Source organism: Cibotium barometz, chromosome 37 (genome assembly GCF_041138505.1).
Source record: "Cibotium barometz isolate CiBa-2024 chromosome 37, ASM4113850v1, whole genome shotgun sequence".
Classification (NCBI taxonomy): Eukaryota; Viridiplantae; Streptophyta; class Polypodiopsida; order Cyatheales; family Cibotiaceae; genus Cibotium; species Cibotium barometz.
In genome coordinates, this window is record NC_141082.1 from 12,369,331 (window position 1) to 12,441,419 (window position 72,089).

The 72,089-nt window shown below is 43.2% G+C and overlaps 2 protein-coding genes across 3 annotated transcripts; one reads left to right on the top strand and one right to left on the bottom strand.

Annotated features, from left to right (window-relative positions):
* Positions 1-4,579: 4,579 nt before the first annotated feature.
* Positions 4,580-43,017, bottom strand: LOC147616955 (bet1-like SNARE 1-1). Of its 2 annotated transcripts, XM_086776602.1 has the most exons (6): positions 42,869-43,017; positions 42,134-42,284; positions 41,987-42,043; positions 41,841-41,900; positions 4,880-4,904; positions 4,580-4,748 (listed from the first exon to the last, which is right to left on the bottom strand). In XM_086776602.1, exons 1-6 carry the CDS (start codon positions 42,880-42,882, stop codon positions 4,729-4,731), a joined length of 327 nt encoding a protein of 108 aa, XP_086632728.1. In that variant the 5' UTR covers positions 42,883-43,017; the 3' UTR covers positions 4,580-4,728. The 2 variants fall into 2 exon arrangements, with proteins under 2 accessions (XP_086632728.1, XP_086632727.1); XM_086776601.1 differs by having other exon boundaries at positions 4,580-4,904.
* Positions 20,425-21,654, top strand: LOC147616956 (uncharacterized). The gene is made up of 3 exons (XM_086776600.1): positions 20,425-20,727; positions 20,834-20,995; positions 21,126-21,654. The coding sequence occupies exons 1-3, from the start codon at positions 20,425-20,427 to the stop codon at positions 21,570-21,572; spliced, it is 912 nt and encodes a 303-aa protein (XP_086632726.1). The 3' UTR covers positions 21,573-21,654.
* Positions 43,018-72,089: the final 29,072 nt, after the last annotated feature.

Sequence of the window (72,089 nt, forward strand, 5' to 3'; positions counted from 1 at the left end):
ATGGCTTGGAGATGTGCTAGTTGAGTGTGGCTATAGCCTCTTGAAACGCTATGCAATGTAAAGGGCAAGTCTCAAGGACCTTGTTCAAGAGAGCTTACCTTAGTCTTATCGAAGTATGCCAAAGCATGTGTTGTTAGGCCTTGCCACTTAACTTCTGCTAGCACAAAAAGAAGAATCGCCCTGAGACGAATTGCCCACCAGAGTCAGATCGTCTAGCCAAGAATCAACTTGGATCACATAGTGATGACACATGCCGAAGCATGTGTCATTAGGCCTTGCCATTTAACTTGTGTTAGCACAAAAAGAAGAATCGCCTTGAGACAAATTGCCCACCAGAGTTAGATCGTCTAGCCAAGAATTGGCTCACATCATATAGTGACAAATTGGATTAGCTGAGAACAATGGCTCGAGAAGAATCATCTAAAGAAGAATAGTAGCAAACAAAAGTCAAAACATCTAGGACAAAGATTCGATCCCGTATAGAAAGATCTGCTACTACAGATGACTTTGGCTTTATGGTGATCTATTGCCCTTGTTGTGGTTGTCCCTACTAAGAGACATATGCCAGGTGTAGGCTTGAGACAACCCTTGATATGGCTTATGGCAACCTATTGCCAAATTTGTGGTATAGCCTAACAGACCTACGTCGGGCCAAATGGGGTGAACGAAGAGCTCTCTTCGCCTAGATGGAGGTAAATTGAGATCCGTCTTTACGATGGTGAAAAGGCGAGGGGAAAAGAAGATGATAATGCAAGAGAGAAACTAGAGCACAAGCAAGCAAGAAGAAGGGAATCTCATAAGTATTCTATTGTAAGGGAGTGATTATGTATTGCTTAGTGTCAAAAATGACTTATATACAAGTGACTAGTTTTCATGGCCAAACTTAAAAGTGGTCCAACCTATATTACTAGTCTTAAGAAAATATGTACACAAAGTCCTTAGACTTTCTCTATTTGACATTAAGCTGAAGGTAAGGCCGCTTTATATGTTCCATCATCGTCTTACAAAAGACAAGTTCTCGTTGTTCAAGTAAGTAAGATGGCAAAGCGCCTTATGGTAGGTCAGGCTGGTGAAACCATGTTAACCTATATAGAGTGGTTAACCTACTGCCCCCCCTTCCTAATGGTGTAACTGCATCTTTGCGTCATCCAAGTTGTGGTGAAGTTGCTGCTAAGGTGGAAAGTTGTGGATGGTCCAGGATACACCATGAAGTTCGTATGCACCAAATTCATGGTGTATCCTGGACCATCCACACCTTTCCACCCCCCAACAACAACTTCACCAAGTTAGTGGTGAAGTTGTTGCTCGGGTGGAAAGGTGTGGATGGTCCAGGATACGCCATGAAGTTAGCATCCAAGGTTAAGTGGTATGGTTCGAGACCATCCTTCACAGTCAGATATGCAGGGCATATTGTTTTGGGTAGCCCTAGGGGTAGGCATCTTGTCGCTTCTTCTCACACACACTTGATAATGGATATATACACTTCCGAAAAAGAAGGTTCCATCACCCAATTTGACTCATAATCCTCTTTTCACACCCAATTATGGAAATAAATGACAGCACCGCCTATGAAGCCCATACTCCCATATTTGACTCGCATAAGACTAATGTAAACATAAAAATGGAAATACTAATGGCCTCTATAATTTAAATAGGATTCTCCCTTGAAAGAGATTAGGACCTAAAATTCTGCTTGTGTGCTTCTGCATGTGAACAGCTTTATGAAAAGACCATTTACACTACCATTTTATAAAAAAGACCTTTGTTAATTATATAAACCTTTGCAAATCGATGGTGGCCGTTAAGAGATCTTCTGCCCGCTGCCCGTTGTTGATGATGACACCATTGGCATCCTTGATTAGATTCTTCTCTACAGCTGGTCTTCTCCACCTCTGTGGCCGCTAATAATCTACACTAGGCGGCCCTTCTTCTCTACAGTCCTCAATAGGCTGCTCTGCTGCCAAATTGTTGCTGCCGATGATGTGTGGCAATGGGTGGTTTACGGATGATTTGCAGGCGGAGAGGCGACGCTTGGACCTGCCATTGACGGGCGCTACATGGGCAGATACTATTCTGTGTGCAGAGGAGAAGTCACTTGAATTACAAAAATGACATGGCTATTGTGAAAAGCTTCTTCTGCCATCTCTTCTCTACAAGCCCTCTTCTGTAGAGAATTGGTTTTATCCTTAGGTTGATACCTTCAATAGCGTTATGTTCTTCTTCCTTGTGTGGTGTATTGTATAGCGAATGCGAACTGCAAGCAAACGCGTTTCTTCTGTTGTTGGCCAAATTTTCCTGTGCATTGGCCACCATTCTTTGATTGTTTTTTCTTCAAGATTGTTATTGCATCTCTTCCTAAATATTTCAGTCTCCCTCCCACCAATTTCCTCTCTCAAAATCAAGCACGAAGACCATTGAAGATTGAAGAGGAAGATGGCTGATCTCAATGGTGTGCAAAGAAGAGGTAAGATGCACTTTTCGTTTTCAGATTTCAAGAAAGCGCACCCAAAAAAAAAAAAAAGAGTTTTGTGACCTGTGCACCAAATGAAAGGGAAGCTTCTTCTCTAAATTCCAAGGCTAATGGCATGCAAAATCTATGCATAAGCTTAATTAGCAAACCCTAATCTCTAGATAAGGAAAAAAAAACCCATCAAACACAAGAGCACTTGCCCTAAATCATCACCATCATCAATCCTCATACTCACTTTCAATCTCCATGTTTGCAAGAAGAGAAAGATTGAAGCTAGCACAAGAGTTTCACACTTAGTCTCGTATGTCTGTCATGTATAGGTTTTACACTCTTGGTCTCAAGTGGGAACATGGTCTGGTGTGGGCATAATCCAAGGGAGAATTTAGCATATGTAGGTCTTAAAAAGGTGTAACCTATGGTTATGAGGTGGCTTTAGGGAACACTCTAGAGGAACCTTAGAAGAAGGTGGTAGATTTATAGGTTATATTAAGGTGTATAAAAAGGGTCAAGGCTCATACACTAGTAGACTCTTTATCATTTCTTGCTTATCATTTCTTGCTTATCATTTCTTGCTAATTACTCCTCCAATGACTTGTCACCTCGAAAACCCTCCCTGGGGCCAATACATGGGCTCACCATCCTCCTCGTTTTATATTGTTGTTTTTGCATGTTTCTCTGTCTTTTCACATGCTCTGCATAGAGTTTATTGCATCCTAAGGTACAATAGGTGGAATCTGCTACGTGAATCAATAGCTCCTTATCCACCTCTATTTTCATCCTTTCTTGCTGATTACTATTTTAGTGACTTGCTAACTTGAAAGCTATCCTCATGGCTTGAGGCTATATGACGAGGGCATTGCTGTGATTGTTGATCTCTCGTTTCTAAGCGTTTCTATGTCCTTTTACATGTTGGATCTCTTCCAAGAGTTTCTAGCATGCATGCTAACACACAATAGGCAAGGTCTACTGTATGACAACTAGGGCCTACCAAGGTTTTGAGTAGCTCTCTACGCACAAGTTGAAGAAGTGATAGGAGAGCGGACATCTTCCCAACTTTATTCAAAAAAATGGTATGAGACAACCTAATATACCAACTACACCCTTCACAAAATCAAACCAAATTTTGTTAAGTACCATAATATGGAAAGGAGCACTTTGGTAAGTTGCTACTTCCAAACTCTACAAGAAGAATGGCTTAAATAAGGAGCAAATTAAAAATCAACGAAAACTTTGACTCTACTTTTCGTGTCCCTGAGTGATCACGGCTCATCATTAGTGTGCAAAATAAGCAAGAGCCACACTAACCTACACAATTGTTTACCATCATGCGTCCCCTAAGCTATATTCTTAATGGTGGCACTCATGCCTTCCGAAGGAGGAGGTATTGGGTTTGAATGTACCTCAACGGCACTTACTTTCAATACCCATTCACATCAGCAAAAACAGTGGCTGCCACCTTGTGCGTATATTGCATGTAGCATGCACCTTCCACAATGCTGCATGGTAGCAATCATGTGCATGAGTACATGATTGCCTGCTTGAAGCATGAGAGCGAGAGAGAGAGAGAGAGAGAGGATTTTTTTTTTGAGAAGAAAACTCTCACAAACAAACGTAAGATGAGCAAGATGCTCCTTCCACTTTATGCATGCAAAGGTCATCAATCGATATCTCTAAGAGCTTCCAAAGAAGATCCCTTGAATGTTGTACACATCGAGTGTATTAACATATTGTGAATCTCTCTCTCTCTCTCTCTCTCTCTCTCTCTCTCACGAACACACACAAAGGCTTACAAAGGAATTCTTCTCTTGTTTCTGCTGAGCAGCTTGTATTACGATATATGATGAAACTATGTATAGCCTATACGAAGCCTTGGAACCCAAATAACACTTGAAACACTTACCAAAATTTTCTTCCAAATGAACCAAATAAGTAGCTTAAATGCCCATGAAGCTATATGATGAAACTATGTATATAGCCTATACGAAGCCTTGGAACCCAAATAACACTTGAAACACTTGCCAAAATTTTCTTCCAAATGAACCAAACAAGTAGCTTAAATGCCCATGAAGCCGTGCAAGAAAAACCTCCAGGAAAATATACATCAAAATCTCCAGCAAAATTTACAAATATTGGCATGTGCAAGAAAGCTTACAAAATAAATATTTTCGTTGGTCCAAATGTCTTGAGGTTATGTCTGATAGAACCAAAACATGCAGAGTGTACAACTATACAAAACACAGTTTTTGATTGGCAAAAAATCAGAAAATCAACCCACCTTCTGCATACAGATTTAAGCCATTAGCTGGTAAGAAAGCAGAGAACACCATGGGTACAATTCAAGTAATTACTTGGTGAGAAAGTAGATAAGAAGAAACAACGCCACAAATGAAGCAACTAAAGTCACTGTACTTCTTCCTGATTTGGACTCGAAAACCTGATGACAGAAATGGTCAACATTAGGCCTCCCTCCCTCCCTCCCTCCCTCTCTCTCTCTCTCTCTCTCTCTCTCTCTCTCTCTCGCACGCACATACGTATGTTCCGCCATGTTTCCTTGTATTGCTTATAACACCCTTTCTTGCAAAGATAGGTGCCTCATTGCATCGATTCGCACTGCTTCACCTTCATAGATTCCGTGGGCTCAGTATATTCACTTCAGCCTTCATCTACAGGGCACGTCAAAGAATCTCTCAGATGTCCCCACAGTAGAAAACTCCTGCTCTAATAAAAGAAATCATTTGTGGACAGGACAGAGGAGGATGCTAAAGCAGCCTTCTCAGCATAAGGAGGTCAAGCAAGTCTGCCTACTATCCCCAATAGTATTTAAAAATACATAGAGATAAATAAGGCATAATTGACCACCACCATCCGGCCACCCAGGGATGAGTGTGGTCCTATACAAAATGTTCTTGCAAATCTCAAGCATTCAAGGGAGGGGCAACCAGGCCAGTGTCAGGGCTGGCCTAAAGTCGCCTCTGCTGGACAGTGCTTATGTGCTCCGTTTTGCTCCACACTGCATTTTTGCTTCTATGCATTTTTAAAATGACAGGCAGACCTGAGCCTAAAACGCAAGCAACAGGAGGTCGATTCCAGTTCCAGCAGAACAAAAACGCATATGGTTGCAAAAGAATATGAGATGATTGCTGTGGGCTGTGATGCATATGTATATATAGTGCCTGGGGGAGCTGCCTGACTGGTGATAGAGCAAGCCAACTTGCATTTTATGCTAGTTGTGGGCTGGAAATTTGGTAAAATCCCCTTCTCTCCTATTCATTGGGTGTGGGAACCCAATGTGTCCATGGCACCGAATTCGGGTGGCCACAGGGCTGCCCTACAAGCTCATACATGAATAATATCCATGTTCCCCAAAAGCCTAAGGTGTTGCTAGTACTTTTATAAAGGTTTGCACGCACCAGGACAACGCATTTGACAATTACTTGACAACGGGCACCCAACCACTGGCCTAATAAGTGCCCGGGACAACACAACATTATTACATCATACACGAGGCTTGCATGGGTGTGCAAGATGGGCACGACACTGACGTGTGCAAGTAGTGCACGACATTGACCCCGACTACTACTTGGCGGTACACTCACAACTCATTCATGGACAAGGGCTCACAAAATGCCTCATGTGTGGCCTTAGGGCCTTGCACTTGTATTGGTGTCGCATATCCACAGCATCCAAGTGCTGACATCCCTCATGTTTAACTTGTTGACAGAAGTCCTATGGAATCAAAATAGTCCGTCAACATTGCCGAGAATACTTGTCAAAGAACTCCTTGTCCAGCACTTCCTTTCAGATTTCTGGAAGAGGCTTTGGGACAGCTTTCGGCCTAGAAAGATTACCCTTCTTTGGTTGATGGCGCACAGGAGTTTGGGGGTTGGTACTTGGCTGGCAGTTGGAGGTCGGCCAGCAGCTTGCCTATGGTGTGGCCACCCTCAGGAGTCTCAAAGACATTGCCTTTTGGATTGCCCTAAGGCTCAACAGATTTGGCAACGGATTCTCCGCATCTTCGCTATGCACAGAGCATCAACCCGGATCATTACTACATGGGGCACTGTTGCTTGGGCCACAAAGGCTAGAGTAGTCAGGGCTTATGAGGAGGATGGGGGAGGGCTAGCCCTTCAGGTCTCTCACCATCGTATTGCAACAATACCAGTCGCAGCCCCACCTATAGGCGAGTAGCGCCAGGCTCATGCCAAAGATTAGAGATTTGCAGCAGCATTGCAACCTAGCGTGCTAGATGCAGTAAGGCCATCGAGGGTACCCACACTCCGCCGGCTGAGACCATCAGGAGCATATGGCTCGATATCGTTCACACCCTTCGCGGTCAGTGGGGGAAGTTACAGGGAGGTTCTGACCGCATGCGGAAGCGGCAGGAAGCTTTCTTGAAGCTTTGGAGGCCTCGCCCTTTCCTCATAGATAGAGTCAGTGACCCCATTTGGCATTACAAACCACCTGTGTGGTGTCCCCCCCCCCCCCCCCCCCCTCCCCCCTCCCCTCGTATGAGATAGCCTTCTCCTCACAGAGTAGCCAGCCAGAGGAGAAGTGTCTCTTCCCCTTTTGATCATTTGCTTTTTTCCCTTAAAAGAGGCGAGTTTGTTTTTAGCCCTTCGTGGTTGTATCTAGCCCTTCGTGGCTGTTTTTTCATTAACTAATAGAAGGATCTGTCAAAATACGCAGCGGAAATGATAACCAAACTTGGGTCCACAAGAGCAAGTAGAGTGCAGAAAATAGAGAGCACAAGAAACACTGAGAGATAGGCGTGTAAACTCTTCTCTATACACAAGATCCCGTACAAAACTAAATGAAAAAATGGTGAGGAACATGGGGCCTATTTATATGCCCCATGGATGTAGTCGGCCAGCGCTTGAGGGCTCTCCACGACTGCATAAAGCAAGTCGGCTAGCAGAAAATATCTCCACGACTATACAAAACAGGTCGGCCAGCATCAAAACCTCCACGACTGCATCATAGGCAGTCGGCCAGCCACCAGGAGCACATGAGGTGCAGTCGGCCAGCACCAAGGGCTCCTGCCAACATGTAGCATCCATCCACACCATGGAAAAATGGGGAAAAAATACGGGGAGTGAGGAAAAATGATAAAACACCTATACAGGGCGAGCACACCCACAACAGAAGCCCTGGTGTCTGATTAAGACAGGAGATGACTTCTAACACCCCCTCTCAGCTCCTGGCTGTGCAATCAACCCAAGGGAGCTGGAGTGCCACCTGAGCGTAGCCTGCGTGAAGAGGTCCACCGCATTGTCCTCCGTCGAACAATAAAGTAGCAAGATGTCACCAGCCAAGATCTTCTCACGTACAAAGTGATACTGTATCTCTATGTGCTTGGTCCGGGCATGGAAGACCGGGTTCCGAGCAATAGCTATACAACTCTGGTTATCGCACTAGATGACTGTGGGCTCCTTCTATGGAAACCCAATCTCGCCTAGCAGCCTCCGCAACCTCGCAAGTGGCACCACAAGCAGCCCGGTACTCTGCCTTTGTCGAAGAGAGGGCAATAGTTGGCTGCCTCTTGCTGCTCCAAGAAACTGCTCTTGAGCCGAGGGTAAAACTGTATCCTGAAGTAGATCTCCTCGTGTCTGGATCTCCTCCCCAATCTGAGTCACTCCAACCTTGGAGTCTGACTCCATCCCCTCCTGTGTAAAAGAGTCCTAGATCCTTCATACTCTGCAAATACCGCAAGATCCGCAATCCTACGTCCCAGTGAGACTTCAATGGCGTCTGCATAAAAGAGCTCAACAGCCCCACGGAGAAGCTCAAGTCCAATCTGGTGTTCAGCAACCAGATCAATGAACCAACCAACTTCTGGTACTGCGAGGCATCAACTGGCTCACAAGGATCAGTAACTTTGTGTTTGGGTCCATCGGCGAAGTAATAGGCTTGCAATTCTCCATCCCAAAGGCCTCAAGCAACTTATGAACATACCGCTGCTGAGAGACAAAAAACCCCCTCTGGGTCTGCCAGATCTCCAATCCCAAAAAGAAGTGGAGTAAGCCTAAGTCGGTCATCTCAAACTCCTTTGACAAGGCAGCCTTCGTCACACCAATGTGCTCCACATGACCGCCAGTGAGAATGAGATCATCCACATAAAGGATGATTATCGTAACCATGCCGCGTTCCCGAAAGAGATACAGGTTAGGATCTGCAACCGATCTCTGAAATCCAATCCAAATAAAGAAGGAATCAATCTTCTTGATGGGAGAAGGAACCTGAATTAGGGTTTAGAGTTCATTCATGGGAGACATACACAGAGAAGCAAGGGAGAGAGAGAGAGAGTTGTGGGGATAAGTCAACTCATCAAAAAAAGCATGAGTGTGTGACTCCCCTATCACACATGTATATTGCACTAGTACACATAGTGCACTTAGTACATTAAAAGTACTAAGTGTACTATGTACTATAACTTATGGGCTTGTACACACTATAAGGGTGGGCATAACGCCTTTACCCCAACAACCTCCCACTTAAAGGCAAAGTGCCCTTAAGTAAAGGAAAAGAAAAAATCAGCATGTACATGATAATATACAAGGCCATATCAAGGCTGAAAATGGCCTCATCCAATGCCCATCAAGTGTCTGCAATGAGCAAACCGCTCCGGAGGCAAACTCTTCGTCAACAGATCAGCCGGGTTGTCATCCGTGTGAATCTTAACAAGCTGAATTTGCTTGTTCTCTATCACCTCTCTGATGAAGTGATACTTCACATCCACATGCTTTGTCTTTGCATGAAAGACAGGGTTCTTTGCCAACTGAATGGCACTCTGACTGTCACAATGCAACAATGGAATATCCCCTGTATAGCCCAAATCAACCACTAACCGAGATAGCCATAATGCCTCCTTGCAAGCCTCTGTGGCTGCAATATACTCGGCCTCTGTAGTAGATAAGGCAGTGCACTTCTGCATCCTGGATATCCATGACACAGCACCTCCTGTGAATGTAAATACATTACCGGTAGTAGACTTCCGGTTATCTGGATGACCGGCATAATCCGAGTCCGTATAACCATGCACTAATGCATCCTGTTTGCCAAAGCAAATGCACAAATCCTGTGTGCCCTTCAGGTATCTCATGACACCTTTCACTGCTTCCCAATGCTTCTTGCCAGGGTTGGCCATGTATCTAGAAACCACTCCCACTGCAAATGCAATGTCCGGCCTAGTAGCAACCATGGCATACATGAGACTGCCACAAGCTGAAGCATACGGAATCTTGGCCATATCAGCCCTGTCTCTATCTGACTGTGGGCTGTCCATAGCACTGAGTTTCACATATGGAGGCAAAGGAGTACTAGTCTTCTTCCCCCCGTCCATATTGAACCTCTGCAAGACTTTGCCAATGTATTCCTTCTGAGACAAATACAACACATGCTGATTTCTGTCCCGAAGTATCCGCATACCCAAGATGTGATTTGCATCACCCAAATCCTTCATATCAAAGGTTTGATGCAGCCTCTGCTTCAAGGCATCTATCTCTTTACGAGATTTCCCGGCAATCAACATATCATCAACATACAAAATGAGAATCAAGAGACTGCCATCCAAAGCTTTCTTGGTGTACAAGCAGTGATCTATGTCACTTCTCCTGAATTTCTGAGTTTTCATGAATGTATCAAATTTATGATACCATTCTCTTGGTGCCTGTTTGAGCCCATAAAGACTCTTTTTCAGCTTGCATACAAGCTTCTCCTTTCCACTCTCTGCATAACCCTCTGGCTGCTGCATATATATCTCCTCATGGAGATCACCGTGAAGAAAAGCAGTCTTCACATCCATCTGAATCAAGTCCAGATCATCATGCGCAACCAAAGCCAACACAGCTCTAAGTGTGGTCATTTTGACCACTGGAGAGAAGATCTCATCAAAGTCCACACCATATTCCTGCTTGAAGCCCTTAGCCACTAACCTGGCTTTGTATCTTGGCTTTGCATCTGATGCAACTTTGAGCCTGTATACCCACTTGCATGGCAAAACCTTCTTGCCTGCAGGCAAAGGCACCAACTTCCATGTTCCATTTTTATGCAGAGAATCCATCTCTGACTTCATGGCACGCTCCCATAGAGCTTTGTCTGCCCTCTGTAAAGCCTCTTTGTAACATGAGGGCTCCCCACAGTCAGTAAGCATCAAATAGTCAACCCCTGGAACAAACCTGTCAGGGGCTCTGGAGGGTCTAGTGGACCTCCGTACCCAATGACCATCATTTGCAGGTTGCTGTCCAGCCTGCATATCACCCATTGGTGGCTCCTGTTCCATGCCATAAGGCTGAAATATCATGCCCGGTATCTCCTCCAACTGTGGTATATCCATAGGGATATCTTCTGCCATCTCTGGCTGTCCATTTGGACCATTTTCAGCACCATTTAAGGGCTGGTTTTCCTGCTGTAATGGCTGATTTACAGCCCTTTGTTGTTGTCCATGATGTCCATCATCATCAAAGATGACTCTGCCAGGCTCCTGTTGCCTTGCAGGCTCCTTATACATGCATGTTTCATCAAAAATGACATCATTGCTGCGTATGATCTTTCTATTTATGGGATCCCAAAGTCTATACCCCATTTCACCTCTGTCACCATATCCTAGGAATATGCATTTGTGAGACTTAGGATCAAGTTTGGTGCGCATTTCCCTGCGTATGTGCACGTACGCAACGCAACCAAACACTCTCAAGTGCTTGTATGACGGAGGCTTCCCTGTCCATACTTCTTCTGGCACTTTCCCACCAAGCCTCGTGTTAGGTGACCTGTTTATAAGGTGAACGGCTGTCATAACAGCTTCAGCCCAAAAACCATGAGGTAATGCAGCATGTGACAACATAGAACGGACCTTCTCCTGTATGGTCCTGTTCATCCTCTCTGCTGTCCCGTTTTGTGGAGGATCATAAGGAGTAGAGAGCTCCCTCTTGATGCCTTTAGCATCACAAAAGTCCTGAAACTGTTTGGACGTATACTCTCCACCATTGTCGGAACGCAAAGCCTTCAGTGTTTTGCCAGTTTGATTCTCAACAAGAGCAACAAACTTCTCAAACACTGAGAATGTATCACTCTTCAAACGAAGAGGATAAACCCACACCTTGCGTGTGGCATCATCAATAAAAGACACAAAATATTTTGCCCCTCCCAAAGAAAGCTGAGGCATCTCACATACATCTGTATGCACAAGCTCTAACTGAGCATCTTTCTGTCCAAGAGCTTTCTTGTGGGGGCACTGTAGTTGCCTACCATATATACAATGCTCACAAAATTGAAAACTTGAAAACTTTAGAGAAGGCAAGTAACCCAAACGAGACAATTGCTCCATTCCTTTGACACTCATGTGTCCCAACCGGCTATGCCACATAGAAATTTCCGGCAGCTCGGTTGCATTTACATTAGCATGGTGACAAACACCTGCATGCATGAAATAAAGAGTGTCCACCTTAGAGCCTCTGGCAACAACCAGTGAGCCCTTACTAATCTTCCACTTTCCACTACCAAATGTGGTAACATAATCAGCATCATCAAGCTGTCCAGTAGAAAGCAGATTCTTCTTGATCTCAGGCACATGCCTGACATCATGGAGCATAAGCTGTGAGCCATCTGAAAATACAAGCCTCACATCACCTCTGCCAAGAATTTTGCATGCATGGTTATCACCCAAATAAACCACTCCTTCATTGCCAGCAGTGTACCTGACAAACAAGTCTCTGCAACCTGTGACATGAAAGGAGGCACCTGAATCAATGATCCATGAGTGCATACCATGACCACCTGTAAGAAGTGAATGGGCATCAAGTGAAGAAGTAAATAGGACCTCATCCTCACTGCCACCTGCATGTGACACATTGATTTCTTCGATCTTGACTCCACTTTTGCCCTTTGGCTTTACATCTTTGGCTTCATCCTTCTCTTTGTCTTTGCCTTTTCCTTTTTCTTTTTGATCATTTTTCCATTTGTAGCATTGTTTTTTGATGTGTCCCTTCTTGCCACAATAATGGCATTCCAAATCCTTTTTCGAGCGAGACTTGCTCCTTCCCCTTTCTTGGCTTTTCCCCCTTTGCTGGGATCTCCCACGTGCATTCATTGCATTGGACTTTCCAACAGAGTTGTTCTTCCTGTTCATCTCTTCTTGAAGAAGAGCACCCTCAACATCTGCATATGACAGCATAGCATGCGAATTGCTAGTGGCTGTCCTGAATGTGTCCCAACTCTCTGGCAAAGTGCATAACAAAAAGGTGGCTTTGAACTCATCGTCCATTGCCAACTTTTGATTGATAACCTGGCTGACAATACCATTAAACTCATTGAGATGGGCTGTCATAGAAGCCCCTTCCTTCATCTGAAGGCCTATGAGTTTCTTCAACCAATACACTTTGCTTGAGGCACTTTGTTGGGCATACAAGTCCTGCAATCTCTGCCACATTCCCCAAGCTGTCTTCTCTTCACGAATGCTGAAAAGTAATGAGTCTGACACAGATAACATGATAGTAGATCTTGCCAGCTCATCCATATCTTCCCACTCTTCAGCCGTAAGAGAAGCGGGCATCACACCCCTTTCTTTGATAGGCTTGTGCTGCTTTTTCTGAAGCAACACATTGTAGCACTGGGTTTGCCAAATATCATAGTTGTGCGAGCCTTCAAGCTTCTTGATGTGAAGCAATGAAGAGCTCTCACCTGTGGTTGCCATAGCAAAATGCAACCTGTAAATGCCTGACTCCCTGCAAATGTGCAAACACTGCACCAAAAGATGTGCAAACACTGCACCCAAAGCACACAAAGTGCTCACAAATGTTCTCCCAAGCTTTATCTCCCACTGCGGAAGCAAGAATGCAACTTTTCTCCCACTTTTTGTGATGAAAACACCAAAATCTGGTTGCTGCAGATTTTGGACAGCACCTTAAATGTGCTCTTTTGCCCTTCCAAAGTACTGTACAGCAATACTAAGCGCTCACCAATGATGTACCAAACCTGTACCGGCAATTTCAGCAGCTGAATGTGAACCTTTTGATCACTCAAAACAATGTACAGCCATGACAAAACATGTACAAATCTGTACCAAATCTGTACCAGCAGGTACAGTAGCAATAAATGCTCTCCTGGCTGTCCAAATGAGTAAAAATCAGACTTTTACAGTCCTGTACACTGCATAAAACAGTCCCGAACAGAAATTGGGCAAAAGCCCCTTGACTGCAAGCTGATTTTTGAGGATTCAAGGCATAAAAGTCTCGCCTGCTGCTTTGCCAAGCTCAACAAGCATACAAACTTGAAAAGCCCCTTGATTTGAGATCAATTTCTAATCATGCATGGTACATTGGCGCACATGAAGGCATCCAGAGTGTTCACGATGCTTCCCCCTGGCCTCATATACATCAAATACATGAAAGCCCCTTGATTTACAGGCACATTGAGTGCTTGTAAGGCATCAGCACATTAACCACAGCATCAAATGCGATTGCCTGCATGCAAATCAACCAAATCGGCACAAAAGCCCCTTGATTTGCACTGCAATTTGCTGCGATTTTGCCCAAATGTGCGATTTTTCACATCATACAGCATGTATGAGTGCTTAATTGCACAATTACATCAAAAGCCCCAAATTTCGACATCCAATTTCCTGCAAATTGATCCTGATTTGACCAATTTCCTGCAAATTGATCCTGATTGTGACCAATGTCACCCAATTTTGCCAATTTTGCTCAAAAATTGAGCAATTGGGCACCTGTACCTGCTCAATTGCTGATTGTACTTGCTCAATTGCTGATTGTACTTGCTCAATTGCAAATCCCAAAAAAAAATTGAGGAAAATACCTTATAATTTTTCTGATTTTAATCCAATTTGCAGGCTGAATTTTTGTTGCAGGAATCTGCTTCGGCTCTGTGCAGGTGAGGGGAGGGGGCACTTCTTGCTGATGTTGATGCTGATGCTCCTGCTGAAAAGGACACGAGGCTGTTGAGACACCTCTTTGCTGGCTATATGCTCTGAGCGTGGCCTTACAGGAGGCGCCTGGCTGCAGCAGCCATTACGATGTTGCTCGAAGGGCCCCGTTGGCGTCTGCTGCTCAGCGCTGAAGGGCCAGCGCTGCCTTCGCTTAGCACCAGCCGACGCCCAGCGCTACGAGTTTAATTTGCTGCGCCAGCTAGGCGACTTGCTGCAAGCGATGACGCGTGGCTATGGTTCTGGTCCTCAGCCACGCTACACGCCTTGTGTCGACGCTTTGTCACTGGATCGCCTCCAAGCTTGACGCCACGCTAGCCTTCGCCAAGCGCTATGGTGAATCGCTACTTCTTCTGGCGCCGTCTGTGGGAACTGACCTGCTGCCTTCGTTCACTCGCTCCACTGCTCACCAGTTCCACGCTATATGCCTGGGTTCCCTGTTTGCTGCGATGACTGGATGGCTACGCCTCTTAACACACAGGCACTATCTGGCCAGCCCCTGCGACCAAGGAATCAAAAGGCCCAAGAGCAGGCGACCAGCAGAGTAGAAGAGGGAGGAGAACCTGGAGAAAAATCTGGAGACCAAAGCTCTGATACCAGTTGATGGGAGAAGGAACCTGAATTAGGGTTTAGAGTTCATTCATGGGAGACATACACAGAGAAGCAAGGGAGAGAGAGAGAGAGTTGTGGGGATAAGTCAACTCATCAAAAAAAGCATGAGTGTGTGACTCCCCTATCACACATGTATATTGCACTAGTACACATAGTGCACTTAGTACATTAAAAGTACTAAGTGTACTATGTACTATAACTTATGGGCTTGTACACACTATAAGGGTGGGCATAACGCCTTTACCCCAACATCTTCTAACTCCAAGCCCTGGGAGCCTGCTTAAGACCATACAAGGCCTTACGTAACCTGTAAACCATCCCTTCTGATCCTGGAACAACAAAGCCTGGAGGCTGCTCAACATACACCTCCTCCTGCAGATCACCATTAAGGAACGCAGATTTTACATCCATTTGATACACGGGCCACCTCTGAGAAGAAGCAAGGGCAAGAACGGTCCGAATCGTGGACATCCGTGCTGTCAGTGCAAAGGTATCCTCGTAGTCGATGCCTGGCCGCTGAGCATAACCTTTAGCCACAAGTCTGGCTTTGTGTTTGTCCACCGACCCATCAGATGCATATTTGGTCTTAAAGACCCATTTGACACCAATGACTGACCGTTTCGACGGCCTCGGTACCAACTCCCATGTGTTGTTCTTCTCGATGGCATCAAGTTCCACCTGCATGGCTTTCCTCCAAGTATCCTGTGAAAGGGCTTCCATGACGGAAGTGGGCTCTTTGTCCCGCATAATACGAGACATCAGAGCATAGTTTACCTGAAGAAGCTCCGCTGTATTGCTTTTATCTCGGACTCTGTGTGATCTTTGAGGGCCGTCCTCTGTGGTCCACTCGGAGGGTAACTCCGTGACACTTGACTCCCGAAGGGTGTCCAACAACCACCTAGGTACTCGAACAGATCATGGAGCCTCTTGTGGTTGCGGGGGCTCTACTCCAGCTGCGGGCTCAACCTCCTGTACTGACTGAGGTTGATCAATTGGAATAATGGTCTGGGAATCATCATCAGACTCCTCTGGATCCCCAAGAAGTGGCGGCTCCTCGACAATGGATACTGGAACATGCTTGTCAAAGACCACATCCCGGCTGACAACAATCTCGTTCCTGTCTGGATCATACAATCTGTATCCCTTGGAAAGAGAATTATACTCCACAAATACAAGCTTGCGGGACTTGGAGTCAAGCTTCCCCCTCTGCTTCTTCGGAATATGTACATACGCATCACTCCCAAAAACATGGAAGTGCGAGACATCAAGTTTCCTACCAAAGTATGCCTCAAATGGAGTCATATGAGGTATTGAAGTCATCGGAGATCAGTTGAGGGTATGGACATCCGTTGCCACAACCTCTCCCCAAAGTGGACGAGGAAGATCACAATGCTCTAGCATGGTCCTCGCCATCTCCACCACAGTCCTGTTCTTGCGTTCTACAACTCCATTCTCCGAAGGCGATCCTGTATTGGCCAGTTCCCTCTTGATGCCATGATCTGCACAAAATCTGAGAAATACAGTCAAGGAGAATTCACCTCCTTTGATAAGAAAGGTATGGATGGTTGATTTTTCTTCTATTTTATTCACTTATCTACAGCCACCATGACTCCGCTACTGTTGCCACCGCCTTCCCTTTGCTTCGCCATCTTCTGTGTTCCTTGTTGCCACCGCCTTCCCTTTGCTTCGCCATCTTCTGTGTTCCTTGTTGCCACCGCCTTCCCTTTGCTTCACCATCTTCTGAGTTCGCCTCCTCTCGCCCCCTTTCCCCACCCACCCTTGCTCTCTCTATCTCTTTCTCTCTCCGCTACTGTTGCCACCGCCTTCCCTTTGCTTCGCCATCTTCTGTGTTCCTTGTAGCCACCGCCTTCCCTTTGCTTCGCCATCTTCTGAGTTCGCCTGCTCTCGCCCCCTTTCCCCACCCACCCTTGCTCTCTCTCTCTCTTTCTCTCTCCGCTACTGTAGCCACCGCCTTCCCTTTGCTTCGCCATCTTCTGTGTTCCTTGTTGCCACCGCCTTCCCTTTCCTTCGCCATCTTCTGAGTTTGCCTGCTCTCGCCCCCTTTCCCCACCACCCTTGTTCTCTCTCTCTCTCTCTTTCTCTCTCCGCTACTATTGCCACCGACTTCCCTTTGCTTCGCCATCTTCTGTGTTCCTTGTTGCCACCGCCTTCCCTTTGCTTCGCCATCTTCTGAGTTCGCCTGCTCTCGCCCCCTTTCCCCACCCACCCTTGCTCTCTCTCTCTCCGCTACTGTTGCCACCGCCTTCCCTTTGCTTCGCCATCTTTTGAGTTCGCCTGCTCTCGCCCCCTTTCCCCACCCACCCTTGCTCTCTCTCTCTCTCTCTTTCTCTCTCCGCTACTATCGCCACCGCCTTCCCTTTGCTTCGCCATCTTTTGTGTTCCTTGTTGCCACCGCCTTCCCTTTGCTTCGCCATCTTCTGAGTTCGCCTGCTCTCGCCCCCTTTCCCCACCCACCCTTGCTCTCTCTCTCTCTTTCTCTCTCCGCTACTGTTGCCACCGCCTTCCCTTTGCTTCGCCATCCTTTGCTTCGCCATCTTCTGAGTTCGCCTGCTCTCGCCCCCTTTCCCCACCCACCCTTGCTCTCTCTCTCTCTTTCTCTCTCCGCTACTGTTGCCACTGCCTTCCCTTTGCTTCGCCATCTTCTGTGTTCCTTGTTGCCACCGCCTTCCCTTTGCTTCGCCATCTTCTGAGTTTGCCTGCTCTCGCCCCCTTTCCCCACCCACCCTTGTTCTCTCTCTCTCTCTCTTTCTCTCTCCGCTACTGTTGCCACCGACTTCCCTTTGCTTCGCCATCTTCTGTGTTCCTTGTTGCCACCGCCTTCCCTTTGCTTCGCCATCTTCTAAGTTCGCCTGCTCTCGCCCCCTTTCCCCACCCACCCTTGCTCTCTCTCTCTCTCTTTCTCTCTCCGCTACTGTTGCCACCGCCTTCCCTTTGCTTCGCCATCTTCTGTGTTCCTTGTTGCCACCGCCTTCCCTTTGCTTCGCCATCTTCTGAGTTCGCCTGCTCTCGCCCCCTTTCCCCACCCACCCTTGCTCTCTCTCTCTCTTTCTCTCTCCGCTGCTGTTGCCACCGACTTCCCTTTGCTTCGCCATCTTCTGTGTTCCTTGTTGCCACCGCCTTCCCTTTGCTTCGCCATCTTCTGAGTTCGCCTGCTCTCGCCCCCTTTCCCCACCCACCCTTGCTCTCTCTCTCTCTCTTTCTCTCTCCGCTACTGTTGCCACCGCCTTCCCTTTGCTTCGCCATCTTCTGTGTTCCTTGTTGCCACCGCCTTCCCTTTGCTTCGCCATCTTCTGAGTTCGCCTGCTCTCGCCCCCTTTCCCCACCCACCCTTGCTCTCTCTCTCTCTCTCTTTCTCTCTCCGCTACTGTTGCCACCCTTTGCTTCGCCATCTTCTGTGTTCCTTGTTGCCACCGCCTTCCCTTTGCTTCACCATCTTCTGAGTTCGCCTGCTCTCGCCCCCTTTCGCCACCCACGCTTGCTCAGGCCCCCAAGGCAGCAACATAACTCTCTCTCTCTCTCTCTCTCTCTCTCTCTCTCTCTCTCTCTCAGAGCCTTAGGCCACCATCTGTGGACCATGCACTGAGCTCTCAGCCTCTCACTCTCACTCTCACTCTCACTCTCACTCTCACTCTCACTCTCACTCTCACTCTCACTCTCACTCTCACTCTCAGCTGAGCTGCCCACTAAATATTATGCATTGCACGATTGCTGAATCCTAATTGAAATTGTATGGCATTGTGCATTGAATTTGTCAGAGCAATCATGCCGAAGCGAGAGAACCCATACTCGAAGGAGCACACAAACGTCATTCGCATTGTGACTACTCCAGGGCAGGCAGGTAGTGGCACTCGACAATGGCAGTGCAGGTACTGCAATTTCACCCTCACGAGTACAATTACTCGTGTCATCAAGCACCTCACAAGCATTGGCACCACCAACAATTGTGCAGGGTGCAAGAGAGTGCCAGAAGCATTGAGAGATCAGTTGATTGCTGAAAATTTCCCTGCAATGGGGGCAGCTGGAAGAGGAAGAGGCACACAAGAGACACAGGATGCGCTTCATGATGCTCTTCTTGGGGACTTGGCCGGTCCATCCACGCAGGTTGATGAAATTTAGCCTGCCTCTTCTGAGCAGGCATCGTCTGCCAAAAAGAGGCCTTCTGTCATGCAAGATGAGAATGAGGGTGATACACATACGGAAAGGCAAACCACCTTGCCTTCTCGTGTGCATGCACAGTCTTGGGTCAAAGAAAGGCAAAAGGTGGCTGAGATGGAGATTGCTCGCACTCTCATAGAGTGCAATATCTCCTTCAATGTTTTGAGGACTAACCAATGGAAGAGGATGGTCAGAGCTATAGCCCAGGTTGGACACACGGAGTCATGGTCAGGGCTTGAGTACAAAAAGATGCGCACCACGATGCTTGATGAGCAAAAGCCCTTGATAGACAAGGCATTGGTGCCAGTGAAAGCAGGTTGGCAACAATTTGGTTGCACTATCATTTCGGATGGCTGGAGTGACACACGGCGACGACACATCATCAATATTCTTGTCTCTTCATGTCTTGGTACGTATTTCTTACGCACTGTGGATGCTGGGAAGGCAGGCGAACGCATCACTGCTGAGAGTATCTACGAGCATATTCGCCAGGCAATTGTTGAGGTTGGTCCAGAGAATGTGGTGCAGGTTGTAACAAACAATGCTGCGAATTGCAAGGCAATGGGAGGCATGGTGGAGGCGGAGTTTCCTCGCATTGTGTGGACTCCATGTGCAGCCCATTGCCTTGATTTGCTTATGGAGGACATAGGCAAGCTGAGTTGGGTGCAACCCACAGTTTCTGATGCCACGAAGATTACTACATTTTTCAGAAAGAAGCAGCAGGCATTGGCTATCTTTAGGAGCCACAGCAACCTAGATATGGTGCGGCCATCCAAGACAAGATTTGCCTATATGTATTTGGTGCTACACAGGCTTTTCAAATTGAGAGATCCACTATTACAGATAGTTGTGGATCCAAAGTGGAGAGATATGTATCATTCACAGACAGAGCCCACCAAATACATACAGAGACGGATACTGGATGAGACCCTCTGGACGGATGTGCAAACTCTCTTAGTGGCTTTGCAGCCAGTATTTGTACTTCTGCGAGTCACAGACATGGAGGGCTCCACTTTGGGCTTAGTGTACCACCTCTTCATGCAGATGAAGAGTCATATTGCAGCCTGTACGTCCCTGACACAGAATTGGTAAGTAAAATCTTGATTCTTGATGGCCGATTACAGAATCTTGATTCTTGAGTCTTGACTTACTAATTGCTCTACTTCTCTGTTTATTTTACTCTTGCAGCCGAGATGATATATTGGCTATTGTGGATTATCGATGGGGGTATATGAGTTGCCCCATTCATGGGATGGCTGCATTCCTCCATCCTTTCTACAAGACGCCACTTCTCTTTCATGATAGGGAGCTGCTCACCTTACGAGATAGGTACATTAATAGTATGTATGATGTGGAGCAGCAATTGGAGATTGATGCGGAGCTCTGCAGCTGGGTCAACAACTTGGGACCCTCATTTGCTAGAGCTGTTGCTCTTAGACCAGAGGCCACCAAGCTTCCTCTTACTTGGTGGCAAAGCTATGGAAGACAGGGTCTTCCACAGCTTACAGATATAGCTCTGCGAGTGCTATCTCAGGTATGTATATCATGTATGTACTATGCCATTTGAACTAGTCTTGTGAAGCTTGTTGGGAATTGCCGAGCTCACATGAATGAAGCACTTTTTTTGAATTGGAGTGCAGGATTGTTCAGCAGGTGCTTGTGAGCGCAACTGGAGCGCTTACTCGCTCATACATACAAAGATACGCAATCGTTTGAGCACCTCTCAACTAGAGAGACTGGTCTATTGTAGGGCCAACATGAAGCTCGTACGAGCTTATCATGCTTTGGGCACCCCAAAACAGGTGAGTTTATCCTATTCATTCTCTTATGGGGATTGGCCTCCCATTTACATAGCTTTTATACTAGTAACTATAGTATACAAAAAGTTGAGTCGTTGACACTCCGCGTTCTCTTTGGTTTTACGTTGAATAGGTGGATCCAACACGTGTCAAGCTGGTCCCAGATCCTACCACCATTGATGAGGCAGAGCAACGGTTGAGAGATGAGCAGGACGAGATTCTTTGCCTCCTGCATAGAGAGCTAGAGAGTGTAGACAGGCGGGTGACGAGATTGAGAGCCCGGGCTTATAAAATTCAGCTACATGAGGGACCTGCAGATGCAGAGAGTTCTGGCCGGAGAGGCGTCCGGAGAGGGAAGCTGCCTATTCAGACTCCTCGAGCACGTGTGAATGAGGCCGTTCGCCTCATTCACACTACCCAGCAGGATGATGCAGAGACAGGGACAGGGACATCTGAGGCAGCCCACCCACCTGTGCCCATGATGACAGGGCCTGAGTATGATGACGAGGACAATGTCATCACGGAGGGTTATATGCTTGATTCTCCAGGGTCATCATCCTCATCGGATGATGAGTTTTGATTTGGATTACCTTAGTTTTGATTTGGTGTTGTATGGACATGGCACATTTTGTCATTATTCATAGACTCATTTTCAAATTTCATCATTTTTTGATGTGAATTGTGAGTTGTCACGACTCACTTGTGACAATGTAACTTGTCTTAAGTAATAAGTATTAAGTATTAAGTACGATTAACTTAAGTATGATTGACGACTTTGTGATTCTAATTTCTCACTTTTGAATTACTAGGTTTTTGACCTTGTTGTGTCTCTATTTCGAAAGTTTTATATGTCAATGTGGATATGGACTGAAATTTTATGTAGGTGGCTGAAATTTCTGAGATTTTATGTATTTTTATGTATTTTTACCAATGGTACGTATTTTTACGTACCTTAAAATTTTTTCCCGTACCAAACAACGTACAATACGTACGGATCCGTACAGTACATAACGTTTGGAACCACCTTGACAGGGAACGTGGGGAGAGTCGGGATCTTCACGTGCTTCTCAGCCATCTCTAACAAATCTGCCATCGCGGGGATTAAACTGAAAAAGGGTGGGTGGGTGGGAAAAAAAACTCTAAACTTGCAAGTGGCTATCCAACACCTTAGCCCGCCTTACTCTTGCAATTTCTCTTCCCGAACAGTCCAAAACAGTCCACCAATCAGCAACTTAACTATCCCCCTCTTGCTCAAAAAACTCCCAAGATCTATCAAGAGCCTAGGGCTCTGATACCATGTCAAAATACGCAGCGGAAATGATAACCAAACTTGGGTCCACAAGAGCAAGTAGAGTGCAGAAAATAGACAGCACAAGAAACACTGAGAGATAGGCGTGTAAACTCTTCTCTATACACAAGATCCCGTACAAAACTGAATGAAAAAATGGTGAGGAACATGGGGCCTATTTATATGCCCCATGGATGCAATCGGCCAGCGCTTGAGGGCTCTCCACGACTGCATAAAGCAAGACGGCTAGCAGAAAATATCTCCACGACTGTACAAAACAGGTCAGCCAGCATCAAAACCTCCACGACTGCATCATAGGCAGTCGGCCAGCCACCAGGAGCACATGAGGTGCAGTCGGCCAGCACCAGGGGCTCCTGCCAACATGTAGCATCCATCCACACCATGGAAAAATGGGGAAAAAATACGGGGAGTGAGGAAAAATGATAAAACACCTATACAGGGTGGGCACACCCACAACAGAAGCCCTCTGATTAAGACAGGAGATGACTTCTAACAGGATCTTCTTCCTGTGAAAAAAAAAAAGGAACTCCTTGTCCAGCCAAACTGCTTCAAGCATCGCTCGATTCTCGAATTTGGAGATACTGTCGTACATGATAGTGAGACCCATGCTAGAAGTGGAGTACAATCTGCTCGGAAGTCATGACTTCCACTTCGTCAATGATATCGAGTTCTAGCTCATTTGGGACCTCCAATGATAGTGGACCTGCATAGGGTTTGAGCTAGCTCACATGAAAAACGTCATGTATAGTCCAACTTGGCGATAGTCGTAACTTCATGGAGACCTCGCTGATTTTCTTGATGATAGAAAAAGGTCTAAAAATCCTAAAAGATGGTTTAGGGCATCACTTGCGCACCTACGTCAGTCCATGGTCACCGTGAAACGCATTTCAAGTAGCCTGAAATGTGAAACCTCTGAAACGCATGAAACGTTTCAACATTTCAATGAAATGCCCACTGAAACCTTCAAAGTGAAACGCCTTAATTTTCAAAACTTTTAGATTTGAAGTTTAAATATTAGTAGTAGAGATGTCTTTTATATTTGTGTTGTCACTCGTGGTAATGTATTATGTGAGTAATTTTGAGATTTTTATACTAACAAATAGTAGACCTTTTTCAGGTTGAAACTCTGCGTTTCGAGATGAAACGTTTCGGACTTAAAATGTTTCGTGGTGACGTTGCTTCAGTCGTTGATTCATGACTCAGAGAGAAACCCGATCGCCCTCGAAAAACTTCACGACTATCCTGCTTTTGTTAGCCTAGCGAGTCTAGGCCTCTTGTGCTAGGTAGCCCAAATGCTACTTCATATGGAATCCTGCCAATGGAAAAAGAAATAGAATTTTCAAAATTTCTTGAACCGAAAGCAAATATAGTCACCATTTGGTCTTGAAACCTTGGTTACTAACCAGTGTCACACAAGTTACAACCATGTAGACAAGTACAAGCTATGAGAAATGGAGATTTCCAATGTACATGCATCTGCATAACTCGTGTTTACATGCATGTCTAGATGATTTGCTAGTTGTATGACATATTTTCGTATGTTGCATGCATTGTCATGGGTCAGTCTAGTAGAGCTTAGTGTAACTTGGTTAAACCAATGCTAATCAATACACTTAAATACACTAAGATTTGATGGACACTTGCTCAAATACAAGAAGTAAATTGTTGAATTGACAAGAGACACACAATGAGTCGGAACGGCCAACCTCTCCCTCAAATAAAGTATATTGATCTTGGGAGAATCAAGTACATAGTGTCATGGGCATTTCTGACCAGATTTCCATACCAATGCATATGAATACAGTATTGCAAACAAGTGGTTGTCGATGTAGACTTGCAATCCACACTACCCTCTCAAGTGCCCATGTTCCCTACCATCTGCTCTCTATTGTTCCACCAACACATGGTGCATCAATCCCCGGCATATACAACTGCCATGGACACCAGTCCAATGTACATACATGATAAGAAAGCACGGGTGGACCAATTGGGTGGCCAAATGGTGACATCCCTCTCGGCTCTAAACAGTTGTCCACAACTGAAAAGAATCCAAATATGTTTGAAGCACATGCGGGCAATCTCTGAAGAACTCTTCATCTACCCATTTAGCATCAATAGGAAGATAGTTCTTAAACTTCACAAGGTAACGCCTGACAACTTTGCCTGCAGCAAGCTTGCGTTCCTTGTGATACACAATCTGCTCTGGCTGCAAGATCTCCTCAAGCTCATCCACTACTAGTGGATCCTCAATGACCATCTCACTCGGCTCCGGCCCTACATACTTACGAAGGAGACTCACATGAAAAGTATTGTGTATGTGCCAATGACTAGGTAATGCCAATCTGAAAGCCACTTCATTGATCTTCTCAATCACTCGAAAAGGCCTATAGTACTTGGTTGCAAGCTTAGGATATGCACCCTCTTTGCCACGCCTCTTTGCAAGTCTTGCTTTCTCAAATTTCAGCAATAAAGTCTCTTACATACTCATCAGCTCCAAATATCTAATCCTTTGTGCGAAGGATGGGTGGCAAAACCACCTTACCATAAACAATCTCAAACGGAGCCTTTCCCGTAGATGCATGCACCGTGTTGTTGTATGCGAATTCCACAAGCGGTAAGTACTTCTCCCAAGAAGACTTCTTATCCGCCACATAACATTCCAAGAGATCCACACGGCTGAATTTGCAGCCTCACTTTGCCCATCCGTTTGAGGGTGATAAGCTGATGAGAAGTCCAATTTGGTGCCCATATTATCAAATAAGGCCCGCCAAAAGAGACTTGTAGTCCTGGGATCTCTATCCCCCCAATGGACTGCGGCATTCCATGATGCTTGAACACTTGTGCAAGACATATTTTAACCATATGCTCAGCTTTGATGGTCTTTTTGACCGGCAAGAAATGAGCTCGCTGCTAAACCTGTCCACAATTGTTCAAATTGCATCATTACCCTGTTGGGTCCGTGGCAAGTCCATAATGAAATCCATTGTAATACTTTCCCATGGCTGTGTGGGAATAGGCAATGGCTGAAGCAAACTTGGTGCCTTTTGCCTATCAAATTTCACCTTTTGACAGGTGATACATGCACGTACATGTGCCTCTATGTCCTTCCGCATACCTGGCCAAAAGAAATACCGCTCAATCATGTGCTTAGTAGGCATATGACCAGCACATGGAGAAGCATAGCACTCATTCAAAACCTTTTGCCTCATGTTAGACACCACACATAGGTAATTATCTTTCATGAGATAACCCTCTTTAATCACATATGAGGCATGTGCACGACCAGCCATCAAATCAGTCCAAATAGTAGCAAAATCAGCATCCGTATGATACAAATCACGCATGGCAGACAAGTCCCCATGAGAGGCAACGGAGATAGCTGCTACATACGGCTTTCGTGACAATGCATCGGCCACTACATTCTTCTTTCCTGGGTGTGCAAGATCTGAAAATGAAACATAGAGAAGAAATTGGCAACCTCATATGCTTCTCTGACAACTTAGTTCGGGTAAGAAAATACCTCAAACTCTGGTGATCTGTCTTCACAGTGAAATCAGTCCCAAGAAGGTAATGTTTCCATATAGTAAGAGCATGAGTTACAGCCAAGAGCTCTTTCTCATAAATGCCGAGAGATAGCTCTGCATCATGCAATCTACGGCTCTCATAAGCCACGGCATGTCCCTCTTGATTAAGGACAGCTCCTATGCAATTTCCAGATGCATCAAATTCCACACTAAAAGGCTTTTGCAAATCCGGAATGATCAACACTCGACCATGAGTAGTTGCATCTTTCAATTTGAGAAATGCATCCCTCTCTACATTAGTCCATTTGAACACGGCCTTCTTCTTCCGAATTGCATCAATTTTTGCAAGATCCATCCGCACTCCATCTTTGGACACAATATGCCCAAGGTAATGTGTCTCTGACAAGAAGAACTCACTCTTCTTTGCATTTATGAAGAGTTTATGCTTACGGAGTTCTTCAAAAACAATGGCCAAATGAGCTCTATGCTTTTCTTCGGTCTTCGAGAAGACTAGGATGTCATCAAAGAAGACACCTGTAAATTTCCTGTACCCACCACGGAATATGTGATCCATCATTCTATTGAATGTAGCCGGGGCATTTGTAAGACCAAAAGGCATAACAAGATACTCATAAAGCCCAAATGCTGTCCTAAAAGCAATTTTGTGTACATCCTCGGGGACTACACGCACTTGATGGTACCCACTCTTGAGATCAATTCGGCTAAAGCATGCCAATCCATCCAACTTATCAAGGATGTCGTCTATGCGTGGAATCGAAAACCGATTCTTGATGGTAAGCTTATTCAAAGCTCTACAATCCATACACATACAAAAGGATCCATCCTTCTTTTGAACCAAGAGGACGGGTGAACAATATGGGAAAGAAATGCTTGGCTGAACCAAACCCTTCTCAAGAAGCTCATTCACCTGCTTCATGATCTCCTCTTTTGCCCCAGCTCTGGGAAGGAGTTCTGAGGCTGTGAAGTCACTGATTGTTCCTCTCCCATAGAATGGAGATTCATCCTCTTAGACATAAGTTCTTGTTCGGGCACATGTGGGGATTCCAAGACATGTGGGATGGTTGCCTTTTCTGCATAGGCATCCTCGGTATGAGCCAAGTATACACGTGTTGCATCCCTCTGTTGCATGTGCAACTCTTGAGCAATCATTGCCATTGCATGATCCATATAAGATTCAGCTTTCTTGGCCTTCAAACAGTCATGTACCAATGAATCCTCGCGGCGGTAGAGATTCAATTCTTCTTGTTGTGCATGGAGAAGAGCCTACATACGAGTAAGTTCAACCCTCAAGACTATGGACTCTTCTTCCTGCATCTTCTCTTTGCCACGGGACGGCTGTCCCACATATTCATGTTCCCTAACATGAGTTTGCTCATCTTGTAAAGCATTGGAAGCATGCATTTCATTGTCCTTGCCTCTTGTATTAGCATCTCCAACATTCATGGTATGGCTGTCCATAATGTTCTAAGTGTAGAGATAGCTAGTGTCCACGGTGATCGTCTCTCACGATAGAAGTGAAAGAGAATCGTATGCTCTGATACCAATGTAACTTGGTTGAACACAATGCTAATCAATACACTTAAATACACTAAGATTTGATAGACACTTACTCAAATACAAGAAGTAAATTGCTGAATTGACAAGAGAGGCACAATGAGCCGGAACGGCCGACCCCTCCCTCAAATAAAGTATATTGATCTTGGGAGAATCAAGTACATAGTGTCATGGGCATTTCTGACTAGATTTCCATACCAATGCATATGAATACAGTATTGTAAACAAGTGAATTTAGCAATCAAGCACCAAGTGTTGGAGCCTTCAGCCAGAGCACTTCAGTCCTCAGCGTTTTGAGCTAGCGTTTCATCCTTCAGCAACTTGCTAATCACTCTCCTACATACCCTCAATGACTGAAATTCAACAAAACAGCTCTCTTTATTGTTGTAATTTTTGGTCTTTTTGCTGAAAACCTTAATTTCAGCCCTCCTTTCTCAAGTTGAACCATAGGGGAAGCTTTCCCAAGGTTCCCTTCACCCTCTTGAAGACTTTTGTCGCGAAGAAATGTGACAAATCGAAGATCTCAACACGCCAAGGACTTCCATCGCGAAGACTTCCACTGTCATCGACTCTACTTGCTATTGCTAAGCTTTTATGCTTAAATATGGGAGCAAGTAGCAGGAGGGAGGAACCGGATTACAAGATCACATACCCTGTGTAGTGTTCTCTTGTCTTATGTGCTCTCTTGCAGATTGTTGCTACCATGTGTTGGTGGAATAATAGAGAGCAGTTGGTAGGGAACATGGGCACTTGAGAGGGTAGCGTGGATTGCAAGTCTACATGGAATGAAGCAAAAGCATGCCTATTTATATGCACAAGTGCTGGTCGGCTGGCATTTAATGCTGGCCGACTGTAGCATAAAATGCTACACGACTTGTTCATGTAAAATAATGATTTTAAATGTTATAAATTATGAAAAAAATGCCAGATAAATGCTAATAAATATTCTAAAAATACTAGATGTTATTTGAAGGCTTTTGCAATGGTCTATATACAATGGATGAATGATATGCAATATGCAAAGTGCTTTCTAATGCAAACCCCAAGGTTTCTACTGACTCTACGTGCATGAATGAATCTCTTCAAGTGGGCTAAGGGACTTGACTAACGGACTGACTCGCTATGGCTGAGGAATGACCTACGTAGCTTGTGCCTAACATATCCTGGACTGAGGATTACAATGGGGTCATGACGTACGACAAATATCATCCTAAAGAGTACTAATACTATACAATGTTGCACTGATGATGATGAGTCATCTTGTCACCATGCACTACACTACAGAGTGCATGTGACACCACTTTATGTGTTATCTTTCTTGCTTGGATCTCTTGTCGACAACCTACCAACTTGTTCTCCAACACCTGGATAATCTCCTCATTCCTGGTCAAGGACAAGGTTTCATCCTTGCGCGATGGAGGGTGGGTGGGTTTAGCCAATTGGCTCCAATAGGGAAGTAACTCACAGGGGAGGGGGTGGGCCCAAGAGTATTTCCACCCCTAGTGTCTTCTCTCTCTACTCTCTCTTTTGTTTATTTTCAGATTTTCTCAAGGTTTTACACGTAAAATTGTTGTTTTCTTGAAGATAAGCTAAGTACCCATGCCACAGCCTTTACGAAGGCATGTTTTAGTGGTATTAGAGCGAAGGTTATATCTCTCTCCTACGAGGGATAATGATCTTTACATGTGGTGCTTTTTGCTTTTTCTTCAAGCAATGGAAAGCACTCACCACCAAGAAGAGGACCAAGCCACCAAAAGTGGAAAGCAAACCCAAGAACCCACATGGTCAAAGAAACTATGACCAATTTGGACACTATTCTCCAAGATCCGGACTTGATGAGAATTTTTGAGCAACTATCTAAGAAGATCGAGCAAATGAAGAAAGGGGGTGGGAAAAGGAGGACGCGGCTAAAAATCAAAAGTCTTCATCAAAGAGATCTCCCTCAAAGAGATCTCCCAGTCCTCCATCTTCACGTGGAAGGAAGAGAAGCCACCGTGGGAAAAGTCGACATGGTCGAAAAAGGTCCAAGAGCCCATCTTCTTCATCAAGTCTTTCATCTTCCTCATCATCATCATCGTCTTCTTCTTCTTCTTCTTCCCCTTCTAGGTCACCCTCACCACAGCATGGAAAGAAATGGAAGAAAGGTAAGTGCAAAGCTAAGGCGTTCAAAGGAAGAAGAACAGTGCGGTTTACACCATGAGGAACATGTGATAAGAGTTGATTCCATGGAATTCACCCCCGAATCGACCTCCTTACCGTGTGAGTGCAGTACAACAAGAAGAGATTATGACACAAGTACAGGACTTGCTATCAAAGAGGTTGATGCAGCCTAGTTCTTCACCCTTTTGTTCTCCAGTGCTTCTAGTGCAAAAGAAGGATAGCTCATTCCGCATATGTGTGGATTAGAGAGCCTTGAACAAGATTACAATCAAGAATCAGTATCCTATACCGAGGGTTGATATAATGGATCGGCTGGAAGGTGCGGCATTCTTTAGTCGGATTGACCTGAAGAGTGGCTATCATCAAATTCAGATCCAGCCACAAGATATTCACAAGATTGCCTTCCGTATCACTTTTAGATTGTATGAGTATTTGGTGATGCCTTTGGACTCACAAATGCTCCGACTACCTTCAACCACATGAATGATGGGATCTTTAGACCACATCGGAAGAATGCAAGCAGTGTCTTTGATGACATCATTGTGTTTTCCAAGACCGAAGAGGAACACAGAAAGCATTCAGCCAAGGCATTTGGGGAGTTGCAACAGCACAAATTGTTCTTCAATGGAAAGAAGAGTGAGTTTTTCTTAGAAGAAATACATTACCTTAGACATTATATGTCTAAGGAAGGAGTGCGGATGGATCCAGCAAAGCTTGAGGCCATCAAGAATTGGCCAAAATTGAAATCCGCACATGAGGTGCGGAGTTTCTTGGGGTTATGCTCCTATTACACGAGGTTCATTAGAAACTTTGCCACCATTGCCGCTCCATTGCATGATCTAACCAAGAAGAAGTGTGTTCAAATAGGGTGAGCGTTAGAGACGCGCCTTCTTGAAGGAGAAGCTTACTACTGGACCGGTATTGGTCATTCCAGACCTAGTGAAATCTTGTGTGGTAGAATGTGATGCAAGTGGAGATTGTATAGGGGAAGTTTTGCAACAAGAAGGCATGTGGTTGCCTTCGAGAGCCGAAGGTTGCAACATGCCGAGAAACGCTTGCAAGTTTATGAGAAAGAACTTCTAGTCGTGATTCATGCTCTTACTTAATGGAAACATTATTTGCTTGAGGCTGATTTCATGATGAAAACGGATCATCAAAGTTTGAGACTAAGCTTTCCGAGAAGCATATGAGGTAGGCAAACTTTATGTCTGTTTCATTTCCAGATTATCCATACACCTCGAAAGAAGAATATGGTTGCATATGCTCTATCTAGGAGACTAGAAGTACATTCAATGACCATTGCCTATCATAGAGAGTTGGATTCCATGAGAGATCACTATGACCATGATGAGGACTTTGGTGGGATTATGCGGAAGCTAGAGGATGGTCAGACACTTAATCACTATTCCTTGAAAGAGGGATATTTGATGATGGATGTCATGTGCATCATAGATGCCATGGACAATCTCAGGGCTAGATCCAGAGGGGGCAAACAGATAAATAGTATGAACCAGATAGAGTCAGAGTGTGGAGCACAAGATACAGAAGTGGCCAGGTTGGACTTGGAGAAGCACCAGGGGGCAGTCGGCTGAGTACAAGAGCTGTCGGCTGTACCAGAAAGCAAGGTGGCTGAAGGCGCATGATGACAAGGCAAGATAACCAAGTCGGCTGAGTTAAAAGTCATTTAATGTATTCAGAACTGGCCGACCAGCAGTCGGCCAGCTCCTACCTTGTCCAAGAATCCTATAAAAGGCACCAAGTGCTCATAGAATTAATCATTCAATCCCACTAGGGGTTTGGATCCTTAGAGGTCCCATAGGGGACAGATTTTAGGGTTAACCACCTTTTCATGAAGGCAGCCAAGGGCTGCAAGATATGTACCCTTTTTGTTCCATAGTTAGTATATACTAAATTTCCAGCACTTCTCACTCTCTCTCTCTACTCTCTCTCTACCTGCGTTTTTGCATCAGATGGTGCGTTTTTGCATCAGAAGGTTTCCAAGAGTGTTTAGGGCTGAAAGAAGACTCCCAAAGCTTCCACATGTTACAATGGATATACGGTTATGCATAACCAAGGATTTGAGGCAAAAAGTGATTGAAGAGTTACATGCACCACCTTATGTAGGGCATAGAGGTGTTTCTGAAAGAATGGGTACTATGCTGAGATACCCACTTAGAAATGTGGCAAGAACTATACAACACTGTATATGGACCAGCAAGCATAAAGGAGAAAAGAAGATCACTGCTGAATATCACCAAAAAAGGTAGTACATCATGTGGAGCAGCATGAGGGAGGTCCGTAGATGCTGCCTATCACTACAGAAGCTGAAAAATGAGATGATCTGAGGAAAAAGGGAGCCAGCCCTTTTTTAGTGCCTCAGTATGCTGCTCGGCCAGCTGTAGCAGGCCGCCAGCATGGCTGTAGCAAAAAAAAATGCCTTAAAATGGTAGAAAAAATGTTGAATAATCTTTGCTAAGATATGCCAATGCAAGGCTTCATATGGAGTCAGATACAAGCATGAATATGGATGAGAAAGTCCATCTGGGGATGAAATAATTTCCTACAGTTTCTTCTACTACTCATGCATTGGAACGGTACTTCTATTACCCAAGATGAGAAAGGATATTGACAAGTATGTATTTGAGTGTTTGACTTGTCCAAGACTACTTATGCCTCTACCCGTGTCCAAGAGGCCATGGAAAACTATAGCGGTGGACTTCATTTTTGTCTTGCCAAAGTCAAAATCTCAAAATGATGGCATTTGGACCATTGTGGATAGGTTCAATAAGCAAGCTCATTTCACTCTAGAAAGGAAGACCATCAAGGCAGACCACATGGCAAGGATTTTTCTGGCACAAGTGTTCAAACATCATGGAATGCCCAAGTCTATCGTTGGTGATCGAGATCCCACGACCACCAGTTTATTTTGGAGAATTTAACCGTTGAGAAGAAAATAAGGATTATCTTATCTTTTTCCAAAGCTTGTTTGCATACAAAGAAGTGAGAGCGAGAGAGGACGTTGGCTCTGATACCAATGTTATGTCGCCATAGTCACCGCCATAGCCAAGGAGGACTCCGAGCTCTAATCACCACCAACCATAGAGGAATGTGGATAAGTGTCCACACTATCGGGCTTATATAGCAGCCTACCTTCCCACACTAGCCCAGCCACCCACAGTCCTCCGACCCGAGCGCCTCACCCCTAAACCTCGGACACACTCGCCACACGCACTTCGGCGTGTGGACTCCGTGTCCAGTCGAGCTCTGTCGCCGCTACGGATGACTCACGCATGCCATTACAAGCTACGTGACAAAGAAGAAAGAGAGATGGAGAGAAAGAAACATAAAAAAAAACAAAAAACCAAAAAGGGGAGAAGAAGATTAAAAGAAGAAAAGAGAGGGATTTGAGGAGAGTGAATAAATAAATAAAAGGGGAGAAGAAGATTAAAAGAAGAAAAGAGGGATTTGAGGAGGAGAGTGAATAAATTTACCATCGATAGTGTGTTTCAACATAAGCTTTTATACATATATACATACATGTATCTATGTATGTGTGTATGTATTGTATATATGTATGTATGTATGTATGTATGTATATTTGCTTAGGCCTCCTTAGGACTGAAAGAAGACACACAAAGTTTTCGTGCATGTGACATATACATATATATATGTATGTGTGTGTGTGTGTGGGGGGGGGAGGAATGTACATATATGAGCATATATATGAATATATATATGAATATATGTATATATGTATATATATGAATATATGTATATATGTATATATATGAATATATATATGTATATATATATATATATATATATATATATATATATATATATATATATGTGTGTATATATGTGTGTGTGTGTGTGTGCGTGTGTGTGTGTGTGTGTGTGTGTGTCATGTTTGGGAACTATGCGTGTATCCATAGGACTGCACAAAATCGTTGGCCTTTGGAATTACAAAAAGATATAATCACTTGTGTGATGTCGGACTGCCCACACTAGCTAACATGCAAGGTGGACGCTTGAAGCAGCAACGCTCTCCAACCCAACTTGTGGAGGTGTGTATTGGCCAACAAAAAAATTGGGGAAGCAGCCACAACAACCAAACATTCGGGGACTGGGTAAGAGAGTGGCACCATCCATAGCAGCACACACAACGCCGAAGACCTGAAAGAAAGGACACCCATGACGACCTAGCTCATCCTCGATCCCACAACGACGTTCTCGGCATCGACATCACATTCGGCTAGTATACTCGCGAGAAATCTAGTAACCCAACACTTGTGTTCATTTTTGCATCATTCTTTTTGCATCGTTTATCATTTGCACTCATGGCATTGAGTGATAGTCCAACCCCGACCTCAGGGGTACCTTAGGAGGCATTTCCAAGGTCTTGTCACCTTTCTCTGGCTTGCCGAGCTTGCTCATATGCAACAAGAAATACATGCACGTCAGACAGAGGCCACTCATCCTCCACTAACAACCCGACTTTACACGCAAGAGACTAGTAGTTCTCATGGTGCGACCCAGACCTTACCATTGGCCTTTGACGACCCCATAGATTAGTCCATGGTGGCTGAAGATGACCCACATTTGAAAGAAAATGACGTAGATCTGAACACTGCCCAAATGAACTTAGACAAAGATGAGGACCTCTTAGACATTAAGGAGGATGATACCATAGATGCGCAACCCAATGAGGTTGCCGCAAAGGAGGTTTCGCATGAAACCCTCTTGGAGTTGTTTAAGAGAATCCAAACTTTAGAGCAAAACCAATGAGATATCTTGAAAGGCCTTTAGGATATACACGGCCCTTTGGGGAACCAGTCAACAGCCGCACCGTTTCCTGTTGAGTTTCGTCAACCGAGCAAAGTGCATTTCAACTCTACTCGACGAGATTCCGTACGATCCACACGAAGGCAATCTGTAGCATCTACCATGCAATCCGGAGCGACCGTGAACATCTTAAAAGATCTCAAAGCGCCAATCTTTGAGGGGAAGGAAAAAGAACGCAACAAGTACGCAATCAATATATTTAATGATCTAACCTATATAAACTTAGGTATACACTTGAGAAATATATAACGGTTCAGACCACTTGACATTGACAGCTAAGGCATACAAATGGTGGATGAGTCTAGCCGATAGTGCTAGACAGCCTCACACTTGGGTCGAGTTTGAGAGCGCACTCCGCAAGAAATTTTTACTTGCTGAATGAGCTTCAGAGATCATGGCGTAAGTGGGATAAATGCTCCATGAGGAGCATAACACTCACAGAGTATATTTCAAACTATCGCGAGATAGTTTTGAAATTGAAGGAAATCGATGCATTCCAAATTTTGTGCGGATTTGTGTGTGGTTTAGAATCCAAGTACAAAAGCTATGTGCAACCCAAAGAACCTAAAGACCTCGACAAAGCGATCAAGTACGCTCAAATATACGGTGATATGTTACGACCCTGTGTTTTTCTCTGGACAGTATGCAGGTGGGCACAGGGACATGGTGGACAATGTGAATGGCAATAGTTTGGAGTTGATAAGGAAACCCATGTGTGGACAACCCCAAGTGTGAAGTGGACAAAGAGAATTGAAGTTAAGGTTTTATAACCTTTGGTACAAAAGGATTTTAATTCATAAGGTTTTATAACCCTTGGTGGTTCAAAATAAATAATATTTTGAAGAAGTGCTTTTTGTTAGAAGTCATCTCCTGTCCAGTTTTATACACCAGGGCCTTTGTTGTGGGTGTGCCCGCCCTTATGAGGTGTTTTATCATTTTTCCTCACTCCCCGCATTTTTCCCCTATTTTTCCCATTTTTTCTGTGGCTTGGGAGGTAGTTCTGAGTTGGCACGAGCACCGAGTGGCTGGCCGACTGACCCATCAGCAGACAGGTGACTGGCCGACTGCCCAACAGCAGTCGCGGACCTCTGTACTGCTAGCCGACTGGATGTATGCAGTCGTGGGCTTCATTTAGTGCTGGCCGACTGATGATGCAGTCATGGAGGCCCTTTTCAGCAGGCCGACTGCTCATATGGGGGCATATAAATAGGCCCCCAGCCTTGTGTATCATACTGGGATCTTCTTGTGTATATCAGTGCAGAGTTACACGCCTATATCTCTCTCTCTCTTGTGCTGTATTTTTCTGCATGCGTTTTTGCTCTTGTGTCTCAGATCTGGTCATCATCTCCGCTACGTATTCTAACATGGTATCAGAGCCCTAGGCTCTAGATAGTTCTTGGGATTTGTGTGAGCAAGAGGGGGACTGTTTTGTGGCTGATTGGTGGACTGTTTTGGACTGTTCGGGAAGAGGAGAAGCAAGAGGACGGTGGGCTGATTTGCTGGACAGCCACTTGCGGGTTTTAGTTCTTCTTTGTTCCCACCCACACACCCTTTTCAGAGTACATCCCCGCAATGGCAGATCTGTTTGAGATGGCCGAGAGACATGTGAAGATCCCGACACCCCCCACGTTCCCGGTGGACCGTCAGTTGGACGGGAGCAACTACGGCATATGGAAGGTTATGATGGAGGCAAAGGGAAGGCTTCGTCGGAGAAGTCTTCTGAGAAGAAGTCCGTTTCTGACCGCGAGAAACTAAAGGCAGAGAGGACCTGTAATGATTGTGGCGAGAAAGGCCACTACTGGAGGTAGTGTCCCAAGCAAAAGACCGAGAAGGGTGAAGATTCCTCCGCAGCAATCATGAAGACTCCGGCTTTTGTGCACCTAGAGGTGGTGGACACCGATGTTTCATTTTCTTCAGGCAGGGAGGAGATTGGAGGACTCTCTGCAACGGATACTCAGGAGTGGATTCTCGATAGTGGTGCTTCCAGGCACATGACTCCTTCCCGTTCCGGTTTACAGGATCTCTACAGGCTCTCTGGTCATATTCTTACTGGGGATACGTCCACTATCCCAGTTCACAGTGAGGGCAGGATGGAGATAGTTCCCGATGGCAGAGGGGGGAAGCATTCCTCCAAGGTGTTGTATGTTCCGGCACTTGGTTTTCATCTGTTGTCAGTGCATCAAGTTTGCAAGACTGGCGTACGGGTGGCGTTTGATGAGCATTTTGTTGCTCTCCGGGACAAAGCAACAGGCCAAGTGGTTTGGGAAGGCGGAGTGCAGAATGGAGTTTACAAGCTTTCAACACTCTCTCCCAGGTCCTCAGGTTTGTGATGAGTGGCAGTCTGGTAATGGCCACTTGTGTGTGGATACACTGCAGGTACAGATAGCTTGCCAGTAGATGGCAGCAGTTGGCAGGAACTCTCCAGTACTGATGTTGGTGGTTCTTGTGTTCGTCAGTCAGAGGAAACTGAACAGGTCACTTATGCTCTGATGTCTCGTAGACTGTAGTATTCGGGACAAAGAACCTCCAGTAGATGAGGATGTTCTTTCCACGGGGACCTTTTGGAAAGCCAGGCAGGTGGCAGGTGATTACTTGCAGAAGAAGGAGGTTTCTCCAGGCTTTGTGGTTCCGGATTCAGAGGGGGTGGTTGACAGGTTTCAGAAGGCCTTGCGTGGTCTTCAGCAGGTTTCCAGGACTTGTTTTTGCACCGTAACAGGTGTTGATCCTTGTGAGCAGTGTGATGCCTTTTTTACTCAGAAGCTGTATGGTTCATTGATCTGGTTGATGGACACTAGATTGGACGGGAGCTTCCTGATGAGGCAGTTGAGCTCATGGTTGTGGATGACTCTTTGGGAGGCACGATTGCGTTTCCTGTGGTTTCTGCGGCATGCGAAGGATCATGGACTCTTGTACACAGGAGGGGGATTGTTGGATGGAGTCCGACTCCACAGTTGGAGTGACTCGGTTTGGGGAGGAGATCCGGACACGAGGAGATCTACTTCAGGCCCAGGAGCAGTTTTACGGAGCAATAAGAAGCAGTCATCTTTTGCCTTGTCGAGCACAAAGGCAAAGTACCGGGCTGCTTGTGATGCTGCTTGTGAGGTGGTGAGGATGCAGAGGTTGCATTGCAGGTTTGGGCTTCCACTGGAGGAACCCATGGTCATCCAGAGGCACTTTGTTCGTGAACAGATCGTTGCTGATGACATCCTGCTAGAGTTCTGTTCGACAGAGAACAGTACGGTGGACCTCTTCACGAAGTCGCTCTCTCAGGATTTGCTCAGGCGGCACCTAGTGGTTGGTTTCACAACCAGGAGCTGAGGGGGTGTTAGAAGTCATCTCCTGTCCAGTTTTATACACCAAGGCCTTTGTTGTGGGTGTGCTCTCCCTTATGAGGTGTTTTATCATTTTTCCTCACTCCCCGCATTTTTCCCCTATTTTTCCCATTTTTTCTGTGGCTTGGGAGGCAGTTCTGAGTTGGCAAGAGCACTGAGTGGCTGGCTGACTGACCCATCAGCAGCAGACAGGTGACTGGCCGACTGCCCAACAGCAGTCGTGGACCTCTGTACTACTGGCCGACTGGATGTATGCAGTCGTGGGCTTCATTTAGTGCTGGCCGACTGATGATGCAGTCGTGGAGGCCCTTTTCAGCAGGCCGACTGCTCATATGGGGGCATATAAATAGGCCCCCAGCCCCCTTGCCACTTGTGTATCATACCGGGATCTTCTTGTGTATATCACAGCAGAGTTACACGCCTATATCTCTCTCTCTCTTGTGCTGTATTTTTCGGCATGCGTTTTTGCTCGTGTCCCAGATCTGGTCATCATCTCCGCTGCGTATTCTGACACTTTTTGCTATTGTTTTTGCTTAAAGTTTTTTTTTCATGAGAAAAAGGGGGGTGGCGGGCTGTTCTTCAGGCGCCTCCTTTTGGTGAAAAAAAGAGCAAGCTTCTTCTTGGATGGCTGGTCGCCAAAGAGCACAGGCGACACCAGAGCTGCAACGCAAGGGCTTATCCCTTCTCTCTTGGTGAAAAGCAAGGCGGGCTGGGCTGCAGGGAGCGTCGAGCTGGACTGCAGGGTGGCGCAAGGCTGCGTAGGAGGCAGATGACTGGAGTGCTTCTCGCTCTCTCCCCGGTTCTCTCTCTCTCTCTCTCTCTCTCTCTCTCTCTTCCGCTTTTGGCAAGAAGCAGGCTGACTGGCTGCTGCATAACAGTGCACAGGCGCCTATTGAATGTCTCTCTCTCTCCCGCTTTTGGCAAGCAGGCTGGCTGGTTGCTGTATGACAGGGACTACTTTTGGGCAGTTTGCTTCAGTCTGCCAGGGCCCATGTATCCATGTTCATGCAAGGTTCAGTTGTGGACATGAGTTGGGGGCATTTGTACAAGTTGGTGGGCTGGTATTTATACCCGATTTGTTAATCGTGGGTGTGAGGAGGACCATACGCTTGATGTTGGGTGCAGGGTGGAGACTTGGAGATGATTATCTCTCTCTCCCTCTCTCTCATCATAAGGGCCTGGCGTGTTTTCTCTTGTGTGCGCCATGGAAGTACGAGAGACTCTGAAACAGGAGAACAAGCTACATACGCATGGGACAATGTTAATGGGAGAGATGGTGTGATTTCTCTTCGTGTTTAACTTATATGTGTTCAGGGATTTGCTTACAGGTTCTCTATTTTTCTCTCGCTTGGTGCTATGGAAAACAACCCTGGTTTTGGCACCATGCTTGGATGGTGTATATGTGGGTTTCTCATGGAAACAGCACATTGGTTTTCGAGAGGAAACGGGACTTTGGTTTCCAGGAAATAGGCCTATGGTTTATGGGTTACAGGTCCTTGGTTTCATGTGGAAAACATGTCTTTGGATTCATGTGAACATGTTGTAGTTTTCTCAAGGTTACATGCAAGCTATGGCTATAGGGAAGGACATGTGGTATGGTACAGCCCTACTGCTGTTTGGGAAAGGGTTTGAGGGATCCATGGTAAATATGGAGAAGACCTTTGGAAGCAGGGAGGTGTTGTACAGGTGTGCCTTCTCTAAGGTATGCAGTGCTGTAATGACGAGAGTTCTCATTTGGAAGTGCTGGGTGAAACTACAAGGGATCTTGTTGATGGAGGATTCTACAAGTTGTACTTTGTACTCAAATTTGATCAAGTAAAGAAATACCGCAAGGGGCGCCACTACGTTTTGGGGCCAATCGGTGTCTGTGTACTGTTTGCAGGAGCACTCTAGCTCCCCTTGTTTGTTTTCCTTTTCAGGTCCTCAAAGGTGTTGAAGTGTTTTGTGTGCGAGTGTTTGTTTCACCACCCGTCAAGTTTCTGAAGGCCGGTTTCAAAGCCTTCTAGGCAAGTGCACACAGTGCAGGTGTTTCCTCTCCAGACCGCAAAGTTTAAAGAGGTGATAGTCTATCACACTGATAGCACCCACGCCTGTAGTGTTACACAGGCAATGTGGCAATCGTCATTTGGACCACATGATTCGATCCGAATGCATGGTTTGATCAATGACTGCAGAGTCATCATAATGATCGACGGCAGTGCCGCACAATTTTCTTCACTATGCGTTGGTTAAGACATTGAAATTACCTGAAACCCGTGGCGATCGTGAGTACATGGTCTCATTGGCAAATGGCTTTGATAAGACCCTTTGAGACACGGTGGTTTTAGGAGTGCATATCTCATTCTAGGGTTGTGAGAACAAACTTGACTTTCAAGTGATGCACTTGACTAGAGTTGATGTGATACTAGGGAGGGGGTGGTTATTCTACTTGGGCCCTGGCTTGCGTCGTAGTTACCAGCACAACAGCTTTGAGTTTATGCATGAGAGTAGAATAATTGCATTGCATCGTGAGCATGATGTGCCAACGTCACCGTTGATTTCTTCCATGGAGTTGTGCTGAAGAGCTCTCGAGTACATCTTGTTTTTCATGTCAGTAGAATACGGAAAACAGTGGATCATCAGGATAACGTTGTTACCCCTGACATCTCAGTCGAACTTATCGAACCACCGTCTCTTCCACGTGAACCCAAGAAGTTTCTTGGATTTAGAGATCGGAATACGAGGCATACTATGTACCGAGAGGCACTTGTCAAGCAGAAAGACGGAGACGAGGAAGCGTCCTCTTGGGAGCGCTTGGATATGCTTACCAAAAACTATCCTCAGTTTGTTTTCACAGACGAAAAATCTCTTCTTAAGGGAGAGGAAATGTCACATAGCTAGTAACAGACTACATAGGACTCGACTAAACATGGAGCCCAATCACCGAAGTGCGATTGGTGATGGTGTTCGGGGTTCACGGGTGAGGCACGCAGGTCGAAGCACCATGGGCAGCCGGGCAAGTGTGGGCAGGCAGGCCACTACATAAGCCCAGTAGTGTGAAGCTTATCCACAATTCCTCTATCGCTGGGTGGTGAACAAGAGCCCTCCTCTCCTCCCTCATCTTAGTGGCTATGGTGTCTTCCTGGCAGGCAATGTAAGAGGCTTTATGCCAACAAAGTTGGACTTCATGGAGCCAAGTTGGACTTTCCGTGACAACCTTGCTAGAGTTTCTATGCCAACCAAGTGGACTTTATTGTTAACCTTTCAAACTGGATACACATCATGTGACCACCTCCGTGCCTATACATAAGCAAACTGGATACACATTTTGTGATCATCTCTGTGCTTAAACATGCATTTAATTATGGATTAGGTGCAAGGTTATGACGTGTGCCGATTTCACCAAGACCTCCATCTAAATATTTGGCTTGAGCTAGACCATAAGTTGTTCCCGTCTAACTCCCATGCTCTCCACCCACTACAAAGTGCCAAATACAAAGCCTATTCCTCGCTTATACACATAATTGAGAGTATCTTGAACTTTACTGTCACTTTTCACTAGCTCATTAATCAATAAGTACTACATTAGCCATAATTAAACTCCTAATTAGTAGAGGTCTAGGCTCATCAATATTGCCAGTCTACTTAAATCTTTTGGGACACAGCATATAGGCCTCTAGGACAAGAGGGATGCAATCAAAGTGTCTTCGCCATGGAATCTCAAGTCAGGCAAGAATTGTGCACAAGAAGCCAAGGTTTGGTAAGGCTAGCTTCATTACGTTGAATAACAAGCTTCAAGTAGTGGATAAACACGATCCTACCAGTCTATGGACTCTAATCTGACAAATAATTAAAAGCTGATGAGTCTTTAGCCAGTTGGAAACTAAGCCTTCATAGGGAAGGGCGACACACTTGGCTACCAATCATGGGTTTATTCCTAGTGGCACCTATGGTACAATATGTGTGTGTGGAGGGTTATGAAGATATGGTCAATAAAAGCTCTTTTAGACCCTTACTAATGTGTTCAACTTCTACATGGTCATAAGTTCCAATTCCACAGTTAGTATCAGAAAAAGCTCAAATTAGATCTATGCCCAATCTAAAAACATCACAAAACATCTTACTCGCTTGAACCTGTCCACAGTCCCTGAAAGCATGCTCCTTGACGAATCCATGTCACTTCCCTGGAAAAGAAAATAGAATTGTGTAAAGACATCACATTTTCTAACATTTTCACAAGACAATGCACCCATGTACGGAGAATCCATACCATACGATCGAGCATTCGATTATGAGACTCAACTTCCTCGTGTATATCAGTAGTAAGCTGAGCAGCGATCCATCACAAAAAATTTAGACTGATCTTTACTGACTAACATGCAGCTTGTAGAATTAACTTGGAAAAGAATAATCCTACCGTCTTCAGAAGGCTAACTCTGTCCTGCAGTCCATCTATTGCATTCTCATTATCTTGTTCAGAGATCTCAAGTGTGCTGTATGATGATGATGCGCGTGCAATACCATCTTCTAACCCATCAAACAGAGAGGCACGATTGCCACGGATATCCCTGCTTACAGAAACAGCACAATCAACACACGCTTCACATCGCCCCAAACGATACAAAATATGAGGGCTTTCAGCCTCTCATTAATCAATGACATAGATCATCAGGTAGGAGGCCTACCTGTACTTAGTGATGATTCCTAAATAAGGCACAAGCGGGGGGAGCATGCATGGCTATGTTTAAGCAAGGCTTAAACTGATTACAAGAATGTAAAATGCAGATAATGATGCTTAGCAAAGTGCTTGATTAGAAAAATAATAGCAGAGATGTCATGGAACCCTTTGAGCATATAATCACTGGAAATCTTACTAGGACAAGTCTTGACCTTCAATAAGTTACAAATACAACACAACATACTTGATTATGGGTGAAGCAGGCGGAGGGTAGAAAGAAAATTAAGCTAGCGTAGGGTTACAGAGGATTAGAGGGCGACGATGCACCATTAGCTAAATACTCGTGGGATTAATGAAGGAATTAACAGATCTATTCGGACAATCATTCACACAGAAGAAAGCCCTAAGTACAAAGATTTTCCAACTGGAGAGAAAGAGATTCATATGGAGCGAAGGATGGACATGGCGACTCACCTTCTCGGATTCATGGCCGACTGTGGTGATGAGAGAGAGAGAGGGAGAGAGAGAGAGGGCGAATTGTTGTATATGCAGTTTGAATGGCCAAGAGCTTCAGATCAGCATTTCTTCGTACACAAATAGAGGTGGTTTAATCTAACCCTCCTTAACCACGCAAGTGCCACTATTGAAAAAGATAACCTAAACTATTTAATTGCTTTTAATATATTTTAACTAAAACAAATTGAATTTTTGTGTGTGTAAAGTTATGGCAAAGTTAGTGGACCATGCCACGTGCACGAAATGGGACTTGAACTCTGGATAAGAGCCCGAAGTGTAAACCACTATGCTATCACTCCACACACACATACACACCATGGCTCGATACACACTCTGTCAAGGCGCCCAAATTGAGTGCCCAAGTCGTAGGCCAACACTTGGGCAGGCGGATGGGTAGGCTTGTTACACACACATAATTTTTGAAATATTAAAAACTGTTGCTTATATGATTTTTGAAATTTTAAAAATGCTGACAGTTTTAAAAAGCTGACAGTTAGAAAGACTTGCAATCCTATTGGCCCAAATGCAAAGCGCCCATTCTTGGGTAGCCCATGTTGGTTGCCCATCAAAACTGATTTTTAGGGCATGAGTTGGCATCCAATTGAGCAATGCATTATTTGGAGACCAACTTTGTGTGTAAAGGGGGTGTGCCTGCCATCACAAATATTGCATTTTCATTAGTTTGCACAAAGAGAACTCGGTGGGCAGCGTTCTGTGTGTATCTAGCCTATGCTAACTAAAACAAAATTGAATTTTTGTGTGTTCAAACTGTACGTGACACTCTCAAACTTGTGCATCCTTTAAATTTCGTTTCTCCTTCAACGGGATCTGGGTATTCACCCAATCCTCTAGGTGTGGTTATCTTTTATTTTGCTTTTCAAATTGACAGTTTCTACATTTCATATGCATGGGCATTTAGTCAACTTTAGGATCCGTTGAAGCCATAGATGTTGAGGTAGACTATTCCTAGAGCCACTCTATCTATATGGTGACCTTGTCTTCACCTTTTCCAAGGTGTTTCAATTTTTGTTTCTTGGTCCTTCTAGATTAAGCTTTGTTAAATAAACAAGTGCTAGGTGGTTGTGTAAATGATTAATGTGGGAATAAACAAGTGCTAGGTGGTTTTGTAAATGATTAATGTGGGAATAAACAAGTGCTAGGCGATTTTGTAAATTGGCACTTAATAACTTAGTATTATAGGTTTTAAAAAGTGTTTCTAGTGTGTGTGAACAGCCGTTAGTGTGCAGGTTCATTTATGTGTGGAAACAGTCCCTCAGAAGGATCTTATGTAAGCAATAATGTGTAAAGGTGACACCTCTTAGGGACACTTGGCATCATGCTTTGCCATGTGGCATGTGCACTGGTAGCATGCACACCCCTTGTATAAGGAGGTCTCTCCTAAAAAAAGGACCATTATTATAATGCAAAGTATGCCTAATCTTTATATCTAATCTTGTGCCCTTGTTTAATCATCTTGTGATTAATCCCTAATCTCATCTTGTTAATCAAGTGCTGATCCTATTTTAATCTACATTTGGGCCTAACAATGGTATTAGAGCTATCCCCCCAGCTCTCCTCCTCTTTGCCCAATTGCCCCACCACCTCTATGCGCACGTGCCATTTCGCCCTCAACTAAACGCATTGCCCCTCCATTGGGAATCCCACCACTCGTGTTGTACAATTCCCATCATTACATGTTTACACCACCATTGGTGGATGGAGACCTAGTGTGATGTAGAGCCACCAACACCTAGCCTTGGGGCAGCTCCGCCTGTCTTGTCGACCGGTAATATTGTGGAGAGGACCACCTCCACTTGCCCTTCAGCATCTTTGCCCACCCAGTAATGCCATCAACAACAAGGCATACCCACACTACTTTGTCCTTTTAGGGTTCTCCTTTGCAAGGCACAACCATCAAGGAGAACGGCATTTCACATCGGCATTAGAGGTCAAGGCATTGTTTTTATTTATTTACAAAATTTTTTTTTGGGATTTTTGTGTTTAGGCTTTCTCTAATAGATTTTTCTTTTATCTTGCATCCATATGACTCTGATTCTTGTGCACATATCTCGAAGCTTTGTTGTGCTCACTCAAATATACATCCTATTGGGATCGTGGTGGTAAGGGTTCTTCCCTAGTTATACTTATCTAGATAGTGTTCACAGCTATAATTGTTGTGTTTCTAGCATTTGCTTGAGCATTAGGAGGCGCTAGTAACACTAATGATTATCTTTGCACAGGGCTAGGAGTAGATGACAATTGTAATTAGCATCACTTGGAGGTGTTGGCAACACTAATGGTTGTCTTTGCACATTTTGTAGGGCTAGGAGTAGACATTGATTATAATTAGCTACTTTGCATGTTTTGTTTCCTTTAACATTTTGATGTTTCATGATTTTCCCAAGCAATTTTAGAGCAGTCTTCCTTAAATGAGGACATTCCGTGATCATGTGGTTTTGGTGACACACATCACACTAAACCATAATTTATCATGGGAACATGTGAGAATTTCCTTGTAGTTCGCTCGATGGACTCACGTGCCATTATTGGCTCAATTGATTTAGTAGTGAAGTCATGTCTCTTCTTTCTTTAGATTTACAACATTTAAAGTAGATGGCACTTGCCAAATGATTAATGGGGTACCAGATGTCAACCTCTCTCATCCCATAATATTATCATCAAATCTTATTGCCCATTAACAACACTTATCAAAAGTGTGGACACCTTGATTTAGTAGTGAAGTCATGTCTCTTCTTTCTTTAGATTTACAACATTTAAAGTAGATGGCACTTGCCAAATGATTAATGGGGTACCAAATGTCAACCTCTCTCATCCCATAATATTATCATCAAATCTTATTGCCCATTAACAACACTTATCAAAAGTGTGGACACCTTGAGAAATTAGACGATTGTGCAAGTCGGGGTCATTAGGAACAACAAGAAATCATCTCATTATCTTGTTGAATTTTTCTTATGGATTGCATCTTGATTTCAAGTATTTTATGCATGCAATGAAGTCTCTAATGAACTCACCATCCTTCCTCTCAATGAAGGTAGCTACACTCCACTTTGCTTTGCATAACACCGACTAGTACAAAGCAAAGTGAAGTGCCCAACTCCTCTATTGTCGTGTCTCTTCTTTCTTTAGATTCACAACATTTGAAGTGGATGGCACTTCCAAAATGATTCATGGGGTACCACATGTCAACCTCTCTCACCCCATAATATTATCATCAAATCTGATTTCCTATCAACATGCCTATCAACATAACACTTATCAAAAGTGTGGAGACCTTGAGAAATTAGATAATTGTGCAAGTTGGGGTCATTAGGAACAACAAGAAACTGCATCATCATCTCGTTGAACTTTTCTTATGGATTGAATCTTGATTTCAAGTATTTCATGGTGCAATGAAGTCTCTAATTAGCTCACCATCCTTCCTCTCAATGAAGGTAGCTACACTCCACTTTGCTTTGCACATTGATTGGTGAAAACTCAATAATGAAAGGAATTCACAGGGTTGGATAGTCAATCTTCTCCTCTAATTTAAGAGAAGGAAATCATTGGCTTGTCTTGCCATCTACATAAATCATAATGTTGTTTGCACTTTAGTCACATCATCAATATGCCTAAATGCCTCAAAATTCTCCAAAAGTCAAGGTGTTAAGTCCGATTTCCCGACCCTTCAAATTGGGGGTGGCCAAAAAAGTAAGCACATGTGATCGAACAGATTTATATAAACTTATTCGCACACCTAATCTTCTCTTTTGATAGTAGATGATCGAGCTTGTCTCTCTATAATTGTCGGGCCTTTTGACCACTCAATGGGACTCTTCTCTCCTGCCTCGAGGATCCTAAACTCCAACCTGAACCTAATATGCCATGGGAAACATGCAATGCATTAGTGAGACAACTCTCACTTACCTCTATCTCGTTTGCTTGAATCGGGGACTCCTTGTGGTAGCTACATCAATGGAAGTACACTAAAGTAGCTCAACAAAGCCACCACAAGTGTAGCCACTGCTCTCTCTCACTCCCTCCCTCACACACACACTCACACAAGCATTGAAGGGGCAAGAGATAGACAAGAATAGAGCACTATCTTCATTTGAGAGCATACAAGAGTGCATACAAGAATGAGGATTTAGAGTTACAATTTGACCTTTATACTTGGCTCGTAGTGTTCACACTTGGCCGACCAATGTAAAAAATGAGGTCCTAATGCATCCAAGATTGCGTACACTAGTTCAAACACCTTGTCCTAGTAACTTTAACCTTATTATCCCATGGTGCGCCTTTCATATATAACAACGATCGCACATGTGAAATAATCCATTACAAAAGAAATATGAATTCTCTAGTGCATAGGCCAATGAATGTCGAAATATGTGGTGGTCGGCCACCGTGGTGTCATAGAAGTCTTTGACAACACTTAACATGCCCCCTTCCTGATGCAGATTCTGTCCTCGGAAGATGTGGTTGAAGAAGATTTGAGGTCACATGATAAAAGCAATACAAGTCTTGGGATGATCTACATAGCAACAATAATAACAAGTAAGATGTTCTTTGAGCAACAAGTAGAAGTTAACAAGGAAATAGCTGAAAAAGCAGTTATGAAATTACGGATAAGACTGGTTAAGCTCCTCAGAGATGCTACAAAGATGAAGATTAATGTGGATCTAACTTAGAAATCAGTACAAGTCTACCATTCATGAACTGAGTTTAAAAAATATGTGTATGGTTATTATGACCACAATCTTAAACCCAATGTCACACATACAAACCATCTAAAGTTATATGTTAGCTCTGAAAGTAAAACTGCATGTGATTAGATGATTACTTATATAACAAGTGTGTGTGTGTTTTTTTTTTGTTTCTTTTGTGAAATGAAGAGTGATAAGCTACCATCCCGTGGAGACCAAAGCAATGGCCCAGTGACTCCAACAAGGATATTAAGAACCACTAAGAGCCGACGACGATGATGGTTTTTTAGTGAACAAAGACACAAGGTTCCACCCTATGAGAAATCAAGGCATCGGTCTTATGGTACCATTGCTAGTTTTCCAAAGACCTATCAGGATTCCACATGGCGATGGCTATCTTCTTGGTCATGTTTTTTGTTTTGTTTTTTTGTTTTTAAAAAATGTGCTTTTTTTATAATGTAACAACCATCTCTTTCACTTACACATTACCTAGAGAGCTAAAATATAGATAAAGATGGTTTAATAAATGTAAAATAAAGTACTTGGCACACTTTATCTTTAGATACAGAATTGTAAGACTAGGACGATTTAAAAGAAAAGATGCTAGCATTAATATTCATCTTGGAAGCCTTGGATAAACTATTATAATTTCTTAGGAAGTCTGCTCCTTAGTAGATTCATGTGGACTCTACAGCACTTTTTGGTTTTCGTTTAGTGGCTCTTTGATTCTTCTTTTTTGGAGTAGTTCGTGTTGTTGAGAGATGTAATCACACGATGTTGTGTGTATGTGGGAAAGCACCCTAGAGGTGCAAGATATTGTGGTAAGATAAGAATGACAAAGTTTATAATAGTTTATCCAACCCAAAGTCTTCCCAAAGATGTAGAGTCAATCAATGGTTGGATAAACTATTATAACTTCTTGGGCAATCTGGACTCTACATCACTTTTTAGTTTTCGTTTATGAGCTCTTTGATTCTTCTTTTTTGGAGTAGTTTGTGTTGAGAGATGTAATCGCGGTGTTGTGTGTATGTGGGAAAGCACCCTAGAGGTGCAAGATATTGTGGTAAGATAAGAATGCCACATGTAATATTATATGGTGTGTGAGTATTGACCAAAAGAGTGGAAAAGGAGTTGCCACATGGATGATGACATGTAAAGTGGGATAAGGCTAGAAAGCCTATATCATTGTATGGTTCATTGTGTGAATGAAATAAAGTTGTGTTGAGTGTGCAATCTCTCTCTCTCTCTCTCTCTCTCTCTCTCTCTCACTCTTGGAGTTTTTAGTGTGATATAACCCACCTTAAGTTTTCCATGATCAATCCCATTTTAGGATTGTTAACATGGTATCAGAGCTTGGGTGGGCTCTTGGTCATGGTGAATATTTATGTATAGTTTTCTTGGTTATGAGTTCATTGATTAAGCATTATTTTCAGTTTAGTATGGACAAAAAATATGCACTCATATTATTATTTATATTTGCATTTGTGAGGATTTGAGAGAGATTTTCATTGGAATGCATCAAGTGAGATGCAATGGAGCCACCATTGTCAAGATTGAAGTGAAGATTTGCATCATGTGGGGGATGCAAAATCGAGTGTCGTCGTCAAGGAGAAGCTTCCAAGGAGATTTGTGAAGGTATTTTTGGTAATTTTACCTTGATTTTTTAGTGTTTTGGGCATAGGAGAATGCTCATTTTTTATAAGGGTTTCTATGTGATGAGATGAGTGGATCCCATGGCTCTTGCACTTAGGCAAGAGCATGAGAAGGTGCAAGCTTGTCCAAGCAAGGAACAAGCAATGTGGGCAAGGAATGAAGCCCATATTTGAGCACACCAAAAAGGGGTAGTGCTGGTTAGTTTGCTCAACAAAGAGGAGCAAGTTGTCTGGAAGCTATTGAAGGCTTTCATTTTTCTGGTTTATGCACCTATGGTTTTGTTTGAGAGAACATGTGAAGAAGCACGCTTGGAATCTGTTGCATGTCAAGAGGAGAAACATGCAAGTTGGAGAGTGCTTCAATGGGAAGCACTATGCTACTGCAAAATGTTCGTTGCTATTTTTTGATGCTCATAAAGGGGTGAGCATATGGTGAATGCACAAAGGAGCGCACAAGGGTGATGCACAAATGAAGAACCTCAGATAGCATGCAAAGAAGAAGCATGTTGGTTTTGGAGCTCACGATTACCATGTTAATGGTTGTGTGAACCTCATGAAAGAGGTTGGTGATATAAGAAGGCCAAGGCTAGACAGGAAATTAAAGAGAGAATAAGGAAAGCTTACAACTTGGGCATACCGAAAAAGAACCAATGCTACCAAGTTTATCTAAAAGAATCTCTTTATGTGTGGAGCTTTGCAAAGTGATTGAAGGCTAACTAGAACTGACAGATAACCAAGCACATGGTTAAGATTACCATGAGAGCTTTACAAAAGCTTAACAAAGAAGAGAACAAGCAGCAGGCGTTGCGTGCTCAGAGAAGAGAAGGGCAAACTCAAAGCAACGACTAAAAGGAGAGCGAATAAGCAGCATCATGTCGAAGGCCATCTCGTGAATTCAGGCTTGTAGATGAGAAAGTAGCAGCACAACAGTAGAACAGTGTATTGGAGAGAGCAGTGCATCAAGAGATTATGAAGCATAGAGCATGAGGAAACAATAGGATCCACTGGGTGAATGGTCGTAGAGCAATCGGGTGAACGGTTATTCGCACAGAGCATAATGAGAGTAGCAAGCAAAGGTTGCCTTGAGGGAGCTCAACCTTGACCGAGGAAGCTCGACATGAAAGATTCAAGATATGGAGACCAACAATGGAGCTAAGAGAAGATGTGTGCAGGCAAATAGAGACATTGTTTTTTGAAGATGAGGATCAAGCCTCACAGCCAAGCTGTAGAAAAATGGCAGGTATGGCGGACAAAAAAAAGCAACAAGAAAGAGATAGGAGCTCATAGTACTGAGCACAACTCAGAATGGTGAGCAGACAGTGTGACAGCACTGAGATATCTGGTAATAAAACTGTGCGCTAGAGACATAAGCCAAGGTTGCAGAGTAGCGAAGTCGTCACTATTGAGTAATGAGCCATGCCGAACATTTGTGGGGAGAGAAGATTATGACTCCATGACTACAAAAATGAAAGATAAAGGGATAAGGTCAAAAACCTTTGTGTGGAGGACCATTTACACTCAACCTTTACTAAGCCCCCATTCACACACATATTTGAATAGATATGATGTTGAGATGTTTTTTTAAAGGGTTTCATGGGCTCATTTAAAATTGTGATCACACACTTGGGTACCCTTCTCGGCTACGGCCAAAAAGGTTTGTAAACTTATTTCCCCTAGTGTTTGATGATAGGCAAACGTGCCCAAGCCTGTGTGCTCAAAACGAGAAATTTTTATAATCACCCATTGGTATGAGGGTTTCCCTGCCCTGAGCTCACCGAGAAGCTCAAAATGGTTGTTGTGATGTGTGCATGAGCGATGCATGTGTGAGGTGCATGCGCATGGGTTGGTTCTTGAACTTCTATGTTTAAATTGGACTTAGTGGTTCCGCTGTGAGCGAGTCGGCTCAAAATGGACTAGGTGTCTAAGATGGTAGACACACGCACATATGTTCATTTGATGGACACTCCAATGTATCATTGAGGGGGAGTGTTGAGAGGTAGATTGCGGTTGTGCAATGCTACATTGATATGGGTGATGGGTGAGTTGTGGAACACCTCAATTAAGAGGGGGTGTTGAGAGATGTCCTCGTGGTGTTGTGTGTATATGGGAAAGCACCCTAGAGGTGCAAGATATTGTGGTAAGATAAGAATGCCGAATGTAATATTGTATGGTGTGTGAGTGTTGACCAAAAGAGTGGAAAAGGAGTTGCCACATGGATGATGACATGTAAAGTGGGATAAGGCTAGAAGTCCTATATCATTGGATGGTTCATTGTGAATGCAATAGAGTTGTGTTGAGTGTGCAATCTCTCTCTCTCTCTCTCTCTCTCTCTCTCTCTCTCTCTCTCTCTCTCTGAGTTTTTAGTGTGATATAACCCACCTTAAGTTTTATGCTTAAGCTTGTGTCTATCACCATGATTAATCCCATTTTAGGAGCGTTAATAGTTCGATGGAGAAGTTGAGGTTGAAGAATCTTCCATCGAGGCTAGTTGAAACTGGTGTAAAGGGGTTTGAGCAACTAGCTGCAAATCCATTTGATGCCAAAGCTCCCTCCTTGTGATCATCCTTGAGAGCTAGCAACTTTACCAAAGGTTGCATAAAGACCATAGTTTTGTAGTTTGGATGTTCTACCATATGTTTAATCTCTTTTGCAGAGTCACAATTACCTTTCGCACTTGTCAACCAATTGTAACCAAGGGTGATTGGCCCTTTGAAGTTACCTTTAGGAAAGACTAGGAAGTCACCGAAGGGTGCTCATTATCATAATAGGTGTCAATTTTTAACAAACCAAGCACTTTTGTATTTTTCTTCTTACTACCCCTCACTCTAGCTACACTTGGTGCAAGCTCGGGTTTTCTTAGTTGGCACCAAGCAGCAAAGAGATTAAGTTGTGCACGGTTTCCTCATTAATCAAAGCACTAAATAGCACTTTCCCATAGGGACTAGCCAATTCAATGCATTTTCTTTTTGGTTCTAGAGATGTTGTATAGTTAAAACCATAGGTGCTTCAACACATGAAGTAGTAGCTTTTAGAATAATCTCACCCGTGTGATTAGAGTGCCAAGATGTGGCAACATTGCAGTAATTTTCCAAAGATGTGGTCATGGCCATGGTTTCACTAGCTAGAGGAACATATGGGTCACTAGCTAGGGTTTCATTTGGAGCTCTATTCATGCTTGTGTTAGATGGTTCTTGGACCTTTTTTTGCTTTTGTGGAGAAGTTGATGGCTTTGTCAAAAATCCCAGGGATGTCATGCTAGATGCCATTTGTGAATTAGCTAATGGCTTGTCCCCTTGCTTAGAGGCTTGAGCAACTATAGGTGCATATGCCTTTGATAGCTCTTGAGATTTCTTAGCATGAGTAACAATGTTTTGCTCTTTTATTATTTCTTCCACGGAGTGATCCAGTCCCATCATCATTAAATGAAGATTCGGTTCCATTCCAAGGTTCTTGATGGCTACTTGCATAAGTGCTTACCAAACCAAAGGATAGCATTTCTTGGTGTGGCAAGATCCATAAGCGTGTTTTTTGCTATGTTATACTCCCAATCTTGTCCCTTTAGAATTCCTTCCGTCCTTGTGCTCAGGGGTCTTTGAGAAGTCTGTTCAGGGTTAATCTCTATTGTACCAATGGTCTCTTTTTGAATAACCCTAGAGTTTGAAGTAGGTGATTAAGGAGATTTTGGGTGATTAAGGAGATTTTGAAGTTTGAAGTAGGTGATTAAGGAGATTTTGGGTTATCTTTAGGGGAAATTGTTGTTATATCCACTACTAAAGAGTCCAAAGAGCCAACAGAACTAGCATTTGAGCACATAGCACTAGCAATTGGTCCTCCTTGTGGGTCCATGGTGTTCTTAGTTGAGCTAGGTATATTATTCATTTTCTTAGCTTGTGAGCTTAAGCTACAAAAACTCACTCTCCTTGGCTACCATAGTCACATTAGTAGTCAGCATCTTGTTGTCATCCCCCTCATGTGGAGTTGTATTTGGAGCTTTTTTTTTGGAAAGCCTGGTGGTGGCATGATAGAAGTAGCACATGATGGGCTTTGAGGTGATGTTCCCACGTATTCCAACACTCCAATTTCTACCTTATTTTCTTGAGCTTGTAGCCTGGGCACATTTGCAGGTAGGGTGTTTTTAAGCAAGTGCCGCTCATTTTGAGCTACCTTAGCAATGTAATTGGTAACCTCTTGAAGATGCTCAACTCGTTTCATGGTACCAAATATAGCTTGCACAATTTCTTGCCAAAGGACTTCATAGATTTGGTGTGTGGACAAGTCCTTGAGTAGTTGGGTCTTAATGTTGTATTCCCAATCTACACTTTTGAGTACCCCATTCGTCCATGTGCTCAGATATCCTCTAGAAGATGGAGCAACATTTGTCGAGTTCTTTGGAGCCTCTGAGGCAAGTTTTATCAGAAACAGAGCACTAACGGCTCTGTTTGGTCATTTTGTGCCTCTAGAGGTTCTAGATTCATTACAAAGTTTGACACTATGACATGCATTTATTTTTTAAGTGCTACTTTTGAGGGTTGTGTAGACTGGGTGTTCTTTGATTCTTGATTTGTAAAGTCTAATGGGATTTGGCTTGGTTCAACTAGTTGGGGTGCCGGATCCACTAGGGATAGGGTAGAGTTGGTTGGTGTAGTTTCTTAAGTAGTCATAAGGCATGTCAATCGTTGCCGCTCGCTTTGTACTATGCTCATGAGGTAATTGGTAACCTCTGGCAGGTTCTTATCACCTTTTTCGAAGACACCAATAAACAATAAGATTTCTTGCCAATTTATACTATATAGCTATCTCATAGCTGTTGGGTAGCCAAATCTATAAGGACTTGTTTCTCAATGTTATATTGCTAGTCTTAGGCCTTGAGTAATCCATTTGTCTGTGATGTGGGAGTTATGGGGTCGGCTTAGGAGGGTTGAACTGCTAGCCTTTGTTGAGCATGAATCTTAATTTCTTCTTTCATTGCATTAATAGCTCACCACATGGTTGCTACTCTTTTAACTTCATCTTTAGTTCAGCCCCATCAATCATAAGTTTTTGGTTGGGGGTGCTGTTCGGGCTAGCATCACTTACTAGCTAGTGTGCTAGTAGCAATGCCGATCGACTTAGGTCTTGGGGCTTAGTCTAAGGAGCCACACAAAGATGTGGTGTCACCTAGTGCTAGCCTAAGATTTTCTTGTATGCTCATGACCATCCCCTCTAGGAACATAGAGTCCATGGCCAACTGGCTTGATCCAATTAGAATTGTCACGGAGGTGTTCTCACCCATTTGCTTCTAAGTGTGTCAATAAGCACCCTTAGCAGCATGAGGGGAACTGAGCTACAAAAGAGTAGAAGAGAGAGAGAGAGAGAGAGAGAGAGAGAGAGAGAGAGAGAGAGAGAGAGAGAGAGAGAGAGAGAGAGAGAGAGAGAGAGAGAGAGATCGATGTGGGGAGATTTGGGCCTAGGTGGGTTATGTGTGGTCATTTTTTTATTTTTTGTTTTGTTTTTTGGTTACTTTGCAAAGAGAGTCGGGGGAGCAAGGTTTTTTGGCTTTTGTTTTGTTTTTTTTACTTTCTTTTCTTTTTTCTTTTAAAAAAAATATTGTAGCAAAAAAGGGGGGGTGACGGTGTTTTTTGTTTTGTTTTTCTTGCGCTTTTTAAAAAATAAATGTTACCAAGCAGATGTTTTTTTTTGGCTTTTTTTTGTTCTTTTTATTTTTTTCTTTGGTTTTCTTTTTTTTCCCTTTTTTCTATTTTCTATTTTTTGCTGGCTTTTGTTTTTCTTTTTATTTTTTGTTGGCTTTTATTTTTCCTTTTTTGTTTTGTTTTTTTTTCTTTTCTTATTATTTGGTTACGCAGGCATCAATTTGATGTGGACAGTTGCGGGGCCTAACGGGTGGTTATGGCGTAGCAAGTGGGGCCTAATGGTTGGCCTGATTAGCTCCAATGCCATGTCAGTGTCTTGCACAAGAATAAGGCCGATAGTAGCATATTGAAAAGATGAAAGCTAGCTCGAGGAATTTTTCAATGGCACGCTAATTATTATATAAAGTGCTAAATGGGTTGCAAATATAGACAGAGTTGAGGTTATCATCTATGGAAACTTCTGAGACATTAAAGGCTATGGAGTTTGAGGTGCTTGTGAAGCATCGGGCCACCTTAGTGTGGCAAACCCACGTGAAGAACTTTCAGTGTAGCTTGCCACCACTGATGCTTGCCCACTCTGATAGTGTGGAGTATTTAGAAGGCCCACCTCTTGCGCTTGGGGGAGTTTTTAAGGTTAATTATGACAAAGGTGTGGAGCAGGCAACTGGCGTAGGTAGACGTGGAGCATGCGTTTTATTGTAGCTCGCGTGGAGCCCTTTGTAGGCACTGACAATGGTGGAGCACACGTGGGGGCCTAGTGCCTTGTTGCCTTGTGAAAGTGGCATGCATTGAGCCTTAAAGGCATGCCAACCTTACCCATGAGAAAGGGAGTCGGACATTGTGCCAGGCACAACAATGACGAGCTAGATAATCTAGTGGTTACTAAGATGCTGACTGAACTTGAGCTTTTGTATCAGATTATCCTGTAGGCCTTAGAAAGTTTTTGTGTGGTTGTTATACCAGTTAACATTAACCTTCTCGGGGGTCAACACGAGGCAATAAAGGTGTTGGCAAAAATTTAAGACGAATCAAAGGCTATATATATATATATATATATATATATATATATATATATATATATATATATATATATATATATATATATATATATATATATAACACAAGTAGGCCTTTTGGGGTGTGTTGGCATAATTCTACTAAATGTATTGCCTAACAATGATTAGCATTAATCACTTTGGTAAGCCAAAAAAATAAATATTTGCCAAATACCAAGACCTATGCAATGCAATGCTCCAAATCATCACTCATCGATTTTTGTGTGCACACCACAAAATTAAGGAATTCCAATGTTATAAACATGATGACAGTGTTATCTTTGATTAATTCACCGATTGAAACTCCAATCAAGGGAAAAAAATAAAAAATTCCACCAATTGATTCCTTTCTTAATGAAAAAAACCAAAATTTTCAAAGCATAATTCTCTTCAATCCAAGCATCAAAATTAAGCACAAATCTTGCCAAATCGTGTGCACACATAGCCAATTAGACTAATTAACATGCTTTGGACACAATGGAAATGTTCATTTTCCCCAAATTTGAAAATTTGAGAGCTAAAGGAGAGTTTTGGCTCTCGCTTTTTTTTTGCAAAAAACCAAAATTTTTAGGCAACAATCCCCTTTGCCACATATATCAAATTAAAGCTCAAATTTTGTTGATTCATGTGTACACACATGTAAATAGACTCATTGGCATGCTACGGATGCAACGGTGGGGTTTGTTTCATCAAAATTCCGTGATTTTGTACTCACTAGCAATTTGTTTTCTAATTTTCTTGAAAAAAGAGTACAAAATTTTAAAAAATAACAAAATTGAAATTTCAAGGATTAAGAGTAACAAGAAGTGATTAGAAACATGAAATTGATGCAAAAAACAATAAAAACACATGATTTTGGGAGATTTTTGTTATTTGAATCATTCCTTCCCTCATTAGGGAAACCCACTTCAAACAAGCAAGTTATGCAAGATGCTTGACAAGAGATTGGTGTCCCGACAATGGAACCATTTATGTCGGGCCTTTCGGCCATCAATGGGACTCTTCTCTCATGCCTCAGGGAGCTTAAATTCCAACCCAAACCCAATATGTCATGGGAAACATGCAATGCATTAGTGAGGCAACTCTCACTTACTTCTATCTCATTTTCTTGAATCGAGGACTCCTCATGGTAGCTACGTCAATGGAAGCACACCGAAGTAGCTCAACAAAGCCACCACCACCATGCCTAGTGTAGCCACTGCTCTCTCTCACTCCCTCCCTTTGTCACACACTCACACAAGCATTGAAGGCAAGAGATAGGCTAGGTTTGAGAGAAGAATAGAACACTATCTTCACTTGAGAGCATACAAGAATGAGGATTTAGAGTTACAATTTGACCTTTATACTTGGATCATAGTATTCACAATTGGCCGACCAATGTAAAAAATGAGGTCCTAGTGCATTCGAGACTACCTACACTAGTGCAAACACCTTGTCCTAGCTAGTAACTCTAACCTTATTATCCCATGGGATGCCTTTCATATACAAGTAGCGATCGCACATGTAAAATAATCCATTATAAGAGAAATATGAATTCTCTAGTGCCTAGGCCAATGAATGTCAAAATATGTGGTGGCTGACTGCGGTGCCATAGAAGTCTTCGGCATCACTTAACAATAGCAAAATGATCACTTCTCTCTCTATAGCATAAGGTGTGAGGCATGAGGCGATTCTCCCTTTAGGCATAAAGTCATTTCTCTCTCTAGATGTGAGTTATTTATCTCTTTAGACGTGTTATTTCTCTCTCTATACGTGAGTTATTTCTCTCTCCACACGTGAGTCATGAGGCATGATGCATGAAGAGACCCAGGTATGTGATCCAAGTGATCTGATTGTGCAATCACACTTCCGTGTGATTCAGTTTTCCAGATGATCTAACCTCTTTAATCATCAATCTCACTTCTAAGATTACAACCCAACTGACTCAAATCTAGTTGACTTGGGTTTGTTGCCTCACGACTCATGGCTCACGTGTCGTCCAGGCTCATGGCTCACATCTCTAAGCTCATATGTGTTGCGCACACACACACACACACACATAGTGGAGAAGCTCAAGACAACACACAACGAGATGATAGATAGATAATGAATGTGTGCTATACAAAGAAGATAAGTATACCCTAAGATGGGAAAAAGTACCTCGGTTGGTCCTAGTGGGTTAACACACATCACTACCAAATATGGCTACAAATCCTCCGTGGGAATAATGATGTGAACAAGGGGTGATCTGGCACTAGAAGTAGAGAGATGTGCCAGGCTCTTTGAACCATGATAGGGAGCCCAGACTAGTCCACAAAGGGAAGTAAGTTTAAAGCTTCCAAAAAGCTTTAAATTTCTCTCATGGGAGAGCCTCTGTGAACAAATTTGCCAAGTTGTCATGTGTTGGCACATAAGCCAAGCTGATTTCTCCTGCATCTCTCCTTGACATAATGATAGTGTACCTCAACGTGCTTTGTGCGAGCATGAAAAATTGGATTCCTCGCATTTGCCATAGCACTCTAACTATCAGTGAAGATGGTAGTGGCTAAGAACTCACTAATACCCAAATCAGCAAATCAGCCAATAAGGCGCCTGAGCTAAAAACACTCATTTTTAGCTATAAACGCTGCCCTGTATACTCAGCTTCATAGCTAGAAGTGGCCATAGTGGGTTGCTGCTTTGCTAAGCCATGATATATATGAATCACTAAGGAGAAAGAAAAAACCACTTGTGGACACTCGTGTGTCATAACATCCAGCCCAGTTTGAGTTTGTAAATGCATGCAACTGTTATCTACCCCCATTGAGATAAAATAAACCAAAGTTTATAGTGTCCTTTAGGTAACGAAACACCCATTTGACAGACTGCCAATACATTGTGCCTAGGCTATGCATAAATCTACTCAATAGTGAGACCACATACTGAATGCCAAGATTGGTGTTGCACAAAAAGATAAGGCATCCAACAGCTTCTTGATACAAGCTAGCATCAAAAGCGTCACCTGCACCTTCAAGACTTAGTCGTAAACCATCTCCATAGGTATAGCCACATGTTTACAATCCTCAAGATTGAACCTCTTCAACAATGAATCTATGTATTTTCTATGTAGCATAACAATGCCATCATTACGCTGTCAAAACTCAATGCCCAAGTAATATTACAATGGTACAAGATCTGACATCTCAAAAGACTATTCTAAATTAGCTTATAAAAGCTGAAATATGATCATCATTAGGGTATGTGAGCAACATGTCATCAATGAAAAGATGCAGGGGAGAAAAGAGCTTGAGCTCTTGCAAGCACACACACACTCACAAAACCCTAATAGATAACACACAAGGTGAGAGGCTGGAAATCTTCTTCTTTACTCTACACTCAACACACCATATACAAAGATAAGAGTACTCACGTATGAAAGGTACTCAACCAAATACATAATAGGGTTCTCTATAGTGTGAACCCAACTAAATGAGATGGCGCTAGAACTATGCCAGTCTTTAGAATGGCTGTCACACAGCCTGTCATCCCACTGGTCGCATATCAAAAATGATCTCACCAACCATGCTAGTGGTGTAAGTTTGGGCCCTATTCCCCAGGCGGGTCATCAGTGTCCACCGCCTCACTAGATGAGCTCGATATCTCAACACTCCCCCTCGAGCTCAACTCCATCTCATGTACACCAAGCGAAGCCCTAGATCCGTGGAGCTTCTCTGTACCCAATGCTTTGGTGAAGATGTCAGCTACATGATCCTGTGTGCTGACATAAACAAGGTCAAGGTCTCCTGCTAAGACCTTCTTTCTGACAAAATGGTAGTGGACCTCTATATGCTTCGTGCGAGCATGAAAAACTGGGTTCTTGGCCAACTGTATACTGCTAATGTTGTCACAAAAAATGATAACTTGTCTATCCATTGATAGACAAGTAGCTTTTTCAACCAAGATACCTCACATGCTGCCATAGCAGCTCCTCTGTACTCGGCCTATCCATTGATAGACCCAAATCTGCAAGTAGCTTTCTCAACCAAGATACCTCACATGCTGCCATAGCAGCTCCTCTGTACTCGGCCTCTGTACTGGATAGAGCAACCATAGGCTGCTTCTTGCTACTCCAAGTCACAGCAGCACTTCCTAAGGAAAACATGAAGCCACTAGTAGATCTTCTATCTGAGATACTACTAGCCCAATCAGCATCTGTGTACCCATGTACACATATCTCTGTCCCAGTTTCATAAAATAGTCCACAATGTAAAGTAGACCTCACATACCTCAGTATGTATCTCAATGCATCCAAGTGCGGCTTCCGAGGAACCTGCATAAATTGACTCACCAACCCAACAACATAGCTCAAATTTGGCCTGGTGATCGTCATGTAGATCAAGCTTCCTACTATGCACCTATACATAGTAGGATCCTTCAAAATCTCTCCTGAATCTGCACTCAACTTGCCATTCTGATCCAATGGCACTGAGATAGGCTTACAGCCTGTCATACCATACTTGGACAACAAGTCCAAGCCATACTGTCTCTGCAGTAATCTAATACCATGTGGTGACCTAATCACCTCAATGCCCTATAGAAATGTCAGGCATACTAAGGGGCTCAACCACTTTCTCTTTTCCTTTACGTGACGTACTAATCACATTTGCAAGACTGGTATTATGACGCAGCCTGCCACTCTATGGTCTATCAACTGGACCACTAGATGAGGACTCTCCTGGTCCACTCAGATTGTGATTGCTGACTTGCATTCTGTGCAACCACATTTCCACTCACATCAGCCCCAACAGCTTCTTTTTCAGCAGCATACCAGCTATTCATCTCATCAAAAATAACATCCCTGCTTACCCTCAACTCATGTGTAGCAGGGTTATAACACCTGTATCCCTTTTGCTCAAGGGAATATCCAATAAACACACATTTTTCAGCTTTTGGATCCAGCTTAGTTCTCAGCTCATCTGGCACATGCACATATGCAATGCATCTAAAAACTTTCAGATGAGATAAATCAGGTTTTCTGCCAGTAAACCTCTCCTCTGGAGTTACATCATGTATGGTTGCAGTTGGAGTCCTGTTCATGATGTAAACTGCTGTAGAAACAGCCTCAGCCCAATAGCTATGCGGCATATTCTTCTCTTCCATCAATGCTCGCACAATCTCAACAATGTGCCTATTTTTCCGCTCAGCAACTCCATTTTGCTGCGGAGTGCATCTGCATGTAAACTCTCTACATGTAAACTGTCTTCGAATACCATTTTTCTTCAAAAATTCAGAGAACTCATTGGAGAAGTACTCTCCCCCTCCATCTGACCTTAGGCACTTTACATATTTCCCTATTTGCTTTTTAACCATAACTCTTAAATTCTAAAAGTGAGTGAACACCTCACTCTTCTCCTTCATGAAGTATACCCACACTTTCCTTATGTGGTCATCAATAAATGTCACATAATACTTGCAGCCTCCCATAGACATGGTCTTCGTAGGACCCCATACATCTGAATGCACAACATCTAGTGCATTTCTGCTCACATATCTGTTACGTGGAAATACATGCTTTGTTTGCTTTCCAAATTGGCATGCTTCACATATTCTCTGCATACCTTCAACTTTAAATTTTGGCAGCCCTGTCACAATTCCTTTAGTCTACATAGACTTCATTCTCTGCACACTCACATGTCCAATTCTTTTATGCCAAATGTCTGTCTGCAACAATTCCTGAACCATTTGCAAACATTGCAGCACTCACTTCAGGCATGTTTACATTCAACGTAAACATTTTGCCCACTCTGTTGCCTTTTGCAAACAACCAACCTGCACTTGTCTTTAAAGTCTTTAACATAACAACCCTCAGGGTTAAACCGAACCTGCAAACCCTGCTCAATCATCAACTGAAACCAGATTCTTTGTTATGTTCGAAACGTGAAGTACATCTACAAGGTACTTCACTTTGCCATCCTGCATAGACAATGGCACATCTCCAACATGGGCAATTGGATGAGCAGTGTCATCCCCTGTTTCCACAAAACCTGGTCTTTCAAGGTTCTCATAACAAACAATTTTTCATTATCCTCATTGCTTCTGCTTGAGGATGCATAGTTGTTTTGTTGCAATTTTCCATTTTGCATGTCAGCATGCTTCTTATAACAATCTGCCTGCACATGTCCAGGCTTACCACAGTAAAAGCATCCACATGTATCATTATACTACCTTTGCCAATTTCCACGACCTCTTTGACTCCCCCTACCTCTGAATTGGCCTCTTCCACCTGCGTGTTGTTGTTGTTGTTGTGAATTCTGGGACTGTTGTTGCTACTGTTGGCCATAATTTTGATTACATGTTCCGCCACCTCCTTGACCGCGTCCACGGTCTTCTCTACCTCCTTCTCTTCCTGAACTTGTGTAGAAGGCATGTTACTCTGAACTGTTTTTGTTTTGTGAAGACTGTTGGTCTTCACCCAAGATCTTCTCTTCTATTATCAACATAGACACCAAATCTGTAAAATTGGGAATGTTTTTCCGAGTTTGAATAGACGTCTTGAACGCCTTGTATTGCGGCCCGAGACCACGTAGACATACTTTCACCTTATCATCATCATCTACTGAAACACCAATAGAGATGCAAGGGATTTCACAATACCCTTAATCTTCAATGCATAGATGCAAGGGATTCCACAATACCCTTGATCTTCAATGCATAGTCATTCACAGACATACTCTTTTTCTCCACAGTATGAAGTTCATTCTATAACTGTATCTTGCATGCCTTAGTATTCGTTTCATAGAGTTTTACCAAGGTGTCCCATGCCTCCTTGGGGGACTTGGCATCCTGTATGTGCCCAATCATGGTGTCCTGTATACTGATAGAGAGCCAATACATAACTTTTCTGGCTCCTTGGTTCCAGTCCTTGAACACTTTCACATCCACAGCAGTCGGATTGATGTCCGGTATCTCAGGTGCCTCTTCATGCTCACCTTCTATATAGTCCCAATAGCCCTTTTCTATCAGGAAATTTGTCAGCCTGAACCTCCAAGGATGGAAGTTCTTCTTATCAAGCTTCTTAGCAACAATCTGGGTTATGCCATCATTTGACATCTTGCCATAAATTTACCAGAAATAGCACTCTGGTTTGTCATGCATAAACTATTATATTTTTGTAGCGGTACTGTAGTACACTCAAATGTTACAACCAGTGACCTCAATGTGCATACATACACCCAATGGCAACTGTTGACCTCCTTGCACAGCACACACAGTGTCTACATAGCCAATCTGTCTTCTGCAGTTCTTAAAACAAAGTTCTGTAGAGAATCAATGACTTACCCGCAGTGCTCGAAATCGCCTGCTTTCTGAAAAACGGAGGTCCCGAAACATGTTTTCGGCCCAAAAAATGGGGTCTGATCCCAACGTAGCTGCGCAGTTGCCCCATAGCTTTACTCCCGCAAAGAAAGCTTCTCATTGCTGGTGCCTCCTGTAGAGCTCCCGAGACAGGGTGTAGAGCTCCCGACAGGGTGTAGTCACCAACACAAATAGGGAAGAGTGGTTGAAGCTCTTACCCTTGTATCGCTTCCTGTGCTTCTCTTGCTTGTAGCTCAGTCCTTAGCATGAACCAGACTCTGATACCATGAAAAGATGCAGGGGAGAAGAGAGCTTGAGCTCTTGCAAGCACACACACACTCACAAAACCCTAATAGAGAACACACAAGGTGAGAGGCTGAAAATCTTCTTCTTCTTTACTCTACACTCAACATACCATATACAAAGATAAGAGTACTCACGTATGAAAGGTACTCAACCAAATACATAATAGGGTTCTCTATAGTGTGAACCCAACTAAATGAGCTGGCGCTATAACTATGCCAGCAGTCTCTAGAATGGCTGTCACATAGCCTGTCATCCCACTGGCCGCATATCACCCATGATCTCACCAACCATGCCAGTGGTGTAAGTGTGGGGCCTATCCCCCAGGCGGGTCATCAGTGTCCACTGCCTCACTAGATGAGCTCGATATCTCAACAATCGTATAACATGATGACTAAAGAAAACATCCTTAGTCCCCTTAATATAGAGGGTATTGTGAGTTTGGCTGTTGTAAAAACCCTGTGCAACTAAGTATTTATCTATCTTTTCATACCATGCTTTGGGAGCTTGGTTAAAACCATATAAAGCTTTCTTCAATCTGCATACTTTGGCTTTTTTGAACAAAACCAGGAGGCTGAGATATATATCCCTTCTCATGCAAATCTCCATTCAAGAAAGTGTTAATCCCATTTTGGATTAACAAACATGATCCTCCAATTGTTGAGGACATTAATAAGTGTTATGAAACGGCACTATAAAAGTTATACATTATGAGATATTGGCCACCCAAGGCCTAGTAAGTAAGTTTTGGGTGCCCAAGTGTGAATAAGGGCCAAATGTATATAAGGAATTTTCTCATATAATGAAAAGCCACAATCCCCTTTGTGCTGTAGAGAGCTCTCCCTTATGTCTTGAGAGAGATTGAAGGAGAGAGAGCATTCTAGCATTGTTTCTCTTTTATGCTTCTGTAATTCATGCTTGTGTGAGAGAGTGAGAGAGAGAGAGTGATTGCCTTATGCAACGGTGCGAGTGACTCTACGGTGCGAACATGGAGGTGGAGCTTAATAAGCGAGCTTAGAGGCCTTAAGAGACTCAAGTTCGAAGCATTGGTAAGTGCCCTATGACAGTTGTGATCTATTGCTCATCCTTTAGGTGAATGTGTAAAGTTCCCTCTTGGAGGTGTGGTAGCCCATAACATTTTGGTGCCGCTGCTGGGGAAACACCTCTGTTTCTTTCATCCTCTTGGAGTTTCAGCTCCCATTTCATGATTGCCCTTGCATTCTGGTAGTGCATTGTGTGGAAAATGAATGGATAAGATGTGTGTGGTAGGAAGAAATTATGAGAAAGTGGTTGTGATGTGTATAATTATGGTGAACTGGTCTTAGGATAGAGCTTCACTGTTTTTTCTTATTAATCTTGATATTTGCATCATTGAAAGCACCAACGTGAATGAGCAGGTTGGTGTTCTTCTTTTTCATAAATTCACAAAATCAAAAACATAAGGAACCATTGACTGTGCCAAGAACTTGCATTCCCTTCTTTAGGTGGGGCACAATCAATTTGGGATCAATTGGATAAGTATTATGCACCCAAAATCTTAAACTCTCGACGCGGAAAGTTCCATGTGAAACTACAGAAAAATATTCACGCCGTGAAACATTTGCTAAAACTTTACGCTTGCGAATCGCTCGTGAAATCAGTGCCGCAATTAATGCCGGACATCATGGGATTGCCTTGCCAAAAATAGGCAACCTTATCTTGACACCTTTGACGCCGCGAAGTCTGCCAAAATTTTTGAGCACGTGAAACTTTAGCAAAGTGTTCACGATGTGAAACCTTCTGAAGTTGTTCACAGTGTGAAACCTTTTGAAATTGTTCATGGCATGAACCCTTTTTTTGTTCACGACGTGAAACCACTCACGGGTTGGCCAAATCCAACGAATAGTCAGACCAAGGCCACAAAGGTCGATAAAGGAGGGAAACCTATATCAAAGAGAGGAGATCTGACCCGAAAGGCAAAATTTTTGAGCACGTGAAAGTTCAGCAAAATGTTCACAATGTGAACCTTTTTTGACTTTTCACATCGTGAACCATTCTCTATAGTTTCACGGCTTCAGAAATAGAGCGATAGAATCATAAGCAAAATCAAATTAGGTTAACAAATAGCTTATCAAATCGTACATACATGCACTTAAGATCTGGAAAACTCATCGAAGACGATCTTACACTTGACGATAGTGCATCGAATCACCCAGGATCTTCCTATCAAAGAAGTGTGGGATCAAGACATTCCGTAAGCACACACCTGAGTGTTTTAAGAAACTTGACCACCGCTGAAACTAGTAGCAAAGAGTCAATGGAAGAAGGGTTGAGATACGCTGGGTTTGGAGAAGAGGAGAAACCACCCTCCCCAACTAGGTCCAGTGGTATCATTGATATCGCCCAGGGATTTTTTGGTCTCCAAACCAGTCATGACGAAGAAGCACAATCTGCGGGCATGGGTTCGTCAACTATTGCCCGAACTCGGTCCACGACAAGAAGTGGCCATCCAAACATCGAATTCTAGGTTGTCTAATATCGGCACCCCCCGAATAAGATGGGACATAGAAAGTGTAGCCAAGACGGGTCAAATATTCTTCCTCACCACTAAGGAAGTAGAGTTAGACCTCAAAACGGAGCGAGGTGGAACGACAGTACGAGAATTGAGCTTAAGGAAATAAGAGCTCGACACGTGAAGGGCGAGAGCTGAGTAAAAGGAAACGAGAAGTTTTAATCCACTCAAGTCATGAGGGAAGGAATTAGAAATAGTTATGGGAAGAAGTGAGGGAGAAATTCCAAACTTGGAACCCATAAACAAGGAATCCAGAATGGAGGAAGGGTTTACAACCATAGAAGAGGAGGGTAACCTAGCAAGCATGGCAAGTGAAGTAGAGGACCGTCTATACACCAAAAAGGATATTGAGCAGATGATCAATCACCCTACGTTCCTACAAGACATAGAACTCCTGATTCTGCAAAGACGTACGGAGGCGACTAATGAGGAGTCACTCCAAGGTACAATGGCTGGACCATCCCATGGACCAAAAATACCTAGAAGAGCTAATACAGGAAGGAGATGAGGTCTAGGAAGGGGGGGAACAATTCCTCAAAGGCCAAGGATAAATCTAACCATGGACTTTAATGCAACCACAAGGACAAACCTGCTAAATATGGCAAGAGAGATGGGTTGGGGGATGGTCAGATAATTAGGCACTGCTCTGGAATCCCGACCCTCCCAGATGAAACCACATATCATTTTCAAACTTGTCCAAAAATTCTCTGGGGATGGGGATCCTATCCAACATGTAGAGATTTTTGAATCCACATTTGAAACCTGCGGGCTAGTCAGTGATGTGACAATGATACATGCCTTCTCACTGAACTTGGAAGGAAAAGCTCATCAGTGGTTCCGAACCCTTAAGCCTGAGGATAAGGTTAACTTCACAAGGCTAAAGAATGTTTTTGTGCCCAGTTCTGCCCAAAGTGGTGACAGATGGAGCCCTGTGGCACCGTTACATAATATCAAACAAAAGGAAGATGAGTCGATGAGAGACTATGTCTCTCGTCTTAAGCACGAAAATTCAAGGTGTAAACTTCGGGAGAGGTTAACTGATGATCAGTTATTTCCTTGCTTCCAGAGAGGGGTTAGAGACCACAAAATGCATGATTACTTGGTACTAGCCCGACCTTCTACGCTTGATGCATGTTGCAAAAATTGGCAATCGAATATGAAGATAATATGTTGGAATTGCTACAACCGGAAGACTTCAGCAACTACGACTTTGCGTGTCTCAAGCCACCAAGAAATTGGAACTCGAAGCAAACAACTCGGAAACATGACGATGGATGAGCTCAGTAATGCCATATTAGAGAAATTGAAAGTCAAAGAGGGAAGAGAAACATCTGGCCATGGGCATAATCACCTTTACCCCCGCAGGGAATTGGTGTGGTGCTCTATGTGCAGACTAAATCACAGTACCACCGAGTGTCCACAGTTAAGAGCAAGGCCATTACTCTATTGTGCCCACTGTGTAAAATTAGGAAATCATGACACTTCAATGTGTAAATATCCAAGATTTCAAAATGTTGCACAACTATCAGCACTTAGAGCCCCATTGGCTTTACCTGCTCCACATGTATGGATCACCGCTATTGTTGGATAGCCCAACTCTCCCTACTTACTGTTAAAACCCTAAGATCTCTCTAGATAATTGTTATGCATAAACATGCATAAATCAGGCATAAACTCAACCACCCAACCACCCCCGACCAAGGGATGCACACATGAATAATGAATGAAATACATCATACCTCTACCTTGATGTCCCATACCATCAAGAGGTATAACACAATCCAATAGCATGTAGCTAAAGTGTGAAATGGTAGATGAGTAGATATGAACCTCTACACAAGAGAGCATAACGTAGCCTTGGCCTCATGGAGCCCAAACCTCCAAGCCCCCTTGTGAGTGTGCCCCATGCCCCTATTATATAGGAGGGCCCTCAAGTGACTCTTGACTTTCCATTCCTCATGTGTGACCCTTGGATGCCTGACCCTAACCTTAAACCTTAAGGTTAGTCCTAACCCATGCTCTACTAGAGCTTGTTCCCATGCTCCCATGCTCACAAGCCTAATGTGGGTTAGCCTCCTAGTATATGCACACATAATGTGTATATAATATAGCACACATAATGTACATATAACATACTTCCCCTCTCTCAAAACATTGCACTCTTGCAATGAAAAGAAGGAGAACTGCGCTGAACAATCTCAACCGACTCCCAAGTCGAATTCTCAATTTCCCTATCTTTCCACCTTATTTTAACCTCAGGGATTAGTCAACTACAAAGTTTCCTTTCCCTGAATTCAAGTACCTTATCAGGTTCATGTGGAACATAGGATAATTCATCAACTTCAACGAGTTCTTGAGGAGTAACTGTGTCATCCTCTCCTCCCAGTTTCCCTTTCAATCTATCGATATGAAAGACTGGATGAACCCTAACAATTGGAGGTAGTCTTAGTTCATACGCAACCGTGCCAATCCGATATATAACTCGAAATGGACCACAATATCTAGGAGATAAATTCGAGCATTTTTCCATTGACAAAGTTTGAGAATCTTTAAGAACATTAAAATAAATCAACGCTCCTGGTTCAAAAAACCGAGATGAGCGTCCCCTATCAGCATAAAACCGTGCCCTATCATGAGCACTCCTGATAGAATCCCGAGCTTCGGTCAGAATTTCCTACATATCTCGCAAGAAATCCCTCGATGCATCAAGCTCGATGTCCTTAAGACTGACATCAATAGGTGCCCTGAGTTAATACCCATACATAAGTATGCACGGACTAAAACCAATAGCCGTATATTTAAAACTGTTATAGGCAAATTCCATCATTGGAAGATATTTCCCAATATGATGACTTTCTAGAGACATATGCACAAAGCATATACACTATAATCTGATTCATACACTCTGTTTGCCCATCAGACTACTGCGGATGATCAGAACAATTCACATTCAAAGTAACTTCTTCGTTGTAAACCTTTCGGAATAAAGTAGGAAAGCATGGCATTATAACAGCAGAAACCAGGGATTCATCGGCGCCCCGACATACCCACATCTGCATATGGAATAATCGACGTCTCGAGTTACCCATATCAACATAGAGTCATCAACGTCTCGATGAGTCACATATGTCCATCCGTAAACCTATCAGGTTGATTGTGTAAATCACCTAAAGTACGGAACTAGAGAAAGAAATGCCAACAAAGGAAGAATCCAAATTTCCTTATCCGAACACAACAAGATAAACTTGTTTGAACTCTAAAGAAAGAGATTTCAACAAGTGAAAATGTCGACGAGATTTCCCTCATAAAAACATGCAGGCTATAGATAAAAGAAATTTATCTAGAGAATGCCCACACTATAACTTCTAGTGAATTTAGAAAATAAGATTGTCTTTGAATGTTGAGGTCAACATGCTAAGTGATATAAGCAAAGCAACAATCTTGAGCCCAAATTATCCCATAAGATAATATATGTGAGGGATCACTAGCGTCCCATACCACCATGATACCACCCATACATACCTTAACAATTTGAAACTCCCTAGTATGCCGTCTAGGAAAATATAAATAAATTCCTGTGTAAAAGGAATAAGATGGCCTTATCCAGACTTTCACATACTAAACCTGTCTCTATATACTTGAGAGACTACATCAAGGAATAACTCCTTCTGAGTACATCATTAGAAAAGAAATTGTATTATTGGCGCCTTTCTAATGATAACTACCCAAAACACAATAAAGTTAGGGTAGACAAATAACTCACCTAGATACATAAGCAACTAGATATCCGAGTTGGAATATGTACAAGAGTACAAGGAACATAGTCCAAACTTATGTACAAAAAACAAAGGCAAATGCTACCTTCAAAGCACATGTAAATATTCAAAAGATCAAAAGATCCTTATAAAACCATGGATAAAAGCATAGAAGCTCCTCAAATCCATAAAAACCATAGTTGATCATAAAAATCAATGCATACCATCTAATGAACATAAATCATGCCAAAAGAAGCATTTAAATTGGTGGTGGCCAACTCATCAATCTGGAGTATATGAACATTGTGTTGTTCAAATAAAACTCGAAAGTAAGAAAGTGAAACACGTGTGTAGCACTCAATAAGAAAACCCTAGACATAAGTGATCTAGGCAGAACCTGATGAGTCCATATAAAACTTGGAAAATATCCAATAAAAATCCACCAAAACAAACCGATCAACTAACCCATGATAGAGGCTTAAAAAATTAAGCACAAACCACACTTAAAAAAGTACAAAATAAATTATCATGGAAAAGTGTCAAAGGTGAAACACACTTTGAACGTAAATTATAGCCATCAAAAGAAATTAAGGAACATGTCCAAAAAGAATGGCTAAACAATGGTAAAAAATCATGAATACATCGTTTAGAATTAATCCAAACATAACAATCCATTAATACGAGATATAATCGTATTAATAATATGCGAATAACACGCATCTATCTAATGTCAGCACGAGAAAATGTACTTCAACATTAAATAACCCTCGAAAATATTAAATTATCGAGAAAAAGAATTATCATGATTTTTTCCTAATTTTACAAGGCCTCAAAATATAATAATTTTGAAGTCCACCAAACCTATCTTATGGCATTCCAAACCTATATTTTTCCAGAAAATTTTTAGCAATTAAATTTGCCAAAATACCATTGATATTTAAAAAATACCGATTTTTAGGATTTTTAAATATAATATCTAGAATATTCCTAATTTTCCCTGAGAATCCCATCGTTCACGAAATTTTCAATTCCGCCCGACAATTCTCAAATCCAATGAAAATTTTTAATTTTAATGGATTTTTCTAATTTTTTGGGTCAAAAAATATATTTTTAAAGGAATTTGAATGGTCACGGGCGCCCGAATGGACACACCACATGCCAAACACCAACCCCACATTTTTCCAAAATTTAAAATAACCTTTGTCTAATCTTCCACTAATTTTCAGGAATTTTTTGAAATTTTTAAATTACCCCGAACGCATTTAGAATACGAACGGTCAAAAAAATTTCGGAATTCCAACGGTTTTCCCGGAATACGGAAAGCCAAAAGTTTTGGGAAAATGAAAAGACAAAAAAAATCGGAATGTGAAAGGTCAAAGGTTTCCGGAATACGGAAGGTCAAAAGTTTTTCCGGAATTCGGAAAGCCAAAAGGTTTCGGGAAAATGGAAAGCCAAAGGTTTTCCGGAAGATGAAAAGCCAAAAATTTTCAACAAGAAATTTCCAGAGAATTTTCAGAGTTTTTTAACTCAAATCCAGTAATTTTCAGAAATTTCTAGGCTTTTTTCCCAAGCTTTTTTCTTGAAAAATATCAAAAAGCTTTTTTTTAATAAAAAACTCATTTTTTAAAAAAAATGAAAAAAAAATGGCTTTATTGGCTTATAGCCAATTTGATTTTTCTTAGGGGGGGGGCGTTTTTTTCCGCCCGGCTGCAGCGCAGCCCCCCCCCCTCCCGTCGTCGCCTGCGCCTGAGAGAGAGAGACACATTGATTCTCTCTTCTCCCCTCTCTCCTCCCTTTCCTCTCCATTTCTATCTCTCCTCCAATCTCTTCTCTCTCTCTCTCTCTCTCTTATCAGAGAGAGATTAGCTTAATCTTTGATTAAAGATTTTAATTAAACTTAATCATAATTATGATTAATTATGATTTATGCTTAAAAAATATCATTTTAAAGAGATTTTTCACCCAGAAAAGAGAAAGAAAAATCAGATTTGAGAGGCGGAGAGAGTCCCACGCACACGGGAGAGCATCTCATGCATCAACACGCTGTCCCCTACTGAATTTCAGTAGAAATTGACAGAAATTTGATCGTATTCCCGCGGAAAAAACCCGCAAAAATGTATAAAAATACATTTTAAATCATAAAAATGCTCAAAAAATTCCTAAAAAATTAGAAAAAAATTTCTAAAAATTATAGAAATTCAGGGAATCCATCCTAC

Excerpts from the sequence above, each read along its gene's own strand:
- LOC147616956 (XM_086776600.1), top strand. The coding sequence starts at position 20,425 with ATGAGTTGCCCCATTCATGGGATGGCTGCATTCCTCCATCCTTTCTAC. Across the intron at positions 20,728-20,833 it reads CTCTGCGAGTGCTATCTCAG|GATTGTTCAGCAGGTGCTTG; the intron begins GTATGTATATCA and ends ATTGGAGTGCAG. Across the intron at positions 20,996-21,125 it reads CTTTGGGCACCCCAAAACAG|GTGGATCCAACACGTGTCAA; the intron begins GTGAGTTTATCC and ends TACGTTGAATAG.
- LOC147616955 (XM_086776601.1), bottom strand. Across the intron at positions 42,044-42,133 it reads GAGTTAGCCTTCTGAAGACG|CTTACTACTGATATACACGA; the intron begins GTAGGATTATTC and ends ATCGCTGCTCAG. Across the intron at positions 4,905-41,840 it reads CTGTGGACAGGTTCAAGCGA|GTTTTCGAGTCCAAATCAGG; the intron begins GTAAGATGTTTT and ends TTCTGTCATCAG.